Below are 63,349 nucleotides of genomic sequence, written 5' to 3'. Positions count from 1 at the left end.
CATGTCAGAGGTTTTCAAAGTAGGAGACGGGCCTCCTCAGGGGGGCTCCAACAAGTTTCAGGGGAGGCTCAGTGAAACAATATTACATTAGTTATTACATTAGTTATCAAAAGGAGAACACATAGAATAGCCTAAATGTGTGTGATTTGGTTAAAGAGATATAGGACATAATATATAGAGGCGCCTCTTCAGCTTATTTCCCGTACTTTATGACAGCCTACAAGCCAGATGGTGGTGTTGGGTGACACTATTGAGTGTTTTCCTCCTAATATTCTATGTACATATCTTTTTACATTTGTTTGTTTTTCCTTTGGGGATACTTCCCATTTTGGAACTCACTAAAATAGCAGTATTATGCATATGTGAGTGTCTTTGTTATTTATATTGCTACATTTATTTTTGGATTACTGCACAACTGACGAGTCAATCTGGGCAGTTTGAGGGCATCATCATGTCTGTGCACAGACAGGCTTTCAGCAGGCAACAGCTCATTACATCAGCTGTGGTAGGTCAGCTGTGGTAAATCAGCTGTGGTAGATCAGCTGTGGTAGATCAGGAAAGTGAAACTTAAATCCAGTTTCCCCTCTCCTCTCCTCACCCCTCCCCTCCCCTTCTTACATCATCCCTTCTGTTTTGTTTCCTCTTCTGTGTTGTCTTTGGTTGAACTGCCTTTACAGCCCAGTTTCATTTATTTACAATCCCATGATGTCACCCACCCATTACATTACACAGCCTACTGGTCCTCTGGCTGTTGTAAGTCTATCAGACACAGACAGACAGACAGACAGACAGACAGACACACAGACAGACAGACAGACACACAGACAGACAGACAGACAGACAGACAGACAGGCAGACAGGCAGACAGACAGACACACACACACACACACACACACACACACACACACACACACACACACACACACAAACACACACAGACAGACAGACAGACAGACAATGTCATTGTTCAGATCTAAACCAAACCCGATATCATTTGGGTACAAAACGTGTCATTTACTTTAATAAATAGGTTAGGTGATATGATAAGGCTGGAATACAGGCTGCATGCTAATTGACTGCATTGTTGACAATTTCGCTGTGCTGTCTATTAGCTAGAGACCATGTTGGCAGCCAACTTGCTAACAGCCAGAAGCTAGCAGCAGCTATCTGAACACTTGCTAACAGCCAGAAGCTCGCAGCAGCTATCTGAACACTTGCTAACAGCCAGAAGCTAGCAGCAGCTATCTGAACACTTGCTAACAGCCAGAAGCTAGCAGCAGCTATCTGAACCACTTGCTAACAGCAGCTATCTGAACACTTGCTAACAGCCAGAAGCTAGTAGCAGCTATCTGAACCACTTGCTAACAGCAGCTATCTGAACACTTGCTAACAGTCAGAAGCTAGCAGCAGCTATCTGAACACAACAGCCTTTGCTAGCTAGCAGCTAGTTGGATACATGGATGTGGATGGATACTAGGGGTGTCACAATATATCGTCCAACGAAATTTCGCGATAGTAAAACGTCACGATATGTATCGTTGACATGAAATCTCATATCGTGGGGGGGAAAAAAAAAAAAAAAAAATTTTTTTTTTTTTTTCAAAAATAGACAAAGAAACGTCTTTGTTTGTTGAAGTTCAATGTGTGGAAAGTAGTTCAGTTGAACAAGTCTCTGAAGAGACACATGAGAAGTTATACAGGAGAGAAACCATTCAATTGAGTTTCTGGCAAAACTGTTTACTTGACAGGAAAAACTGAAGATGCATAAAAAATAGACTAAGAAAAGTCTTGTTGTTTGAGTTTGAAGAAAAACTGAAGATGCATAATGAGAATTTATACTGCTGAGAAACCTTTTAGTTCAAAGTAAATCTAAGTGACGGTGTAACTCATTCTATTTCAAGATAAGCCTTATCTCCAATCTCATGTTTTTTCTAGTTGTTATTGTAATAACAATTTCCCACAACAGCATGTTTTGTATTTGTGCATTTCAAATAAAATACTACTTTTCCAGTCATATATTGTCATTATTCAAGTTTAAAAAAATATTGTTAAAATCGTATCGTATCGTATCGTTATCGTGAACCCAGTATCGTGATACGTATCGTATCGTGAACTGAGTGTATCGTGACACCCCTAATGGATACCCAGTCTCTGGCACCTTTTTTGTCTAAGCATCATATAGATTCAGAAGACTACTATAACTGTAGGCTGTCTGCCCAAGCAGGTTATCTGCCTTAGTGATGTCAGGCTGGGATATGTCTAGGGATGCAGCGGTTAACCGGTTTCACTATTAACCGCAATTTAAAACGTCACAGTTATAACTGCAGAGGCTCGGCTACACTGAGTGTTTTGCTCTCACAACAGTCCGTCAGTTTAAACTGCCATGCGGCGCCACCTGCAGCCAGAACGAGAGGAATGGAATGAAGCTAATGTCTCTGTGTGTGTGTCTCTCTCGCTTAGTTTCCAAACGGCATGTTAAGTGGACGTACCACACAAACTGCTCCCAGTATCTATATCCCGACAACCCGGAATGCTGATAGCCCGCTAATCCGATGCCTTTAGTGCGCCCTAACCTCTAACCCTACCACCTTAACCCTAACGGGGTATCGGCATTGCGGGTTGTGGGCATAGTGAGCGGACTCTGTATTATTAGTGCTTCAAGCGCTCCCAGTATTGGTAAATGGTGAATGGTAGGGTTAGGGTGGACTGTACAATGGACTGTATTTATAGAGCGCATTTTATATAGTCTATCGACTACCCAAAGCGCTTTTACATGAATACCTCACATTCACCCATTCACACACCGACGGCATCTGCAGCCATGCAGGGCGCTAACTGCTCGTCGGGAGCAGTTAGGGGTTCAGTGTCTCGCTCAAGGACACTTCGGCACACTGCCGGGAGGAGCCAGCCTCGAACCGGGAACCTTCCGATTCCCAGGTGTATCATTGACACACCAAGGCAAGAGATAGAGAGGGTTGGTTTTCCTCCTGTCCTCCCTCATTTTCTGAGTCACCAGCCGCCACTGGGTCACATGCTTTCCTCGGCAACACTCAAGCAAATCAGCTGTGGTAGATCAGGAAAGTGAAACTTACAGACACACACACACACACACACACACACACACACACACACACACTGGACGGTGGCTGGCCTCTTGCTGTTGCTTTGGTTGTCTTGTGAGACAGGGCTATTCCCAGGAATAGGAGAGTTTGCTCGTTTCACACAATCAGGCATGGATTGGAATGAGCATGCCAGCCAGTTACTTTCACTTTCGTTTCTCTCTGAATTGACTGTGGTTGGTTCACAGTGAGAAGGGTGGAGGGAGGAGGGGGAGATCATAAGCTCCAGCAGAGCAAGCTTGTTGGTCATATAGAGTGTAGATCAACCTCTGAGAGAGGTTTTTCCTCATCTGAAGAAATGGGTAAGATACTCTGTGTTTTCTGCTTATTAGTATGGCTGTTGATTGTAGTTGGTACATTTGTCTCCACATATTTAGTAATGAACTGTACATGTAATTCATACTATTCTGTGACATCATCCCACCGGCCGTCTGTGGAGGACAATAACGTGATTGTAGTTGATCTTTGTCATTTGCCAAAGAGCTGTGTGTATTGTAAAGTCATATTGATAGGAAATGCATGCATGTGACATCATGAGAATACTAACTTAATTAGTGTATTGCTACCTCTGTTATTATGTAACTACATACTGTATATGGTTGTTAAGTAAGTGCCAAGGGTCTAACAAAGAAAATATATCCCTATTGTACTTTCTCCAACTGGAGCAGTATGATAGTTTGGATACAAAGTACAGAGACAGTGGTATCTGGTGTACTATCAGCTTTGTGGTATAGAGTAGGGTTTAATGCCGGGAAACGGGATTCCCGGGGAAATCCCGACTGGACCATTTCCCGTTTCCCGGAAAATACAATAGCGGGAAACGGGAAAAAATGAATTGAAGAAAATAGCTGTACAGCCTATTGTAGCCTAAATAAAATTGCGTAATGACCATTACTGCAGTTAATACGGTAATTGGTCCACACAGCCCACACCCACCTGTTGAGTGAGTCACACACTGAGAGCCATCCATGAGAACAGAATGAGCCATCTCATTCCACCACCATGTCTTCTGCTGCCACGCCTGCCAGTAGTTTTGCGTGGAGATACTTTACAAACAACCAAAACAACGAGGATGCCACATGTCACCTCTGTGAGCGAGTGATAAGATGTGGAGGACGATCAACAAGCGGGTTGCTGCGACATGTGGAGTCGCAGCAACATAAAACCCCAGAAACCCTGCAAGTGAAGCATACTTAACACCAAAAGCCTCGGTGGCCGAAATACTGTGAGAAATGGCAGCATATGAAATCATAGAATAGAAAGGCTGCTGAACGCTATCAGAATATGGAATCCATCTCAGCTTAATTGAAACACGTAAAATAACTTGCTTTAACGAATTTCATTTGTTTATTGTCCAATATCACTTCCCAAATTAAGTGCTGTAACGAATTCCGTCTATTTATTGTCAAATAACATTTCCATGAGGCTGTTCTTATCAGCAGACGATCACATGCAATGAACACGGCATTTCATATGACGTTTTTATCTTAAATTATAATGTTTGTTAACATAAACTCATTCTTTTTCTTTAATCCTATAATAAGAATGAGAATAATTATTGATATCAGCAAATAAGACACTACAGCATCAAATTAGCAACCCATAGATTTATTTAAAAAAAAATAAAAAAATAAAAAGTGATTTCCCGGGATTTTTCTTCATTTCCCGTTTCCCGCTATGCCTCATTTTCGGAAAAATATTAAAACCTAGTATAGAGTGACGTTAACAAACCACATAATCAAACTCATAGCCGTTACTGACTCCAAGGTGTGAGGTTGATACACTTTTGCTTTACAGTATTTGTGGTTGTACCATTCAGGTGTGGGTGTGGTTAGGATTGTGTTTGATTGATGCACTATTCACCTCATGTAGAAGAGACAGACTGGCTTGAGACACTAACAGGAAGTGTAAAACACAATCAGAACCAATTGTGTTTTACACTTTGTTGTAAGATCTACCCAAAATGATGCTTAAGGAGTGGTTAGAGTAAACTCCTCCTGTTAATTAGTATTCAAGCTCCATCTCTGTCTGTTCCCATTCAAATACTTGGTACGTCCATGGAACGGGAAGTTGGTCTGTTGAGAGGAATGAATAACAGAACTTCCATGTAGTGTTGGTTTATTTAGTAGGAAAGTTAATTCTTACAATTGACTAAATTTGATCTACCATAGACAATGACTTGGCCCCACCTCTGATCAATAAATTATATATTAATGGTATACAGTAGATGATTTCATCTAATACACAACTGTTAGCTATAGGCTTAAGCAAAGGTACACATACACTTTTGTACTATACTAGGTAGCAGGAGGAGGGTTAGCTATCTTCCATTCTTTGTATATATCACTGTAATTAGTGAATGATCACTCTTCCCTGTATTGATTGTGTTATTAACTGTGTATTATAATTTTGGAAGTGATGTTCTAATGAACAAGAGGGAGGAATTGTTGTAAGATCTACCCAAAAGTATGCTTAAGGAGTGGTTAGAGTAAACTCCTCCTGTTAATTAGTATTCAAGCTCCACCTCTGTCTGTTCCCATTCACATACTTGGTACGTCCATGGAACGGGAAGTTGGTCTGTTGAGAGGAATGAATAACAGAACTTCCATGCGCGCGCATGTTTCATAATAAATCATAGATTCTTTTAAGCAAATAGTGTTGGTTTATTTAGTAGGAAAGTTCATTCTTACAACAACTTCCTGTGGCGGAGCTTGTGTTTACACTTCCTGTTTTTTTTTGATTGATTGATTGATTTATTTGGTGAAATGTCAACAAAGATACAGGGTACAGACAATCACCGAGGATAAAAACACAATAAAGCCTGGCTATTTCAAGCACTGGCTTGTTTCCATTGCGGTCCTCAACAAACAACATACAGACAAAAACACACACGATGTGTTTTTGACGTTGGCAGAGCTAGGCAGCTAGCTGTCCTATATCCCCGCAGCCTGCTTCCAGGGAGTCCCTAGCTTTGAGCAGGTAAAACAGCCTGCTTCCAGGGAGTCCCTAGCTTTGAGCAGGTAAAACAGCCTGCTTCCAGTGAGTCCCTAGCTTTGAGCAGGTAAAACAGCCTGCTTCCAGGGAGTCCCTAGCTTTGAGCAGGTAAAACAGCCTGCTTCCAGGGAGTCCCTAGCTTTGAACAGGTAAAACAGCCTGCTTCCAGGGAGTCCCTAGCTTTGAGCAGGTAAAACAGCCTGCTTCCAGGGAGTCCCTAGCTTTGAGCAGGTAAAACAGCCTGCTTCCAGGGAGTCCCTAGCTTTGAGCAGGTAAAACAGCCTGCTTCCAGGGAGTCCCTAGCTTTGAGCAGGTAAAACAGCCTGCTTCCAGTGAGTCCCTAGCTTTGAACAGGTAAAACAGCCTGCTTCCAGTGAGTCCCTAGCTTTGAACAGGTAAAACAGCCTGCTTCCAGTGAGTCCCTAGCTTTGAACAGGTAAAACAGCCTGCTTCCAGGGAGTCCCTAGCTTTGAGCAGGTAAAACAGCCTGCTTCCAGTGAGTCCCTAGCTTTGAGCAGGTAAAACAGCCTGCTTCCAGGGAGTCCCTAGCTTTGAGCAGGTAAAACAGCCTGCTTCCAGGGAGTCCCTAGCTTTGAGCAGGTAAAACAGCCTGCTTCCAGTGAGTCCCTAGCTTTGAGCAGGAAGTCGTAACACAAATGGGTCAAGTGGGCGGGGCTACATAAGGTGAATAACTGTGCTGTGTGTTCCTTGACTGACTGAACTTGATTTGCTTCACAGTGTTAATGCACAGTGTTCTCTTCTCCCCCTGATAGCATCACTAAAGAAGATGGAGGTTCTGAAAGATATAGTGGACATGATGAAGCTTCACCCAGATGGGGTTCTTCTGAAGAAACTGTCTATAGTCTATTCCCAGACCTACCACCAGAACCTGACCGTCGCCTCGTTGGGCTTCAACAGCATTACCTGCCTGGTAGCCTTCCTGGATGGGGATCTGGTTGTGGAGGGGGATCAGGTGTTCCACAGGACCCACCGTCTTCGAGGTGGGGCCGGAGGGAAGTCCGGAAAAGCCTCAGGGGCCAGCAGGCCTGCCCAACCCAAGACAAGCAAAACTCAGTCAGCGAAAAGTCCACTGCTGGTTCTCCCTGATGCTGCCCCCCCGCCACAGCTACATGCCAGCCCTCACAATGGACCTGCTGCTCCGGCTGGGATTTCCTTTGGAGGTCCTGCTCCTGCTTCCTCCACCTGTTCTGCCTCTGTTATCCCGCTCTCCAGCACGTCCAAGCCAACTGAGAAACTAACCCAAGAGCAGTTGTACCAGAGGGTCATAAAGGTCAGTTAGCCTATAGACCAGTGGTTCTCAAATGGGGGTCCGGGGGCTATAATTCCATTCATAAGTAACACAATGACTATTTTGGCCATGGGTTTTATACACTTCCTGTAATAAAACATCTAAAAGCATCAATGTCATTATGGGGCACCGTGGGACAAAATCCTATCAAATGGGGGTCCGTGGGCTAATCTTTGTCAGTTTAGGGGTCCCTCATGTGAAAACATTTGAGAACCACTGCAGTATAGACCATAGTGCACTTTTCAGTTTGAATTGTTTCCCCTCTTGTTACCCTTTGCTTCAAATGTTAAATATGTTTGAACATAGATCTAACATATTGATTTGACTTGAATTTTAAATACTGACACTTGCTGTTTTTAACCTTCCTTGTATAGCGAAAAGGTAATAACTAAGAGAAAACCCCTCAAAGTTCAAATGTAGTGCTGGTAATGAAGTGGACTATACATCATGTACATTAACACTTTATTCATTTGATTCACTCAGGAACTCAGCATGATGGTGGAGAAAGTCGATATTTTACATCGTTGTACAAGACAAAATAAGCAGGAAGCTAATGAGGCTAGTGATGGCAGCTTAGGACAAAACCTTTATTGAATTGGTTTACATAGTTGGACCCTGTTTGAACGTTTATTTTTGACTATAGTAGTCCTGACAGAAGTGAGTTTATAGTGTAATGCACGGATATTTGGAGTGCACACCACGTGTTATGACAGTTATAGATATTAGTATCACCAGATGGGTTGGCAAGCCAGCAGCCCTAACTAGAGCCCGACCGATACTCGATCTTTGATGCCGATGCCGATACTAGGGAGTAAAAAAATTCCGATATCGATATATCGGCCGATATTCTTATATTAAATATACACATTATATTAGGGCTGTGAATCTTCACTGGCCTCACGATTCGATGCGATTACGATTCAGAGGGCTACGATTCGATTCGAGTATGATTATCGATGCATCTCGATGCATCTTAAATCGATGCATCACTTTTTTCCGCAATACATGATTTATTTTTTCTCACTTTCTCTTTTCTCACTGTGTGGCTACTTTTAAAATAAAAGTGCATTTGGAATTGCATTGTATTATGATCCATAATTAAAATAAACAACTGCATGTACTTCCATTATATTTAATTTGATTATTATTATTATTATTATTATTATTTTTAATAATCGATTTTTGACATTTGTGAATCGATGCAGAATCGTGCACGTCCGCATCGCGATGCATCTTATAATCGATTATTTTTGACACCCCTACATTATATTACACAATGTTTTTGCAATGATCCCTCAAATATCAAACACTTGACAAAGATATGACTTGACATGACTTAAGATATGTAATGTAGGCGGGATATTTTACAGCTTATCAATAAACTTTATTGTCCAAATTGACATCAATGCAATGAAATAGTAAACTTAACTGGGGATTTAATAATTATAAATAACTAGAAATACAAAAACACAAATATAACAAATATAAAATATAACTTAAATTAAGAAAAAAGATCAAATATACACAACGTGTTGTCTATGACTTAAAAAATACAAAATAAAAAAAATATCGGCATATCGGCAAACATATCGGCCGATACCGATACATTGGTTATCGGCCAATATCGGCCGATAATATCGGTGGGCCGATATATCGGTCGGGCTCTAACCCTAACCAAGCCAGTGACCCTAACCCTAACCAAGCCAGTGACCCTAACCCTAACCAAGCCAGTGACCCTAACCAAACCAGCGAGAGGTCGGAGCTGCAGAGCTTTGTTTATTTTGCATCTGCTGAATTGCACATGATCATCATGCTCTGAGAACATGATCATCATGCTCTGAGAACATGATCATCATGCTCTGAGAACATGATCATCATGCTCTGAGAACATGACCATCATGCTCTGAGAACATGACCATCATGCTCTGAGAACATGACCATCATGCTCTGAGGACATGATCATCATGCTCTGAGGACATGATCATCATGCTCTGAGAACATGACCATCATGCTCTGAGAACATGACCATCAGGCTCTGAGAACATGATCATCATGCTCTGAGGACATGATCATCATGCTCTGAGAACATGACCATCAGGCTCTGAGAACATGATCATCATGCTCTGAGGACATGATCATCATGCTCTGAGAACATGACCATCATGCTCTGAGGACATGATCATCATGCTCTGAGAACATGACCATCATGCTCTGAGAACATGACCATCATGCTCTGAGAACATGATCATCATGCTCTGAGAACATGATCATCATGCTCTGAGAACATGGTCATCATGCTCTGAGAACATGGTCATCATGCTCTGAGGACATGACCATCATGCTCTGAGAACATGATCATCATGCTCTGAGAACATGATCATCATACTCTGAGAACATGATCATCATGCTCTGAGGACAATGTGCTGATTGATTGGTGTGTTTAGCGGGGCTTGTCTTGAGGAGGTTGTCACATTGTGCTCTAAAGTCAGTAGTGTCAAATCTGGAGAAGTGTGTGCTACGCTGAGCGCTAAAAGAAAGAGGGTTGAACACAGACACTACCAAACATTAGGCTTATAATAATAATACAACCTAATCATGACCTTTAAAACACACAAGGTAGTTACTGCTACAAATCACCTTCTCAATAAATCTTGATTGATGTGGTATAGGTGATCAAGAGGAACCCGTTTGCAGCTGGATCCATAGAGCAGCTACAGACCTGCTATTTCCAGGACTATGGAGAAGAGCTCCCCCTAGAGCAGTACATGTCTCTGTATGACAAGTTGGAAGCATCTCGCCCTGGCAAGCCCCAAACTGTGTCTGAACCAACACCAAATCCCTGCGCTGCTCTATCGCCGAAAGCTGCAGGTAAGCAGACGCTACCAGGCACACACAGAAACATTCTTAAAAACTACAAAATTACAATCATTTTTCATCCTCGGTTTGCCATATCCTTCCACAGCAACGCTGAATCCCAAGAGAGAGCCTGAGAGCGAGCAGAAACAAGCCACGCCGTCCATCTCCCTGTCCCACTCAGACTTCCCGGTCCTGGAGGCGAAGGTGAAGCCGAGCAAAGACAAGAAGAGCAAGAAGAGCAAGCCCAGACCTGAAGCCCAGAGGGAGGTCCATGGGGCAAATGTGCAGGCAGCAGAGGCCCTGCAGGAGGACGAGGAGAATCTAACAGGCAGGAAATCACCAAAAGCTGCAGGTAGGCAGACGCTACCAGGCACACACAAGAACATTCTTAAAAACTACAAAATTACAATCATTTTTCATCCTCAGTTTGCCATATCCTTCCACAGCAACGCAGAATCCCAAGAGAGAACCTATTTCTATTTTATTCGTTTATTTGGATGGGACAGTGCAAAATTAATGAACACAGAAACCACAGAAACAGATAGTAAAACCTGGAATATAGTAAAAGTGTAAAAATTGCCGGATTTAGCACGAGGCTAATTTCCATCCGTTGTCCCCATAAAACATAAAAACACAAAAAACATAGAGCGTAAAACGTAGAACATAATAAAAACATACATAAAACATAGGTAGCAGCAGTACACTCTAAAACTACATAAAACATGAGTAGCAACAGAACACTCTAAAATACATGGCAGCAATTACACTTAGAAAAATAAAAATACATAATAATAATACACACAAAAAGAGAAGAAAAACATACTACCTGTGGACACATGACTGGTTTGTTTTCAGCCATTTTTTAAGTCCACCTTTAAAAGCGGCAAGGGTGGGGCTGTCCCTTATGGAGACGGGGAGACTATTCCATATTTGGCTGCCTTTTACCGATAGGACATTTTGACCAAACGTGGTCATTCTGCGATGGACCTTACAATCACCTCTGGTGTCTGATCTAGTGCCGAGTCCAGTGAGTCTATTTTTTTGGATGAATTCCTGTAGCGGAGGGGGAGCTAGTCCATGTAGGCATTTGAAGAAGAAACAGGCACTCTTTAAGACCTTGAGATTTTCAAAGCTCAGGAATTGATGTTGTTCCAGAATGTTACAGTGGTGGTATGACAAAGGTTTTCTAGCAAATGCCTTGATGGCTCTGTAATATAGCTGTTCAATAGGTTTTATGACAGTGGCACCTGCAAACGACCAGTTTGTGAAGCAGTATTCAATGTGAGAGAAAATCATGCAGTGAAGATATGTTTTAGCTGCATCAACTCTTAAGAAAGGCCGGATTTGTCTAAAATGAACTAAATTAAAATTAATTGTACTTTTCATTTTTTTGAAAAGCCTGAGAGCGAGCAGAAACAAGCTACTCCGTCCATCTCACTGTCCCACTCAGACTTCCCACTGCTGGAGGCGAAGGTGAAGCCGAGACCTGAAGCGCAGAGAGAAGGCAACGTCCCGGTGTTTCGGGAAGCTTACCGTGCCCAGCAGAGGGAGATCCATGGGGCTAATGTGCGGGCAGCAGAGGCCCTGCTGGAGGACGAGGAGAGTCTTACAAGCAGGAGGTGGAACAGGTCCCTGGATCCAGAGACGGTCAACTGTCTGGTGGAGGATGTCATACGAGAGATCGCTGCAGAGGGAGAGCTGGTCACCAAGGAGAGGGTGAGGAGGACTGCACAAACATATAGCCCCCTGGAGCGCACCGAAAGCCCTCACAGAACCCGAGATAAACATAGTTACTGTTTTAAAGAATGTACTGGAACTGTATTAGCATTAGCATACAGCTACATGGAAGTGCCAGGGCCAATCAAGTTTACATTTAGCCTACTGCACTCTATGCAGATCCGTTTACTATGAGTGAGCGGGTGATGGTTTGTTGTCTTGCTCAAGGGCTTTTAAACAGTGTAACAATCTACAACTATCCAGTAGGGGTGGGGGGGAAAATCGATACACCATAGTATCGCAATATTTTGCCATGCCAGGCCACCGGGCATCTGCCCGAAGCGCCCGATGGTGCAGTCCGCGCCTGCTGCAGTGGCGTATTGAGTCCAAAGAAGCTTAATAATGTATAGCCTACGTGTGGGGCAAAAACAAAACAAAACAAAAAAACACTGCATGTTTTACTTCCGGTGAGGTCAAGGAAAAGGTAGGAAAAGGAGTTAGGAGTGACAATATATCTAAATATCGCAATATTCAATATATCGCAATACTAGCATATCGCAATACTATCGTATCGTGACTCAAGTATCGTTTTAGTATCGTATCGTGGGCATCTGGTGATTCCCACCCCTACTATCCAGTGTTTCTCCTATATGTATTCTGCAGCGGAGGTCAGCGGCTGCTGAAATATGACCTCCGCTGCTGATTCTATTTTTATTACTTTTTATTGATTAATTTTGAGGAGAAGAGAGACTATCAATATCATATAAGGGAGCAATCCATTGTAAAGGAGGCAGAAGCACACTTATCACACAAATGGATGATATGGAACAGTGTAACAGCATCTAAGGGTGACGTTTCAACTCGTTAGGTTTAGGAATGCCTTATGACTGACTGTTGTAAGCATTCCTACATCAGGAATGCTTCATTGTGTCCTTGCCTGACCGTCCGTTCAACGCCTTCCCACCCTCCATCCAGGTGATCTCCAGGGTGTGCATGCTGATGCAGGTTCCCTCCCTGGAGTCAGGAAGGCTCAAAGCCTGGCAGATACCAGCTCTGAAGGATCTTCAATACACTGTCAGAGAGATCACCATGTTCATAGAGGTTGGCACACACACACACACACACATACACATACACACACACACACACACACACACACACACACATACACACACACACACACACACACACACACACAGACACACACACAGACACACACACACACACACACACACACACACACACACACACACACACACACACACACACACTGTCAGAGAGATCACCATGTTCATAGAGGTTGGCACACACACACACACATACACATACACACACACACACACACACACACACACACACACACGCACACACACACACATACACACACACACACACACACACACACACACACACACACACACTGTCAGAGAGATCAGCATGTTCATAGAGGTTGGCACACATGACCCCATGTATTGTTTTTGCTTATGTAATATAATGTATCTTGCTAATGGGCAGGTTTCTTGCTCAGTCTACAGAAGCAGCGACGTCCATCTGCACCTTGTATGAGCTGGGCCAGTCACTGGCTGCCCTGAAGGACAAGAAGCGCTACGAGGAGTTGAACCTGGGGCCCCTCTGCAAGCTCCCCCTCATTCACCGCATGTTTAAGATCGACAGCAACACCAAGGACGATGACATCCACCAGATCCAGACAGTGGACATCCTGAGGGTGGGCTGACCTCAGGGTTTAATGCATTACATTATGAGCCAACATGGCCCAACAGAGGAGCCTGCTAACCAGCCCCAATGAATCCTTCATGAGGGTCTGGAAGCAAGCCTGTCCACCACTGATTCGGTGACCTATTTTTCAGCCTCAACTGATTGGTTGCCGTCTGTGTCAATCATCGAAGTACTTCGACAATTCTTCGCCAAAGAACTTAAATTGATGAGAACTGAACCGATTATTCCACTGCAGCCCAATGACCGCAGCGCTGTTCTCTCTGTCTGTTCTCTCTTTGTTAAACTCAAAACTCATCCAGAGCTAAAATGCCAGAAACAGTTACCAGAAACAGCCGCCATGACAGTCTCCCCGCATCGATAAAAACTTTATTTTAGAGCCACAATATTGTTATAAATATCAACAACTAGCCAACAGATATACAAGTTGGTGGGCTTTATGGAAAGAGAGTTATATCAAACTGCTCATTCAGAGGCGTTTTACTGCCACATAACTAACATGCTAACAGCTAGCTAGCCTAGCTATTAACATACAGGTGTGTTGTTTCAGCGCTCTCTAATGCGTTATCGGTAACATTCGATTCATTATTAAAAAGGTCCCGCCGCCCACCAGCCAATCAGGTGTCCTGGACAGTATCTGTCCTTAAAGTCGAGCTGAACCCAAAAATGACTTTTATTTTCTTTTAGTTCAAATACCTGGGTATGCAGTGCACCTATTTAATGATGTATGCAAAGAAAATCACAACAATCTAATTTCTTTAGTTTTTCACACTTTTTCACATCAAAATTTCATTTTTCAAGATTTAATTGATAACAGTAATGTACAGTTTGCTGACGTCACCTAGTACTATCAAATTTCTACCCCATTTCAACCAATAATATCACGACATGCAGCTGTCAATCAAATCTTCATTTCAGGATAATTTTCTCTTCCAAATGAAGTAGAAAATGGCGCCTAGTGCCTATCATCTGGCAGAATTCCTATCCCATAAACTAACTACTAACTTGGCCAATTGTTAGAAACATGAACAAAAAACAAAAACTATAATCTCTAAGAATGCAAAGAAATGTAACTGGCTCGTTAAAACGCGCATTCCAGGGATATCGTATTTACAGCAGCGATAATGGCGCGCGCATCCGAGAGCTTGGTTGTCAGGGGTCGCACCGCAGAGATTCCAGGCCGACGTGCTGCACTCTCCGCTCGGCAACACGAAGGCAGCTGGCAGCTGGCTCCTCCCGTCAAAAGGCTCTTCCCGAGGGGAGCGCCACAACACACTGAATCCCACTCGATTTGGAGGCGGAACACGCCAGGATTGGCCAAAGCCCAATCCAGTCCCCAGAATTGTCAAATAAAATCATCGACATGATACTATGACCCGCCTCTCAACCTGTCATCTTAGGCAAACTATGTTTTCAGTCTGAAAAGGACTCATTATGCACGTGACGAAACAGGTTCAGTTCCACTTTAATAACCGCAGTGGATGGGCGTGTGTCCGGACCCATATGAAGACTGAGGTGATGATAACTGCGATTCGTATGTGGCTGGATACCAGGCTACCAACAGAGAGCCTGGGTTCATGGATACCAGGCTGCCAACAGAGAGCCTGGGTTCATGGATACCAGGCTGCCAACAGAGAGCCTGGGTTCATGGATACCAGGCTACCAACAGAGAGCCTGGGTTCATGGATACCAGGCTACCAACAGAGAGCCTGGGTTCATGGATACCAGGCTACCAACAGAGAGCCTGGGTTCATGGATACCAGGCTACCAACAGAGAGCCTGGGTTCATGGATACCAGGCTACCAACAGAGAGCCTGGGTTCATGGATACCAGGCTGCCAACAGAGAGCCTGGGTTCATGGATACCAGGCTACCAACAGAGAGCCTGGGTTCATGGATACCAGGCTACCAACAGAGAGCCTGGGTTCATGGATACCAGGCTGCCAACAGAGAGCCTGGGTTCATGGATACCAGGCTGCCAACAGAGAGCCTGGGTTCATGGATACCAGGCTACCAACAGAGAGCCTGGGTTCATGGATACCAGGCTACCAACAGAGAGCCTGGGTTCATGGATACCAGGCTACCAACAGAGAGCCTGGGTTCATGGATACCAGGCTACCAACAGAGAGCCTGGGTTCATGGATACCAGGCTACCAACAGAGAGCCTGGGTTCATGGATACCAGGCTACCAACAGAGAGCCTGGGTTCATGTTCACAATTGCCGGGACAGTCAAGGAACCATTTTTCATCAATTATGTGGGTCCAGTTGACTTTTGGTCTTAATTTATATTTCTTTACTTTCTTTCTTTAGCAACTTAACGTTTTTAGGAGGAAGCAGAACAAGCCAAAAATAGACCTGGCAGAGTTTATGAAGTATCTGGCCGACCAGCACAGCTGTGACTCTCCCTACGAGCTTGGTATCAGGATACACAGTGTTGGGCTGCCCATAGCGGTGAGAGACATTATGATTCTTACTGTTATTTACTATTTTGTTTTGTTGTGCACAACATGACACAGATTGATAGAGCACAGGTAGGCCTATAGAGGAGTGAACTGACTGACACAAGTGTTTACTGGTCCCCTCCAGACCCTAAGCAAGGTGGTTCGTTTTGAGCGCACCTATATGGAGCGTGCCCAGGAGGTCATCCAGAAGGAGCTGGAGGAGGAGGTCCTGGAGCGGATGAGGAAGGTGAAGAAGAGTGTGATGGAGCCAGTGCAAGGCCCAGGTTCCTTCTCCTTCCTAGGCAGCTTGGAGCTCCGGAAGAAGTATGCTTCCTTGACAGCCGCGGAGGTCGTGCTGTCGGTCTTTACAAATGCAACGGAGGTCTTCAGCCCCAGGATGGCCAAGGTAGGCGGCAGACACACTGATGGGCTGATTGATTTTGTAATTGATTCATCAGTTGATGATTTGTTTAAAAATAATTTCCCCTCTTTTCACGTCCATTTCATTGGTCAGAATACAAGACTGGGTAACCGATGAACTGGCAAATCTTTGCTCAAAACCAAATATCTCCTTAGATCACAATCATATTTGTAATTCCCCTGGTACTGTATTTGTTAGTGCAATTCTTATGGAATATGCGTTAGACATGTTTCAAAATCATTAGGCTGTACCCCAACCCTGTTTAGATCACACAACACCTTGAGTTCAGATTTTCCTTAAAGTCCGAGTTAAAGATTGTTTGGACTTGTGACAAATATGGTGACAAGGAGCATTGTCAGCATCGACTCTAGTTAAGTATAACCAAATATACTTCTCATTTCTTTCTCTCTGGCGTCTGCCATCTCTCTCCCTCTCCTTCACTCACTCTGAGACAAGCTCCATGTGTTGCTTGATTGGCAAAAACGCTTGCCTTGGCTCTATTTCTGCAAAGCTTCAAGATTCAAGATTTTTTTTATTGTCACTCCGTAGTACAAGTATCACGTGTGAAATTCTTGTGCTGTGGACTCCGTTTACAACATAGTACAAATATAACAGGGCATATGAGTGCAAAAACAACAAGAGACACAACAAGCAATAAGGCAGTAGAGTGATAAGACAAGTCAGAGACAGTGGCATATTCACTGCACATAGGTGCACATGTCATGTGCATACTTTGGACGTACTTAAACATTTTAAATTCGACGTCACACACCACACGTTCAGAATAGAGCATTTTTGTGAGCCCATGATGACCACGTCTCTGATACTATGCTATGATTTCATCTTCTAATCCAGCGTGTCCAGGACTTCCTGCTGCACGTGTCAGGTGACCGGCTGGCAACCGCTCTGTTTCAACTGGCCGTCTGTGGAGGGTCCCTGGCAACCCCGCCAGACCTGGTGCCCAAAGGCAAGGCATCGAAAAACACAGAAAACCAAAAGGAGGATACACCCGCCACTGCGCTGCCTAGTGAAGGTACTGAAACAGAACACACACAGAGGATTTGAGCACACACATGAGTTAAACTTGTATCTGTTGATGTGTGTTTGGCTGCTGGATGTGGAGGTTCCCACACAGGTTTGGATTGCTTAGTATGTCAGAGAATGACCAACATGTCTGCTCTGTGTCTCTCATCAGCCGCTGTGAAGCAGTTTGTTAAAGACAGCCTGTCCAGTCACAACTCAGGTGTCACTCTGGCCCACGTTGCCTCTCTGGAGAAGAAGTTGACCAAACACTTCCAGATCAAAGAATTTCACTGCTTAGACAAAGGCACCTTCCTGGAGTTCCTGGTGAAGAACATCCATGTAGGAGTCCTTCACTCAGCCCATTTACACTGTTAACTGGCATCTGAGACAGTAGAACAATAAAAAATAACTCAATCTAAATGCATCACAGTGCCTTGTGACACATTTCTTTCTGGTTGTGTGCAGTTGCTGCAGGAGACAGTGGGTGGTGCTGTGAGTCTGAGCAGCAGCAACATGGAGGTCCAGGGCTGTGGCTTCAGAGCCAGCAGACAGGACGTGTTTGAGTTCATCAAACAGTGTGGTGCCATCACCTCCACCCATCCAGACGGAGTGAGACATCAATGTTGTCTAGGCATACACAGTTAAATACTGAAACGCAGATCTTCTTCCCTCAGTGTGAACATTCTTCCACTGTCATAGTACACTTGGACAGTGGACAGTTTTGACCAAATCCATGAGTTCTAGATTCTAGAAGATGCCAAGAATGTTGTCTGTCCATAACATCCAGCCTCGTCTTCCCAGCTTTCCCATGTAGAGTCAGCATTGAGGTGGCATTACGGGGTGCGGGACAGCCGTGACCTGGGCCTTGGCCCTCTGAGGACCCTGGCTGGCCTGGTCCAACGCCAGAGAGAGATGCTGGCTGGAGGAGGACCCAGCCAAGTCTTCTATGAGTCAGCCCTGTTTGCCAGCCACAGCAGGTAGGGGCTCATGTAGACGTGTATTACTGGACACTATCTAGTTGAACAGTGCCTCCTAGCTGCTGGAGGAACATGTTGTATCTACCAAATAGGTAACATGGCATATTACTGCATTTTTAGGTTCACAACCATGTGTTTTTGAAATGATTGAAATAGATTTTGAAGACATATTGTAAAATTGATCCAACACATAGATGACCGTGTGTGGTGTGTGCTACATGACTGTCACACAACAACAAGCTGTTTTTGTCCCCAAGAGTTGGAACTGAACTTTATTGGTCTGTTTTGTCTCTGTCTTCACCTCTGTCTCTCTCTCCCACACCCTTCCTCTGTCTCTGTCTTCACCTCTGTCTCCCTCTCTCCCACACCCTTCCTCTGTCTCTGTCTTCACCTCCGTCTCCCTCTCTCCCACACCCTTCCTCTGTCTCTGTCTTCACCTCTGTCTCCCTCTCTCCCACACCCTTCCTCTGTCTCTGTCTTCACCTCCGACTCCCTCTCTCCCACACCCTTCCTCTGTCTCTGTCTTCACCTCTGTCTCCCTCTCTCCCACACCCTTCCTCTGTCTCTGTCTTCACCTCCGACTCCCTCTCTCCCACACCCTTCCTCTGTCTCTGTCTTCACCTCTGTCTCCCTCTCTCCCACATCCTTCCTCTGTCTCTGTCTTCACCTCCATCTCCCTCTCTCCCACACCCTTCATCTGTCTCTGTCTTCACCTCCGTCTCCCTCTCTCCCACACCCTTCCTCTGTCTCTGTCTCTGTCTTCACCTCCATCTCCCTCTCTCCCACACCCTTCCTCTGTCTCTGTCTCTGTCTTCACCTCTGTCTCCCTCTCTCCCACACCCTTCCTCTGTCTCTGTCTTCACCTCTGTCTCCCTCTCTCCCACACCCGTCCTCTGTCTCTGTCTCTGTCTCTGTCTTCACCTCTGTCTCCCTCTCTCCCACACCCTTCCTCTGTCTCTGTCTTCACCTCTGTCTCCCTCTCTCCCACACCCTTCCTCTGTCTCTGTCTCTGTCTTCACCTCTGTCTCCCTCTCTCCCACACCCTTCCTCTGTCTCTGTCTTCACCTCCGTCTCCCTCTCTCCCACACCCTTTCTCTGTCTCTGTCTTCACCTCCGTCTCCCTCTCTCCCACACCCTTCCTCTGTCTCTGTCTCTGTCTTCACCTCTGTCTCCCTCTCTCCCACACCCTTCCTCTGTCTCTGTCTCTGTCTTCACCTCCATCTCCCTCTCTCCCACACCCTTCCTCTGTCTCTGTCTCTGTCTTCACCTCCGTCTCCCTCTCTCCCACACCCTTCCTCTGTCTCTGTCTCTGTCTTCACCTCCGTCTCCCTCTCTCCCACACCCTTCCTCTGTCTCTGTCTCTGTCTTCACCTCCATCTCCCTCTCTCCCACACCCTTCCTCTGTCTCTGTCTCTGTCTTCACCTCCGTCTCCCTCTCTCCCACACCCTTCCTCTGTCTCTGTCTCTGTCTTCACCTCTGTCTCCCTCTCTCCCACACCCTTCCTCTGTCTCTGTCTCTGTCTTCACCTCTGTCTCCCTCTCTCCCACACCCTTCCTCTGTCTCCGTCTCTGTCTTCACCTCCGTCTCTCTCTCTCCCACACCCTTCCTCTGTCTCTGTCTTCACCTCCGTCTCCCTCTCTCCCACACCCTTCCCACTAGCAGAGCTGTGAGTGTGTGCGAGTCAGTGGGGATCCTTGGGGAGGTGGCCCAGGCTCAAGCCCTGGCCTGCCTGCTCTCCTGCCCCCTACTGGAGGATTTAAGTGAGTGGAGCCAATGGGAGATTGTCTTCAAGCCGGTCTACGGCCCCCTCAAGGATTTCATAGAAAGAAATGCAGGTACGTTGAGTTGGTTTGTTTTTGGCAGGATCATTTATGTACTTCTTGTGAATGGAATAGTACTGTATGATATATTATTTGCTGGGTTTTTGTGTAGCATATCATGGTGTATGTAGACATGTAAACATCCCTCTGTCATGATGTTACCTCAGCTGAAACTTTAACTTTTGTCTGTGGGCAGTAAAAATATATGAATCAAAATTGTGAAAACAAATGAACACACATAGACAAAGACAATATGTAATGAAAAAATGTACAACACAGTAGCACAAACAGATAATGAAGTTAAATGATATTAAACTGTTGAATGAAAACACTTTGAAGTGAATACAGACCTGGCAGAAGTTAAATGATATTAAACTGTTGAATGAAAACACTTTGAAGTGAACACAGACCTGGCAGAAGTTAAATGATATTAAACTGTTGAATGAAAACACTTTGAAGTGAACACAGACCTGGCAGAAGTTAAATGATATTAAACTGTTGAATGAAAACACTTTGAAGTGAATACAGACCTGGCAGAAGTTAAATGATATTAAACTGTTGAATGAAAACACGTTTCAGTGAACACAGACCTGGCAGCACTGGAGGTGTCACCAGGGCTGCTGCTCAGGATCAGCACCTCTACAGGAGACAAGCTCTTCTCTCAGGCGGCCATGACGCTCCAGCCCATCGGCACGGCCGGCCACCTCGTGTCCATGGTGGTGGCCGACGGGATCGTTAACGCCCCCACGGCCCTCCTGGCCAATCACATGGAGAGCTCACTGGCGGCGGCGGTGGCTAAAGGAGGTAGTGACAACAAAAGGGCAATTTGGTTTTGTGTGTTTTCAGTGACTAAAATCCTAAAAGTCTTCATGCTTTTCCAAATCGGATTCATATGTAAAATATATTGACAGCTGTTGTAATGTGTTGTATATGAAAGACGGCGCAACTATGTGGCCGTTAATGACATGAGATGTTTGTTAGATTTGTCGGGGGCTGAAGAGGACGTGTCGTGTTACAGTACCGTGGCCCGATACCTTTTGGACTGTTTGATTCGGATCCCCACCAGAATCTGCCAGGTGCTCCTGCAGCAGGTCAGTAGCACTGCATGATCCACTACACACAATCTGATCCAATTCTCATTTGAATATTTTAGGAATCTGTGTAGTGTGCACCTCCCATCTTAGTGTTTTTGTTGTACTGTTGATTTAGTCCCAAAACAGAGAAGGACACCTTCTCTATCCAGTGTATCTGAGTGAGGAGATGGGCTGATTTCACTCTACAAAATGTGCTAACGGGGTAGTTGAGATTCTTATACATGACGATACCACGGTGCTCAGCAATACGGCCATTACTTCAACAAGTTAACAGAACATTACATTACATTACATTACCTAAGATTAATTTTATTTCCAATATGCTCCCATTACCCACACCACCTCAATATTGGAACAGGATACAGGGCATTGTATCCAAATTTATTTGGAAAGGGGAGCGACCAAGGTTGAAAAGTTCAATTCTGTGTCAGAATAAACAGCAAGGAGGGTTTGGTTTGCCTAACTTTGAACTATACTATATTTCATTTATGCTCCGTCCTTTAAAGAAGTGGTTTTCCCAAGATCCAAATACACCATGGCTCCAAATTGAGCGTGACATAGTCTCTCCTTATAAATTAGAAGAAATTATTTTCTGTGGTTTGTCTCATAAAAATTGCCAGGAAAGATTTGGCCCTATCATATCTCATTCCATTCAAATATGGCAGAGGGCTGAAAAGCTGGGAAACTGGGATGTGAAATGGCATATACACACACCAATCTTCCGAAATAAGTTACTTTGCTCAGGTGGCAAACCATTGATCTTTCCCACATGGTCTAAAGGTGGCATCCATAACCTTTCCCAAGTTATCAATAAAGAAGGTCTAAGATCATTTGAGGATCTTAGAAAAATATATAATTTACCATCCACTTCCTTTTATTTTTACTTACAACTGAGGTCCATTATTCGAACTCTTGGAATTCCCTGTAACAATGCCCTTCCAATGCATCCATTACTCAACTTTATAATTTCTAATTCTATGTGTAAGGGCTTTGTATCTTTCATGTATAAGAAGTTACAAGAACTGACATGTCCTCCAATGAGTGTGACCAAAGTCTGGAATGTAGATCTAAAGAACCGTCAGGAGTCGATTAATTGGAAGAGAGTCTGGGAAAATGTAACCCTTTCATCCCGGAACTTTAATCACCAAATCATTCATTTCAAATTTATACACAGATTTTATTTGACTCCCAGGAAACGCTTCCAATTCCAGCTTTGTCCCACACCAATTTGCACACTATGTAATAAGAACGAATTAGGAACTTATTTACATATGATGTGGGACTGTCCAGATGTGAAACATTTCTGGTCTAGAGTTGCACATGTGTTATCTGATGTAACTGAAATTTGTATTCCTATGCTACCTAATGTTTTACTTTTAAATGACGACTCTTTAATTAATCCTTCTAAGTCTCAGAGAACACTTTTACTTTTAGGGCTGACAGCTGCCAAAAAGATATTAATACTAAGGTGGAAGCCTCCTCACAAACTTCAGATTTCACATTGGATTCTTTCCTTATTAGATATTATTTCTTTGGAACTCTCTATAGCACGAACAAACGGTGCGAAGGGAAGCACTATAGACATTTTGTCAAAAGCACTAGAAAAAGTAAAATCTTCATATATAACTCAAAGATTATAAAATTTCATCTTTTGTGATTGTATTACTGATGTACACCCAAGTTTTATGATTAGGTCCATTTCATTTTCTTGTAGTAAGGAAAAAAAAAAAAGGAGAAGGAAAGGAAAAGAGAAAGAAAAAGTGTATTTCTTTATTTTTTGTATGGTTATGTGTATGTGCTTGTGTGTATGTACACAGCATGTGTGTGTGTGTGCATGCGCTCATTCACATAAATGTACCCGTTTTGTTTTTATAGTTTTTTCTTTTTGTGTGTGTGTATGTATGTCATGTACTGTACCATCCGGGGTAGGGAGGAGGGGAACCTTTGGGACTGGTGGACTGGACAGGACCGCCTTGGTTGGGCAGGAGAAGGAGTGTTGCATTCTTTGTATGCTTGTGTTGAAATGACTCATGCTCCTGTGGTGGATGATGCATAATGGATGTAACAACTGGTGATCTTGTCTTGTCTAACTGAATGTGTCCTAGTATGGAAATAAAATAAAAATTTGATCAAAAAAAAAAAAAAAAAGTTAACAGAACAGAATATCAACAAAGTTCAGCTTATTTAGCAAATAAAATGTCTTCCTGGTGTAACTCTGTAAAATTGTACGAATGTGTTTGTGTGAATGTGCTTTCCAGGTGTTTCTGGAGCCTTTCTCCCATGTCTTGGGCCAGGCCAAGTCGAAACAGGTCCTACTGACTACGGCCAGGTCAGACCCGCGCCACCTCAACTGTCTGCACCGGCTGGGCCTCCTCTTGGGCATCACAGACTGGGCCACGGACTACCACAGCAAGCTGACCCCGCCACAGAGCCAGAACCAGAACCACATGCATGCAGCACCTGTGGACCAGATCAAGGTCAGAATTTAAGTAAACATAAACAAAAAAATAGAAAACAGACCTCATTACAGTCTTGTTGGCGGTCACTGTAAAAAACCTAATAAATAAATGTATACGTTTTACTGCATAAATGTGGAAAAATAATATGTAGGCATCATTGATTAAAGTAATAATAATAATTATATAGTAGATAAATGTCTGTTTTGCTACTCTATCACGATTGATATACCGGGAACTTCAGGATTACAACTTTATAAATAAAATATTTCGTGAACATTTGTGTTCTTTTTTTACTACTATGGTGTATTGCCGTCATTTCGGAAAAGCCTTATTACTCAAGTTATCTCAGAGTTCCAGAGGTACTGGAACTTTTGTAAAAGTATGGAAAATGAATTTGATAATTTTGTGGTCTTGAAAAGTGTGAAAATGCATCAAAAGAAAAGTATTGAAAAATATTGTGAAGTCTCACGCACCATACACATATGGCTGCCCATTTCATATAATCATGCATTTCTTGTCAAGTCATAATGTTGGGGAATTTGCCAGTTTTGAAATCAGATGTTGCTCTCGTGTTGTTTATTTTGGTTGTTATATTTGTTTTTTTGTTTTGCTAATTGTCTTTCTTTTCATTACTGTAGTCCAATTTGGTGGAGTCTGTGAGCAGCAGTCTATCAGCCCTGAATATGAGTGAAGATGATGATCTTGAGGAAGCCACCATGGACTCCAGCTCCAGCTCCTCCCACCTGAACCCACAGCAAAGTGAGTGAGAGCAAGAGTGTATTTGACTCTTCCTCGTGCTCTGGTGAAGAAAGGCCACTATCAACTCCCCTCCATTTTTAATTGTCACATATCTTCTTCTAGCTGAGGGTGAGCAAGACGAGGATGTTGAGGAGGAGGGCGATGAAGAGCAGCTGTATGAGTTAAGCTCTATGCCTAATGGAGACACACACGTCAGCAGTGAAACAGGAGGAAGCCAGGAGGAGGAACCGTTGGAATTGGCTAATTCCGATGAAGAGGACGCTGCAAGCAGCCAATCAGAGGGCACGTTGAACGTCCAAAGAGCCATCATTGAGGACATCAGGTTGGTCGTCACACACTGGAATTTGCGATACTATTTTCATTTGGATCTGATTTCCGCTCTGCAATGTGACTCTTTCTCTTGCGGTTTCTGAATGTAACAGGAAAAATGAGTTTGGTATCGGTGTGGAGTTGACTGCTGAAGGCCAGAAGCTGATGAAGGTCCACCAGGACAGGCTGGGCCGAAGCCTGGACCGCCTCTCCACTGAGCTCTACAGCAAAGACACACACTTTGTCCTGGAACTCATTCAGGTATCTGTTTCTAACATGAACATCTATTTCAGTCTCAACTGCCCACTATTTGCCTAAAATGATGAATTTAGGTTGTTGTCCTAGTTTTGCTCTCATGCTGCCTGCTCACCTGATGTTAGCAGTCTCTCATGCTGCCTGCTCACCTGATGTTAGGAGTCTCTCATGCTGCCTGCTCACCTGATGTTAGGAGTCTCTCATGCTGCCTGCTCACCTGATGTTAGGAGTCTCTCATGCTGACTGCTCACCTGATGTTAGGAGTCTCTCATGCTGCCTGCTCACCTGATGTTAGGAGTCTCTCATGCTGCCTGCTCACCTGATGTTAGCAGTCTCTCATGCTGCCTGCTCACCTGATGTTAGGAGTCTCTCATGCTGCCTGCTCACCTGATGTTAGGAGCCTCTCATGCTGCCTGCTCACCTGATGTTAGGAGTCTCTCATGCTGCCTGCTCACCTGATGTTAGGAGCCTCTCATGCTGCCTGCTCACCTGATGTTAGGAGTCTCTCATGCTGCCTGCTCACCTGATGTTAGCAGCCTCTCATGCTGCCTGCTCACCTGATGTTAGGAGCCTCTCATGCTGCCTGCTCACCTGATGTTAGGAGTCTCTCATGCTGCCTGCTCACCTGATGTTAGGAGCCTCTCATGCTGCCTGCTCACCTGATGTTAGGAGTCTCTCATGCTGACTGCTCACCTGATGTTAGGAGCCTCTCATGCTGCCTGCTCACCTGATGTTAGGAGCCTCTCATGCTGCCTGCTCACCTGATGTTAGCAGCCTCTCATGCTGACTGCTCACCTGATGTTAGGAGTCTCTCATGCTGACTGCTCACCTGATGTTAGGAGCCTCTCATGCTGCCTGCTCACCTGATGTTAGCAGCCTCTCATGCTGCCTGCTCACCTGATGTTAGCAGCCTCTCATGCTGCCTGCTCACCTGATGTTAGGAGTCTCTCATGCTGCCTGCTCACCTGATGTTAGGAGTCTCTCATGCTGCCTGCTCACCTGATGTTAGGAGCCTCTCATGCTGCCTGCTCACCTGATGTTAGGAGTCTCTCATGCTGCCTGCTCACCTGATGTTAGGAGCATCTCATGCTGCCTGCTCACCTGATGTTAGGAGCCTCTCATGCTGCCTGCTCACCTGATGTTAGGAGTCTCTCATGCTGCCTGCTCACCTGATGTTAGGAGCCTCTCATGCTGCCTGCTCACCTGATGTTAGCAGCCTCTCATGCTGCCTGCTCACCTGATGTTAGCAGCCTCTCATGCTGCCTGCTCACCTGATGTTAGGAGTCTCTCATGCTGCCTGCTCACCTGATGTTAGGAGTCTCTCATGCTGCCTGCTCACCTGATGTTAGGAGCCTCTCATGCTGCCTGCTCACCTGATGTTAGGAGTCTCTCATGCTGCCTGCTCACCTGATGTTAGGAGCCTCTCATGCTGCCTGCTCACCTGATGTTAGCAGCCTCTCATGCTGACTGCTCACCTGATGTTAGGAGTCTCTCATGCTGCCTGCTCACCTGATGTTAGGAGTCTCTCATGCTGCCTGCTCACCTGATGTTAGCAGCCTCTCATGCTGCCTGCTCACCTGATGTTAGGAGCCTCTCATGCTGACTGCTCACCTGATGTTAGCAGCCTCTCATGCTGACTGCTCACCTGATGTTAGCAGCCTCTCATGCTGCCTGCTCACCTGATGTTAGCAGCCTCTCATGCTGCCTGCTCACCTGATGTTAGGAGCCTCTCATGCTGCCTGCTCACCTGATGTTAGGAGCCCAGAGATGTGTAAAATTGCTTTGCTGTTTAACGACAGTAACACATTCCACGCTCGACTTTCTCCCTTTTCCAGAATGCTGATGACAACAGTTATCCATCGGAGTCCGGTGCCGTCCCGGCCCTGGCCTTTGTGGTGGAGAGAGACCGCATCACCATCCTTAACAACGAGACCGGCTTCCAGGAGACCAATATCAGGGCCATATGTGATGTGGGTCGCAGCACCAAGGGCAAGCACACGTATGGATACATAGGTAACTACGTACAGGATTAGTATTAATGTTACTGTTAGTGAGAGTATCTATATTTACGTATACATGACCAAAAAGGCAATTTATTATTTTGGCCAGTAAAAAATATGCTTGGCCGGTGGATCTTTTGTCTACCAGCCATTTGGCTGGTGAGTCAAAAAGTTAATTTCGGACCCTGTCTGTGCCAATACACTGCCTGAAATGAAATTAATAACACATTGAAAATGACAAATAGATGTAAATCATTAGCCTTCGCTGTGGCTTTACAGGTGGGCTTGTCATCATCTGTGTTTCTGTTGTTCTGCTGCCATCTTCACCTCTGGTTGCTCGACTCCTCACAGGTCAAAAGGGCATCGGGTTCAAGTCTGTGTTTAAGGTCACAGACTGTCCTACAATTCACTCCAACGGCTTCCACTTGGGCTTCGACAAGACCTGTGGGCCCATGGGATACATCCTCCCCCACTGGATAGAGGAGGAGCCTGTGCACACAGAGCTGTACGGCATCAATCAGCACAGGTTAGATGAGTTGAGGAACAGTCTGAAGACCTGAATAACGGAGAAGATTCATTTTGTTTATACGTTCATCTTTAACATGAATATTTAGAAACATTAAGGATAACAACTAAAATATTAGGACCACCAGTTTCTTAACCATCGGGTCACAGTCACTTCTCCCTTTCCCTTCAGCTGGACCACAAAGATCTGCCTTCCTCTGCGCTCTGAGAGCCACCAGACCAGAAACCTGTTTCATGATGTTCACCCGTCCCTCCTGCTCTTTCTCCACCGCCTACGCTCCATTACCATCTACAATCAGGTAGCTCTTAAGGCCACTTTACACCAACGAGTGGTTGCAGGGAAAAGTTGCAGCAGTGTGAACTGCTCCGTCTCAGCTCCACTCCAGCCAGCAATTCAGCTTGTCAAGTCACAGCGGCTGGTTGCTAGCAGTTGCAAGTTGCATCCAGTCTTGTCGTGAATCTTTGGTCTAAACTGGGCTTTACGCTCAGACATTCAGACGGTCGCACACAATTACACTCACTCCTATTATGCAAACACACAAAAACAAGCACTTATGTACACATGCCAGTCAATTACATTTGATTGATTTAATACCAAATCAGAACAAAAGTTATCTGATGACACTTTTCAAATAGAGCAGGTCAAGACCAGACTATTTTACTCACTATTATACACACTCATGCAAACATGCATTTGTGCTTTGTTGCGTACACCCGCGCACACGTCCAAACATTCCCCACTCCTCCCTCACCTGCTGTCTCCATCTCCCTGTAGAGCGAGAAGCGACTTGTGACGATGACTCGTCGAGACCTGAGTCACAACATCCTGGAGGTGGAGCACACAGAGGGCTCAGAGCGCTGGCTAGTGGTCAAAGGCACACTGCAGCCCAAGAAGGTAATGCACAACACACACCAACACTTTATTCTGTCCCTTTGTTTTGAGGTAGACATAATGATCCTGTCTAGCTGTAGCTGGCACCTGTCTGTCATTTTCCACTTGACCACCCTGTAGGGGTGTCACGGTTCGGTAGGTACCTCGGTTTCGGGGTCACGGATTGGTACGAGTTCGATACAACGGGGGGAAAGCAACAAAAAATGCATTCGGTTAGGTTTGTCTTCATTTACTTCATCCTCCACTACGGGGGCTCAAAAGTCGCTCATCCCGTTCGCGACTCTTCTCGTCCCTGGCACCTCAATGGTGGAACGAGCTTCCACCTTCGGTCAGGACGGCCGAATCACTGCCGATCTTTCGGAAAAGACTAAAGACACACCTTTTCAGGCTCCATCTGGGCCCTTCTTGAACTAACTTCTTTCTCTCTTAAAAAAAAAAAAAAAAACTACTAACCTAAACTAAACTTGTACCACTGTTCCTTCAGAAGTTGTAGTTGTCATAGACTGTGTTGCATAGTTGATTGCTCTATTGCTGACAAACATGTGATATTGTAAGTCGCTTTGGATAAAAGCGTCTGCCAAATGACGTAATGTAATGTAATTTATTTTTAACCTGTGGCATTTATTTTGAAAAGACAGTACTAGTGCTCCACCTAGTGTCATAAATTGGTACAACATGGCCCTGTTGTGTATTAAACCAGTAAACACTAGCAGTGAACATAGACTCTCTTGCATTAGGTTATACTTGTATGTAGGGCTGGCTCTATATATACATATGGGGATGGAGGCAACTAGTCGGTTAAACGTTTAAACATCCGCTACCGTCGCTAGTCGGCACCAAAATACTAGTCGCTTAAACTAATAATTAAATGATCATAATAACATTGCGGGCGGGGACTGTTGTGTCTTTAACAGCCACTACAGCCCCCCTCCTCTAATGCTAATGTAAAGTAAACAAACCAGGCAGTAGTCAAAGGCGTGGAAGGGAGATGGCATCTCATAAAACCAGCGCAGTTTGGCAGTATTTTCATCCAGTCAATGAAAATATGGTTGTATGTCTGTGTCAGATAAAACTGGCATATATAACGTTAACCACTCGACCGACATTCAGCACAGGCATGTGGACACAAGGAAGGACAGCAGGACCTGATGTTATAGCATTGAACACGTTAGCCACACAAGCTAACGCGGCAATGAATGACTACATTGGGCAGGCTTTGTGATCTTACGTCTGGAGGAAATATCTGACAGGAAAGATCCACCAACGCGCACAAGCAGGCAAAAACCACCACGCGGTTTGATGATCTGTCAGGACTGAAATGGGCATTCTCCCCCTTGCTGCTGTCTTTCCTCTCCAGATATCTTCCTTCCTTCCTTCCACTCCCCAGGAGATGCTCAGTACCTGCAGTCAGGTTCTGTAAGAAAAGAACTGAACCTAAGGGAGCGTAAACACAGAGCTTCTGTGCTCCAGCAGAGTTTTCCATCTGTTACACTGTCACCAACATCTGTTACACTGTCACCAAGACAAACGTTAGTTTCCCTGGTCCCTGTGGTGAGCTTGATCATTTTTTCCTAAAGATCAAAGTGGACGTTGCGTCGACTGAGCTCGCCCTGGCCTTCCAGCTGGGCAGTGACATCACAGCAAGTGACGGGAGATGCCAGCCTCCGAAGCAGCCGGTCTTCGCCTTCCTGCCGCTCCGCAGCTTCGGCTTCCGCTTCATCATCCAAGGTGAAAATGCATAAAGATACACATCGATATGGAGATGACAGGTGTTGTGAAGAGGTTATAAACAGAGATACACATCGATATGGAGATGACAGGTGTTAAGAGGTTATAAACAGAGATACACATCGATATGGAGATGACAGGTGTTAAGAGGTTATAAACAGAGATACACATCGATATGGAGATGACAGGTGTTGTGAAGAGGTTATAAACAGAGATACACATCGATATGGAGATGACAGGTGTTAAGAGGTTATAAACAGAGATACACATCGATATGGAGATGACAGGTGTTAAGAGGTTATAAACAGAGATACACATTGATATGGAGATGACAGGTGTTAAGAGGTTATAAACAGAGATACACATTGATATGGAGATGACAGGTGTTGTGAAGAGGTTATAAACAGAGATACACATCGATATGGAGATGACAGGTGTTAAGAGGTTATAAACAGAGATACACATTGATATGGAGATGACAGGTGTTAAGAGGTTATAAACAGAGATACACATTGATATGGAGATGACAGGTGTTGTGAAGAGGTTATAAACAGAGATACACATTGATATGGAGATGACAGGTGTTAAGAGGTTATAAACAGAGATACACATTGATATGGAGATGACAGGTGTTGTGAAGAGGTTATAAACAGAGATACACATCGATATGGAGATGACAGGTGTTAAGAGGTTATAAACAGAGATACACATCGATATGGAGATGACAGGTGTTGTGAAGAGGTTATAAACAAAGATACACATCGATATGGAGATGACAGGTGTTGTAAAGAGGTTATAAACAGAGATACACATCGATATGGAGATGACAGGTGTTAAGAGGTTATAAACAGAGATACACATCGATATGGAGATGACAGGTGTTAAGAGGTTATAAACAGAGATACACATCGATATGGAGATGACAGGTGTTAAGAGGTTATAAACAGAGATACACATCGATATGGAGATGACAGGTGTTGTTAAGAGGTTATAAACAGAGATACACATCGATATGGAGATGACAGGTGTTAAGAGGTTATAAACAAAGATACACATCGATATGGAGATGACAGGTGTTAAGAGGTTATAAACAGAGATACACATCGATATGGAGATGACAGGTGTTAAGAGGGAATAAACAAAGATACACATCGATATGGAGATGACAGGTGTTAAGAGGGAATAAACAAAGATACACATCGATATGGAGATGACAGGTGTTGTGAAGAGGTTATAAACAGAGATACACATTGATATGGAGATGACAGGTGTTAAGAGGTTATAAACAAAGATACACATCGATATGGAGATGACAGGTGTTGTTAAGAGGTTATAAACAAAGATACACATCGATATGGAGATGACAGGTGTTGTGAAGAGGTTATAAACAGAGATACACATCGATATGGAGATGACAGGTGTTAAGAGGTTATAAACAGAGATACACATCGATATGGAGATGACAGGTGTTAAGAGGTTATAAACAGAGATACACATCGATATGGAGATGACAGGTGTTGTGAAGAGGTTATAAACAAAGATACACATCGATATGGAGATGACAGGTGTTGTGAAGAGGTTATAAACAGAGATACACATCGATATGGAGATGACAGGTGTTAAGAGGTTATAAACAGAGATACACATTGATATGGAGATGACAGGTGTTAAGAGGTTATAAACAAAGATACACATTGATATGGAGATGACAGGTGTTAAGAGGTTATAAACAAAGATACACATCGATATGGAGATGACAGGTGTTGTGAAGAGGTTATAAACAAAGATACACATCGATATGGAGATGACAGGTGTTAAGAGGTTATAAACAAAGATACACATCGATATGGAGATGACAGGTGTTGTGAAGAGGGAATAAACAAAGATACACATCGATATGGAGATGACAGGTGTTGTGAAGAGGTTATAAACAAAGATACACATCGATATGGAGATGACAGGTGTTAAGAGGTTATAAACAAAGATACACATCGATATGGAGATGACAGGTGTTGTGAAGAGGGAATAAACAAAGATACACATCGATATGGAGATGACAGGTGTTGTGAAGAGGTTATAAACAAAGATACACATCGATATGGAGATGACAGGTGTTAAGAGGTTATAAACAAAGATACACATCGATATGGAGATGACAGGTGTTGTAAAGAGGTTATAAACAAAGATACACATCGATATGGAGATGACAGGTGTTGTGAAGAGGTTATAAACAAAGATACACATCGATATGGAGATGACAGGTGTTGTGAAGAGGTTATAAACAAAGATACACATCGATATGGAGATGACAGGTGTTGTGAAGAGGTTATAAACAAAGATACACATCGATATGGAGATGACAGGTGTTAAGAGGTTATAAACAAAGATACACATCGATATGGAGATGACAGGTGTTGTGAAGAGGTTATAAACAAAGATACACATCGATATGGAGATGACAGGTGTTAAGAGGTTATAAACAAAGATACACATCGATATGGAGATGACAGGTGTTGTGAAGAGGTTATAAACAAAGATACACATTGATATGGAGATGACAGGTGTTGTGAAGAGGTTATAAACAAAGATACACATCGATATGGAGATGACAGGTGTTAAGAGGTTATAAACAAAGATACACATCGATATGGAGATGACAGGTGTTGTGAAGAGGTTATAAACAAAGATACACATCGATATGGAGATGACAGGTGTTAAGAGGTTATAAACAGAGATACACATTGATATGGAGATGACAGGTGTTAAGAGGTTATAAACAAAGATACACATTGATATGGAGATGACAGGTGTTGTAAAGAGGTTATAAACAAAGATACACATCGATATGGAGATGACAGGTGTTAAGAGGTTATAAACAAAGATACACATCGATATGGAGATGACAGGTGTTGTGAAGAGGTTATAAACAGAGATACACATCGATATGGAGATGACAGGTGTTGTAAAGAGGTTATAAACAGAGATACACATCGATATGGAGATGACAGGTGTTGTAAAGAGGTTATAAACAGAGATACACATTGATATGGAGATGACAGGTGTTGTAAAGAGGTTATAAACAGAGATACACATTGATATGGAGATGACAGGTGTTGTAAAGAGGTTATAAACAGAGATACACATCGATATGGAGATGACAGGTGTTGTGAAGAGGTTATAAACAGAGATACACATCGATATGGAGATGACAGGTGTTGTGAAGAGGTTATAAACAAAGATACACATCGATATGGAGATGACAGGTGTTAAGAGGTTATAAACAAAGATACACATCGATATGGAGATGACAGGTGTTGTGAAGAGGTTATAAACAAAGATACACATCGATATGGAGATGACAGGTGTTGTGAAGAGGTTATAAACAAAGATACACATCGATATGGAGATGACAGGTGTTGTGAAGAGGTTATAAACAAAGATACACATCGATATGGAGATGACAGGTGTTGTGAAGAGGTTATAAACAAAGATACACATCGATATGGAGATGACAGGTGTTGTTAAGAGGTTATAAACAAAGATACACATTGATATGGAGATGACAGGTGTTGTGAAGAGGTTATAAACACAGATACACATCGATATGAAGATGACAGGTGTTGTGAAGAGGTTATAAACAAAGATACACATTGATATGGAGATGACAGGTGTTGTGAAGAGGTTATAAACAAAGATACACATCGATATGGAGATGACAGGTGTTGTGAAGAGGTTATAAACAAAGATACACATCGATATGGAGATGACAGGTGTTGTGAAGAGGTTATAAACAAAGATACACATCGATATGGAGATGACAGGTGTTAAGAGGTTATAAACACAGATACACATCGATATGAAGATGACAGGTGTTGTGAAGAGGTTATAAACAGAGATACACATCGATATGGAGATGACAGGTGTTGTTAAGAGGTTATAAACAGAGATACACATCGATATGGAGATGACAGGTGTTAAGAGGTTATAAACAGAGATACACATCGATATGGAGATGACAGGTGTTAAGAGGTTATAAACAGAGATACACATCGATATGGAGATGACAGGTGTTGTGAAGAGGTTATAAACAAAGATACACATCGATATGGAGATGACAGGTGTTGTGAAGAGGTTATAAACAAAGATACACATCGATATGGAGATGACAGGTGTTAAGAGGTTATAAACACAGATACACATCGATATGAAGATGACAGGTGTTGTGAAGAGGTTATAAACAGAGATACACATCGATATGGAGATGACAGGTGTTGTTAAGAGGTTATAAACAGAGATACACATCGATATGGAGATGACAGGTGTTAAGAGGTTATAAACAGAGATACACATCGATATGGAGATGACAGGTGTTAAGAGGTTATAAACAGAGATACACATCGATATGGAGATGACAGGTGTTAAGAGGTTATAAACAAAGATACACATCGATATGGAGATGACAGGTGTTGTGAAGAGGTTATAAACAAAGATACACATCGATATGAAGATGACAGGTGTTAAGAGGTTATAAACAGAGATACACATCGATATGGAGATGACAGGTGTTGTAAAGAGGTTATAAACAAAGATACACATCGATATGGAGATGACAGGTGTTGTAAAGAGGTTATAAACAAAGATACACATTGATATGGAGATGACAGGTGTTGTGAAGAGGTTATAAACAGAGATACACATCGATATGGAGATGACAGGTGTTGTGAAGAGGTTATAAACAAAGATACACATCGATATGGAGATGACAGGTGTTGTGAAGAGGTTATAAACAGAGATACACATTGATATGGAGATGACAGGTGTTGTGAAGAGGTTATAAACAAAGATACACATCGATATGGAGATGACAGGTGTTAAGAGGTTATAAACAAAGATACACATCGATATGGAGATGACAGGTGTTGTGAAGAGGTTATAAACAAAGATACACATCGATATGGAGATGACAGGTGTTAAGAGGTTATAAACAAAGATACACATCGATATGGAGATGACAGGTGTTGTAAAGAGGTTATAAACAAAGATACACATCGATATGGAGATGACAGGTGTTAAGAGGTTATAAACAAAGATACACATCGATATGGAGATGACAGGTGTTAAGAGGTTATAAACAAAGATACACATTGATATGGAGATGACAGGTGTTGTGAAGAGGTTATAAACAAAGATACACATCGATATGGAGATGACAGGTGTTAAGAGGTTATAAACAAAGATACACATCGATATGGAGATGACAGGTGTTGTTAAGAGGTTATAAACAAAGATACACATCGATATGGAGATGACAGGTGTTAAGAGGTTATAAACAAAGATACACATCGATATGGAGATGACAGGTGTTAAGAGGTTATAAACAAAGATACACATCGATATGGAGATGACAGGTGTTGTAAAGAGGTTATAAACAAAGATACACATCGATATGGAGATGACAGGTGTTAAGAGGTTATAAACAAAGATACACATCGATATGGAGATGACAGGTGTTGTGAAGAGGTTATAAACAGAGATACACATTGATATGGAGATGACAGGTGTTGTGAAGAGGTTATAAACAAAGATACACATTGATATGGAGATGACAGGTGTTGTGAAGAGGTTATAAACAGAGATACACATTGATATGGAGATGACAGGTGTTGTGAAGAGGTTATAAACAGAGATACACATCGATATGGAGATGACAGGTGTTAAGAGGTTATAAACAGAGATACACATCGATATGGAGATGACAGGTGTTGTGAAGAGGTTATAAACAGAGATACACATTGATATGGAGATGACAGGTGTTGTGAAGAGGTTATAAACAAAGATACACATTGATATGGAGATGACAGGTGTTGTGAAGAGGTTATAAACAGAGATACACATCGATATGGAGATGACAGGTGTTAAGAGGTTATAAACAGAGATACACATCGATATGGAGATGACAGGTGTTAAGAGGTTATAAACAAAGATACACATTGATATGGAGATGACAGGTGTTAAGAGGTTATAAACAAAGATACACATCGATATGGAGATGACAGGTGTTGTGAAGAGGTTATAAACAAAGATACACATCGATATGGAGATGACAGGTGTTAAGAGGTTATAAACAAAGATACACATCGATATGGAGATGACAGGTGTTGTAAAGAGGTTATAAACAAAGATACACATTGATATGGAGATGACAGGTGTTAAGAGGTTATAAACAAAGATACACATCGATATGGAGATGACAGGTGTTGTAAAGAGGTTATAAACAAAGATACACATCGATATGGAGATGACAGGTGTTGTAAAGAGGTTATAAACAAAGATACACATCGATATGGAGATGACAGGTGTTGTGAAGAGGTTATAAACAAAGATACACATCGATATGGAGATGACAGGTGTTGTGAAGAGGTTATAAACAAAGATACACATCGATATGGAGATGACAGGTGTTAAGAGGTTATAAACAAAGATACACATCGATATGGAGATGACAGGTGTTGTAAAGAGGTTATAAACAAAGATACACATCGATATGGAGATGACAGGTGTTAAGAGGTTATAAACAAAGATACACATCGATATGGAGATGACAGGTGTTAAGAGGTTATAAACAAAGATACACATCGATATGGAGATGACAGGTGTTAAGAGGTTATAAACAAAGATACACATCGATATGGAGATGACAGGTGTTGTAAAGAGGTTATAAACAAAGATACACATCGATATGGAGATGACAGGTGTTGTGAAGAGGTTATAAACAAAGATACACATCGATATGGAGATGACAGGTGTTGTGAAGAGGTTATAAACAAAGATACACATCGATATGGAGATGACAGGTGTTGTGAAGAGGGAATAAATGAGTACTGTCACTTGATAATCTTCTTTTCTCCCCTCCAGGTGACTTTGACATCCCTTCTTCTCGTGAAGACGTGGACAGAGACAGTCCATGGAACCAGTGGCTTCGATCTGAGATACCCCAACTCTTCCTCCAGGCCATGGATGTCTTCACTGTAAGACAATGGCTACAGGGCTGTATGAGCTATTGTCATTGACAGAACAGATTAGATTAGATGTTAATTTAACGATTTAAGGTGATTGTCATAGTAAAACGATACCACAAAGAAAAAGAAAATCTAAAGAATAGGGCAAATGGGTGGTATAATGCAACTGCCAGTACAGAGCTAGAATATACTAAGTAGAAATACAGTATATTATTGAAAAGTATGAAAATACATGAGTTGTAGTATCTACACAGGTTGTTCCAAATAACAGGAGTAGAACATACTGAGATGAAGGAAAAGTGAAAATAAGCATATAAACCTGATGAATAATATACAGTATGAAAATAAATTATATTCTAAAAAAGTGAGCCTGAATCAGAATTGACAGAATACCGGTATACCGGTTTGTGCAAAATGTTCAACTTGGAGCACTCGTTAGTCTTTGGTTATTGGTTTTCCCTTTGAACTAATAGGATGTTCTCCTTGTTCCAGGATCACCCAGAGTTCAGCGGGCTGAAGGGTCTCTGTCACTTCCTGCAGTTCGTCCCCCTGCCTGACGAGGTGCTGGACTTCTTCAAGCCCGTCGCCGGGCAGATCATCCAGCTGCTCAAGGGCAACGCCTTCCTGCCCACACTCAACTCAGGTACTGCTCACACCTGCAGTGTGTTTGTGGACGGAACATGGTGGTGTGAACATGGCCGCGGTGTGAACATGGCGGTGTGAACATGGCCGCGGTGTGAGCGCACTGTCCCCGAGGAGATGGATCCTTTTCATTAGTAACGTAAGGCGGTAGGATATGAGCGCTAGACTCATGTTAGAGCTCCATTACTAGCGTTGAGTTGCGTTGCCATCAACGTTCTCCCTGCTCCACAGAGTGCGTTGACTTCTGAATGGATTCACCAGAAATGAATCTGTTAAATGTATCTAATGCAGGAGAACGCGTGCATCAACCAATGCGTGCGGAATGGAATCATAGTGTCAGAATGCATGAAGACAGCATCAAAATACGGTGTGTTCATCGGAAAAGGTTCCTTAGTTCTTTTTCCTATTGCCCTCAGAAATGTTTATATTTTTTAATTTGGGTTCTTCTCTTTTTCTACCCAATTATCATCCTCTCACTGCCATGTTCTTTTTTTCCAGCTCAGTTTGTAAATACAGTCCAAACTGCCCTCCAGCAGTTTATACAGATAGCAGCGCTGTGTCCCTCTGAGCTCTTCTGATCAAATCATCCTCACCCCTCCATTCCTCTGTCGTTTCTCTCCCAGATGGCGACGTCGTGTACAAGCTGCCGTCCCAGGTGGCCGTCTGTCAGGACGCTGTGATCCGCGAGGTGATTGGCGGAGACGAGCTTGACAGGCACTTGTCTCTGGCCTATCTCCACCCAGGTCTGCAGCCTGCCCCTCCCACCTCCCTGCTCACTCACCTGGGAGTGCGACACCTAAGGGGATCTGATGTTACCACGGTAACCACGGCCATGGCCAAGGAGCTGGTGCAAGGAGGAGGCATCCATACAGGTGTGTATTGGAGATGGAGAGAGAAAGTCGATGGTTCTGTCGCTCTTTTCCCCAGTTTATATATCGGCCTCCAGTCCAAGACCCTCGACATCAGGGACGTGCACAGATAGACACTAGGTGGTGCTAGAGCACCTGACCTTTGCCCTCGGACCAGATCAGTGCCCCTTTTGAAAGTTATTTTTTTGTCTCTCTGGCTTCTAGACGGTGGCCTACGTGGGCTGGCCAGGCTGCTGGTTTGTAACTTCCGTGCTCTGGAGCATGGCTACGGAGAGGCAGACGCCATCTTGCAAACCCTGAGGGATCTACCCATAATCCCCCTGGCGGACGGACGCGTAGTGGCACTCAGCGGGCAGGGGGTCTTCTTCCCCATGGAGGAAGCCAAGAGCAAGAAAAAGAAAGCTCAGGCTGGTAAATACTTAACTTTATTCAATGTCAAACTTTCTCATGTATTATTATTATTATTATTATTATTATTATTATTATTAATTATGAGATAGAACCCCTGAAAAAGAGCATGCTATTTGTCAGACTACTTAACCCGTACATCAAACCCTTAACCCCTACGCGCTGCGTATGCCAATAGAGCAGGTGATGCCACGCAGCAGTCGAGCTGTGGGTGAGCCCGCGCAGCTCCTGAGCTGCAGGGTGGGCGAGGCCACGCAGCGGGCGAGCCTAGGAATCGAGCCCAGTTCCAACAAATTCCCCCCTCCTGATCCACTGTTCCTCTCATTCTGTCTGTCTTTTTCCAGGACCTTTTTCCGCCTTGTATCAGGACGTGAGCGTGGTTCATCCCTCTCTGCTGAGCTGCGTGGAGCCTCTGGAAGGCCAGCAGGTACGAGAGCTGCTCAGGAGACTGGGTGTCCATGACCTGGAGCCCCAGGAGCTGCTGGAGCGACACATCTACCCCGCAATCCGCAGCAGTAGCTGGAAGGTAACTTATAGGGAGCCAAAGTGAACGTCGCTTCCTGCCTCTCTCAGCGTACCAGCGTCTGAGAAAATATGAATGGTGGTCAACGATCGGAGAGAGACGCGACTCTTTTTGATCCCGTTTGAATTGTGCCACGGGGGGGTACACGACACGTATCATGTTTGTCAATGTAAACGATAACTTTGTGGTAAAACTGTGGCACTATAATACGTCTATAATACGTATATATACGTCAATGTGAGCCTCGAGTTGGCAGCTAGAAAGTCATATTCGAATGTCAGCTCAGACACAAGCGGGCAGACACACACACACACACACACACACACACACACACACACACACATACTGCCCTGCCACTGCCACCCTGTATTTCTGGGAATTTTCTGAATACAGGATGGCAGGGGAAAGCTCTGCCTGGCTGCCCCCCCGACACACGATGCTACCGTGAGGATAGTCTGTCACCTACATTCGAACGAAACGAGGTACCTCATTAAGCAGGTACCTACTTACGTAGCTAGGTGATAGACAGGTTCCTTGCATTTCATACAGAACCTAAGTCTACCTTATGTAATTGTCTGTTCTGTGAGCTGTTAGGTAACTTTCTTCTGTACCCCATCCCCTCCTTTTAATTTTGCTTCTCTCTCTCTCTCTCTCTCTCTCTCTCTCTCTCCCTCCTCTTCCTCTTTCCTCTGGCACCACCTCTAGTCCAAGCCTGAGCCAGTGGTTGTGAGTTACCTGGTTTTCATCAAGCAGCACTCTACCTCCAGCCAGGACTACTCAGATGTTGCAGTGCCTGTCCTCACCAGCAGGGGTCTGCTGTGCCCGGCACTGGACAAGGTGCACTTCTCTGAAGAGTACGACAACATCAACCTTCCTAAGACACTCCCTGGTAAATGAGCATCCACAGCTATAGGACCACAGCCACACACACACACACACACACACACACACACAGTTGTAGTTACTGAGGGAACGATGTGGCCAGGATGGTAGGGAGGGAGCCTGCGGTGTAGATCAGTGATACTCAACTTGCGGCCCGCAGGCCACATGTGGCCCGTGATGGAATTGCATTTTTTTACAGTGCACCTGAACGCAACCCGCTGAATAAGCGTCCAACTGTTCATGTCATTCTGGCCAATACTCCACTTTTGTTATAGCATTTCAGTCTGGAATATGGAATATCTTTCAATAATCTCTGATTTAGCTGCTAAATTGTCAAATACCGCCATCTGCTCGCTACCCAGGCACTTATGTATGTACTTAACCTAACTAACTATCCGGTGTGCACAACATTGTCAGACTAAAATCTGGCTGACACCCCAAAAACCTACAATCCGCTACAGAAAAATGTATAATGATTGTTTATTAACTGGCCCCTGGCCTTCTATCATTTCACGAAAGTGGCCCCCGGGCAAAGCAAGTTGAGTATCTCTGGTGTAGATCCTCAACACGAACGCCCGGGAAACAGAGAGTGCTTGACGGGCCTGCAGATCGGGGCAGGGAGACGTCCCGCACCACAGAGCTGCCAGTGACCAGCATGGTAGTTAGGGGGTCAACAGGGGGTGGGGTGATGAGGGGGACAGGGGCAACGGGGGACCCCAGTGGACATGACAACTGTCTCAAATGAATGTGGTAATGATTATTAATAGGAAAAAGCTACAAATAGCACGTTTAGCACGTTTACTTTCTGTCTGTCTTATGCATGTCTTTACCCTCCTACCTGTGTGCCTCCCCACTCCCTCACGAGGCTGTGACTGGGTGCTGCTGAGTCCCTGCTACATGCAGACAGACGGTGACGTAGCTGGATGGAGAGAGCTGTTCACCAGGCTGGGAGTCAGAGACCTGCTCATCATCCGCAAAGAAAGACGCAGCCTCAGTGCTAAAGAGCTGGTGAGGAGGACATCTGTGTGTGTGTGTGTGTGTGTGTGTGTGTGTGTGTGTGTGTGTGTGTGTGTGTGTGTGTGTGTGTGTGTGTGTGTGTGTGTGTGTGTGTGCGTGCGTGCGTGCGTGCGTGCGTGCGTGCGCGCGCGCGTGTGTGTGTGTATGCACCTGCTTTTGCAAGGGTGTGTGTGTGTGTGCGTGCGTGCGTGCGTGCGTGCGCGTGTGTATGCACCTGCTTTTGCAAGGGTGTGTGTGTGTGTGTGTGTGTGCGTGCGTGCGCGACAAATAATTTAATCTCGTATTGACTTTATTTTTTCTTTTTGCCTGAACACACCTGCCAATGGGATAATTGGACATGTGGAATGTGTGTTAAGTGTTGCTATGTAGGGATGCTTCTTACGCCCCAGAGGTCAAGTCGTTCTTCTGCTCATCAGGGAGAGCCTGATTCCCCATTGTTTTTCCACCCACTCCAGGCCTCCAGCCCCTGGTCAGCGGAGAGTGGACTGTGGCCGCAAGCCCCAGGGGAGGGGGGCTGCGTGCTGGATGACTACCCCAGCGAGGAGTTCCATGCTCTGGCCACGGCTCAGCTGCCTGGCACCCGCCTTCGGGAGCAGAGGCTGGCCCTGCTGGGGCTGCTGGAGTCCAACTGGGACACTGGGTAATTAACACACACTTACGTACATAGTCCTCTCTCTCCTCCATTTGCACTCATATCATGTGCTCTTCTCTTATTTATCTTGCAGTCAGTTCTTTTGAATGTTAGCTGTAGTAGGACTCCGCTGATAATCGCCTTTCTCATTTTCCAGTGCTCAGTACTCTCAGTACCTCACGGCCCAGGTGATCGACGGCGATGGGCGTACAATGAAAAGCACAAAATCCTCCTTCTACCACTTCCTGTCTCATCTGGACTGGCTCCCCGCCTATCGTCTGCTGGAAGGCGGCCCGCGAGAGACCGAGTACCTCTGTCCCAACGCCGTCTACCTGAGGTCACCTGAGGTCACCAGCCTGTTGGGGACACATGTCTGCTATGTCGACTCACACCCCAGCGAGTTCAGCAAAGCTCTCGGTAAGAATGTGAGACTTATATTATCCATAGCATGATCAGGTAGTTTATTCTTAATCATCCGTGGAATCGAATGCCGTCTGCAACATGGGAAATTGTAAATGGTCTCATAATGTCTAATGCTGTGTCTCTCCTTTAGGAATGAGATACAGCATCTCAGTGGAGTCGCTGATCATCTACCTGAAGAAATGGTGTGTCAAACCACAAGCAGAGACCCCAGAAGACAAGCTACCCGAGGACGAGTTGGAGGGGACAGGCTTCACCTCCACGGTGGAGCACATTCACAACGTCTACCTGTACCTGCAGAAAAACTGTTCCCAGAGCAGCCTGAAGGAGCTGTTCCAGCACACCCCTGCTGTCTTCATAGAGTACAACAGGTCTGTCAACAGTTGCATTTGTTTTTGAAAGATGAATCAGCACACGTTTCTCAGGGTTAAAGAGGACATGAGACATTTGATCATAATGACTCTAGTTCATTTGCATGTCACCTCAGACAAGACAGGACTCTGCTTTCAAGTTAGAAATTAAATTTATTGTCCTGTACAGGACAGTACAGTACAGTACAGGACAGGACAGTATAGGACAGGACAGGACAGGACAGTACAGTACAGTACAGGACAGGACAGTATAGGACAGGACAGGACAGGACAGTATAGGGTTGAGCGATATGTTAAAATGTTCCAACCGGCCACCATTAACCATTAACCCATCAACCGGTGATTGCCGATATATTCGTGCATGCGCATGGGGTTAAAAAAGAAAATAAATATATCTGCTTGCAGCAAACAGGTGAGTTTTGCGAGTTGCTTATACCTCCATGGTTTGGAGGTGTCTGTGTGTGTGTTTATTTATTTGTGCTTTTATAACATAACCGCTGTGAAACTATCATGAAAAAAACCTTTAATCCCTGCATTTGAGCGGTTCTGCGCCGCTTGCTCTCCCCATTCAGTGTCAACCTCGCTCTCCCCATTCAGTGTCAACCTCGCTCTCCCCATTCAGTGTCAACCTCGCTCGACCACACAAACATTGATTAGTGACATAATCAAGCAGCACCCTAGATGGTGAAAATGTGAAATTCATCTTTCTACCAAATCTAGGTACATTTCAGACTTGAAAACAGTGTCCTGTCTTGTCTGAGAGGAAATTCAAATGAACTCGCAAATGACTATGATCAAATGTTTCATGTCTTTAATTCCTGAAGAATGATTTACACACAAGAGGCCACAAGTCTGTCTCTACCTCGCTTCTCTAGGCGGAATGATGGCTGGTGTTCGGGACACTTCTACCACCTGAAGGAGGTGTGCTGGAACGAGCCCACGGGTATCTTTAAGCGCTACAGCAGGCTGACGAGCGGACCAGGCAGCACCGTCCAGGAGCCCAGAATCTTGGCTCCCTTCTATAGCCAACTGGAAGGCATGAGGGAGCTTTTCAGCAGGGTATGCTGTTCTATTGTTGTGCTCCTGCCAAGATCATGTGTCTCTGTGTTTGTCCCAGACAAAGCAAAATCTTTCAAAAGTATTGCATTTATTAGCATTTAGGGGCGCGCGGGTGGTGTAGCGCTCTATTCCCTCGCCTACCAACATGAGGGCCGCAGGTTCTATTCCCTCGCCTACCAACATGAGGGCTGCAGGTTCTATTCCCTCGCCTACCAACATGAGGGCCACAGGTTCTATTCCCTCGCCTACCAACATGAGGGCCACAGGTTCTATTCCCTCGCCTACCAACATGAGGGCCACAGGTTCTATTCCCTCGCCTACCAACATGAGGGCCGCAGGTTCTATTCCCTCGCCTACCAACATGAGGGCCACAGGTTCTATTCCCTCGCCTACCAACATGAGGGCCACAGGTTCTATTCCCTGGCCTACCAACATGAGGGCCACAGGTTCTATTCCCTGGCCTACCAACATGAGGGCCGCAGGTTCTATTCCCTGGCCTACCAACATGAGGGCCGCAGGTTCTATTCCCTCGCCTACCAACATGAGGGCCGCAGGTTCTATTCCCTCGCCTACCAACATGAGGGCCGTAGGTTCTATTCCCTCGCCTACCAACATGAGGGCCGTAGGTTCTATTCCCTCGCCTACCAACATGAGGGCTGCAGGTTCTATTCCCTCGCCTACCAACATGAGGGCTGCAGGTTCTATTCCCTCGCCTACCAACATGAGGGCCGCAGGTTGTATTCCCTCGCCTACCAACATGAGGGCTGCAGGTTCTATTCCCTCGCCTACCAACATGAGGGCCGCAGGTTCTATTCCCTCGCCTACCAACATGAGGGCTGCAGGTTCTATTCCCTCGCCTACCAACATGAGGGCCGCAGGTTCTATTCCCTCGCCTACCAACATGAGGGCCGCAGGTTCTATTCCCTCGCCTACCAACATGAGGGCTGCAGGTTCTATTCCCTCGCCTACCAACATGAGGGCTGCAGGTTCTATTCCCTCGCCTACTAACATGAGGGCTGCAGGTTCTATTCCCTCGCCTACCAACATGAGGGCTGCAGGTTCTATTCCCTCGCCTACCAACATGAGGGCTGCAGGTTCTATTCCCTCGCCTACCAACATGAGGGCTGCAGGTTCTATTCCCTCGCCTACCAACATGAGGGCTGCAGGTTCTATTCCCTCGCCTACCAACATGAGGGCTGCAGGTTCTATTCCCTCGCCTACCAACATGAGGGCTGCAGGTTCTATTCCCTCGCCTACCAACATGAGGGCCGCAGGTTCTATTCCCTCGCCTACCAACATGAGGGCTGCAGGTTCTATTCCCTCGCCTACCAACATGAGGGCTGCAGGTTCTATTCCCTCGCCTACCAACATGAGGGCCGCAGGTTCTATTCCCTCGCCTACCAACATGAGGGCTGCAGGTTCTATTCCCTCGCCTACCAACATGAGGGCTGCAGGTTCTATTCCCTCGCCTACCAACATGAGGGCTGCAGGTTCTATTCCCTCGCCTACCAACATGAGGGCTGCAGGTTCTATTCCCTCGCCTACCAACATGAGGGCCGCAGGTTGTATTCCCTCGCCTACCAACATGAGGGCCGCAGGTTCTATTCCCTCGCCTACCAACATGAGGGCCGTAGGTTCTATTCCCTCGCCTACCAACATGAGGGCCGTAGGTTCTATTCCCTCGCCTACCAACATGAGGGCTGCAGGTTCTATTCCCTCGCCTACCAACATGAGGGCTGCAGGTTCTATTCCCTCGCCTACCAACATGAGGGCTGCAGGTTCTATTCCCTCGCCTACCAATATGAGGGCTGCAGGTTCTATTCCCTCGCCTACCAATATGAGGGCTGCAGGTTCTATTCCCTCGCCTACCAACATGAGGGCTGCAGGTTCTATTCCCTCGCCTACCAACATGAGGGCTGCAGGTTCTATTCCCTCGCCTACCAACATGAGGGCCGCAGGTTGTATTCCCTCGCCTACCAACATGAGGGCTGCAGGTTCTATTCCCTCGCCTACCAACATGAGGGCTGCAGGTTCTATTCCCTCGCCTACCAACATGAGGGCTGCAGGTTCTATTCCCTCGCCTACCAACATGAGGGCTGCAGGTTCTATTCCCTCGCCTACCAACATGAGGGCTGCAGGTTCTATTCCCTCGCCTACCAACATGAGGGCTGCAGGTTCTATTCCCTCGCCTACCAACATGAGGGCTGCAGGTTCTATTCCCTCGCCTACCAACATGAGGGCTGCAGGTTCTATTCCCTCGCCTACCAACATGAGGGCTGCAGGTTCTATTCCCTCGCCTACCAACATGAGGGCTGCAGGTTCTATTCCCTCGCCTACCAACATGAGGGCTGCAGGTTCTATTCCCTCGCCTACCAACATGAGGGCCGTAGGTTCTATTCCCTCGCCTACCAACATGAGGGCCATAGGTTCTATTCCCTCGCCTACCAACATGAGGGCTGCAGGTTCTATTCCCTCGCCTACCAACATGAGGGCTGCAGGTTCTATTCCCTCGCCTACCAACATGAGGGCTGCAGGTTCTATTCCCTCGCCTACCAACATGAGGGCCGCAGGTTCTATTCCCTCGTCTACCAACATGAGGGCTGCAGGTTCGCACCCCGGAAGCCGGATAAGGGTATCATCTTGGTCACTGCACTAGCACCTCCTCTGGGGGGACTGGGGGGAATAAGGTGTTCCTCTGCACGCGCTACATCCTCCCAGTGAAACTCCTCGCTGTCAGGTGAAAAGAAGCGGCTGGTGACTCCACATGCATCGGAGGAGGCATGTGAGAGTCCACACCCTCCCCAGATCAGCAGAGGGGGTGGAGCAACGACCGGGACTGCTTAGACAGGGGATGATTGGCCAAGAACAATAGACCAGAACAGCACATCCGGGTAATTTGCAAAACTTGAAGGCCGCGCCCCTTTTTATGGGATAACACAAGCCACTCGCGTTGACTTCAATGTAAAATAGCAGTACCCAAAACATCTATAGAAAAATAACAGAATTCATTTCCTTTATAAATGACCCAAAGACACCATGACATGACAATATATTTCAACTCGGCCGGCCATAGAATGCGCAAGATACATCGACACGAGGTACTTGCCTTATATGAACGCTGTATCCAGTTTCCACCAGGTTACATGCATCGTCCACATTGACGGTGTCACGCCTACCCTATCGCAGACCAGTTTTTTGTTTTTTTTATTGTTAGTGAAACTATAACAACACAGCAACTCTTCGGCATATCTCTATCAAATTAAACCGTTTTAAATAGTTTGTTTGAAGTGGTTTTGGCTTCTTGTACCGTCGTTTACTATGGTGGGTTTCCCCTAAAAAGGGGCGCAGCCTTGGAGCTGGGCGCTTGAAGACGCGACGCAGTTCTGGTCTATTGGGAGAAAGGGGGGCGGGGGTTATTACAGTCACTCCCCCATTACTAATGCTGCACTGTGTGTGTGTGTGTGTGTGTGTGTGTGTGTGTGTGTGCGTGTGCGTGCGTGTGTGTGTGTGTGCGTGTGAGTGTGTGCCTGTGTGTGTGTGTGCGTGCGTGCGTGTGTGTGTGTGCGTGATGTCTATGTGTAGCTGCTGAGTGTGGACACCTGCCCCAACATGAATCAGTATGTAGGTCTGTTGGAGCTGATCTGTTTGTCGTCTCCCATACCAACTGCTGAAGTGCTGCAGGATGTGTCCGTGCTCTATGCCAGACTTGGTGAGGACCTTTACATTGTCAGTCCCTTTTGCCAGTCCCTTTCTTCTCACATTCAATGACTCACATTATGTCCCATCTGTCTGCTGCTAATCATCTTTCTGGTGGACAACTGTTATGGCCCCTATAATTGGTAATTGTAATAGTGCTCTCATATCATATAACATGTTTCTCTTTTACAGCTCACAAGTGTAAGATTCCAGTATTTGGGGAGCAGGAATACACTCAGACAAAAACCATTCCCAGCTACTGCTCCACAATGAAGGGTGAGGAACACAGACACATGTTGCAAACACCACCCAACCCCCACAGCTAGGGCTGCACTGATCCAATATGCAGGATTGGAATCGGATTGGATCCGGGTGAATTCCGATGCATCCATATCTGATCAACCTCTGATCCATTTATTTATTCCAGGTATGCTGAAGGACATGAGGGTGTTCCCCACCAAGGATAACACCTGGGTGACTCTGGCCCACAGACCCATGATCTCTGACAGCAAAGAACTGGAGAAGATCTTTAAACCCCACAGTTGTTTGCTCAACCTGCCACCCCCAGACAAGAAGACCAGGACCAGGACTGGGAACCAACATGGTATGCTGCTGCTGGAACATTTTCTTTCTATATGGTTATCAATGTTAAAGTTATTGTGTTACAGATCCCATCATAATTTGGGAAAGCACTTGGGATAGTAGCAGATGTTTATCTGACTATAGACTAGCTTTTGCCTTTTACTTAATTACCCATTATTATTTTTTACCTCCGTTTTATGTTTTACTTTCATGTTTCTGGCCTTGATTTGATGTCTTATCCTGCTTTCATTGCTTTTGGTGTGGCTTTATAATGTAATGGTTTTCTGAAAAGTGGCTAAATAAATACAGATCTTTATGGTCATATGATTTGCCTGACAGGTCAGACAACACAAGGAGATCGAGTTAGCAGTGTGCCTGCCTTCAGCGACGAGGACCGGTTCCTGTTCTTGGAGATCTGCGGTATTCGCCAGCTGTCGCAGTGCGTGAAGACCGAGGCCCTTACAGAGAACCTGAGGCCCTGCCCCTCCATGCAGGCCCTAGTGCACTCACTGATGCCCTACATCCAGAGGTTCCTCTACCACCACGAGGAGCTGGGAGACATCTACTCAGAGCTGCTCCACAACCACATCGGAGAGAAGATCAAACGGCTTCACTATGCACAGGTCAGAACATTTGACCATCACTCTCAGGACATTTTCGCACAGTTACAGTATTTTGAACCTTGGAGCATTCTTCCTTAGTTAGGTTAGTTCTACAGTAGAAGAAGTTCAGTAGGGCTATAGCCTACTGAACTTGTTTTGGCAGTATGCCTGTAACTAATATAATAAAGTAGACTACAATAAAACATACATAATAATAATAATAATAATACATAATGAACTCAACCCTGCGGTGGAGTCACATGGCCGCAGTGATGCTGTTATCATCCCAGCCCTAAGCACACTAAGTTATAGACAGATAAGGACATGTTTTTCCTGGAGGAAACATCTCACACCAGATGTCATACTAATAAAGGAATGGATGCTCCCACATGGCTTTTGTTTATCTTTATATATCGGTTATGGTTTCCTTGACATTCGGCTGTGTGAAACGTAATGTAACCGATACATGGTTCAACAAAGCAACTATACAAAAGGTTTTGAGAACACCCTCAGAGTAAAGTTTTGAGAACACCCTCAGAGTAAAGTAAAGTTTTGAGAACACCCTCAGAGTAAAGTAAAGTTCTGAGAACACCCTCAGAGTAAAGTTCTGAGAACACCCTCAGAGTAAAGTAAAGTTTTGAGAACACCCTCAGAGTAAAGTTTTGAGAACACCCTCAGAGTAAAGTTTTGAGAACACCCTCAGAGTAAAGTTTTGAGAACACCCTCAGAGTAAAGTTCTGAGAACACCCTCAGAGTAAAGTTCTGAGAACACCCTCAGAGTAAAGTTCTGAGAACACCCTCAGAGTAAAGCTCCTCTGAGCAGCTCTTCTGTTGGCCTGATGATAAAGTTCTGAGAACACCCTCAGAGTAAAGTAAAGTTCTGAGAACACCCTCAGAGTAAAGTAAAGTTCTGAGAACACCCTCAGAGTAAAGTAAAGTTTTGAGAACACCCTCAGAGTAAAGTAAAGTTTTGAGAACACCCTCAGAGTAAAGTAAAGTTCTGAGAACACCCTCAGAGTAAAGTAAAGTTTTGAGAACACCCTCAGAGTAAAGTAAAGTTTTGAGAACACCCTCAGAGTAAAGCTCCTCTGAGCAGCTCTTCTGTTGGCCTGATGGTAAAGTTCTGAGAACACGCTCAGAGTAAAGTTCTGAGAACACCCTCAGAGTAAAGTAAAGTTTTGAGAACACCCTCAGAGTAAAGTAAAGTTCTGAGAACACCCTCAGAGTAAAGTAAAGTTTTGAGAACACCCTCAGAGTAAAGTAAAGTTCTGAGAACACCCTCAGAGTAAAGTAAAGTTTTGAGAACACCCTCAGAGTAAAGTAAAGTTCTGAGAACACCCTCAGAGTAAAGTAAAGTTTTGAGAACACCCTCAGAGTAAAGTAAAGTTCTGAGAACACCCTCAGAGTAAAGTAAAGTTCTGAGAACACCCTCAGAGTAAAGTTTTGAGAACACCCTCAGAGTAAAGTAAAGTTCTGAGAACACCCTCAGAGTAAAGTTTTGAGAACACCCTCAGAGTAAAGTAAAGTTTTGAGAACACCCTCAGAGTAAAGTTCTGAGAACACCCTCAGAGTAAAGTAAAGTTCTGAGAACACCTTCAGAGTAAAGTTTAGAGAACACCCTCAGAGTAAAGTAAAGTTCTGAGAACACCCTCAGAGTAAAGTTTTGAGAACACCCTCAGAGTAAAGTAAAGTTCTGAGAACACCCTCAGAGTAAAGTTTTGAGAACACCCTCAGAGTAAAGTAAAGTTTTGAGAACACCCTCAGAGTAAAGTTCTGAGAACACCCTCAGAGTAAAGTAAAGTTTAGAGAACACCCTCAGAGTAAAGTAAAGTTCTGAGAACACCCTCAGAGTAAAGTTTTGAGAACACCCTCAGAGTAAAGTAAAGTTCTGAGAACACCCTCAGAGTAAAGTTTTGAGAACACCCTCAGAGTAAAGTAAAGTTTTGAGAACACCCTCAGAGTAAAGTTCTGAGAACACCCTCAGAGTAAAGTAAAGTTCTGAGAACACCTTCAGAGTAAAGTTTAGAGAACACCCTCAGAGTAAAGTAAAGTTCTGAGAACACCTTCAGAGTAAAGTTTAGAGAACACCCTCAGAGTAAAGTTTTGAGAACACCCTCAGAGTAAAGCTCCTCTGAGCAGCTCTTCTGTTGGCCTGATGATAAAGGCAGACTCATGGCACCTGCAAATAGAGCTAGAAGTTCCAAATGCAATGCAGCGTGAAGCGTCTTCATGTTTGTGGATCTGCGTTTTGTCTCCTCGTGTATCAGGTGGGTAAGCTGTACATCCGCTACCAGCTGTCTGTGTCCGCCGACGATGACGACGAGGCTGCTGTGGTGCAGATTCAGGATGTCATCTGTCTGCTGAAGGACAACAAGGAGCTCTACGTCCAGAAAGATCACCTCTCAGCCAAGCTGGACATCTGCAGGTGTGTGTGTGTGAAGAGACAGGCCCAACACTGTTGTGCTGTGAGACCTTGTCCCCACAACTACTTAAAGTTTAAGTTTAAACATTCACAAATTATCAATAGGATCTTGAGAAACAACATTGCAAGTTCGGCCATTAATCTGCCCTAATTACCTAATACAAATCGAGCTCCGTTAGGTCACCCACAGGGGCCACCCTTTACACTTCCTGAAAGATTCAGCGTGATCACATGTAAAATTGCATAGATGTGGCCGAATCACACACACACACACACACACACACACACACTCACACACACACACACACACACACACACACACACACACACACACAGACACACACACGCAGACTTTTCATTCTCATGATAGGATAGGATTCTAGGATGGAGGGTGGTAGGAGGTGAAAAGTGTGTAGTATATGTGGGGTGATGCCTGCATGCACACGTCCTGTAATACCTTGTAATATTATAATATTATGTGTGTGTGTGTGTTGCAGAGAGCTGGTGAAGCTATTCTGCACAGAGAACAGCCACAGGAAAGAGCTGATCCAGTTTGTGACTGGCCTAATGACCTCACTGGGTGTAAGTGATATGACCTCTAATGACCTCACTGGGTGTAAGTGATATGACCTCTAATGACCTCACTGGGTGTAAGTGATATGACCTCTAATGACCTCACTGGGTGTAAGTGATATGACCTCTAATGACCTCACTGGGTGTAAGTGATATGACCTCTAATGACCTCACTGGGTGTAAGTGATATGACCTCTAATGACCTCACTGGGTGTAAGTGATATATGATCTCTCCTGGCATTGAATCACTAAACTATATGCATTGAAAAGGCTCCTTGCTTGTTCGTGGTCTTTCATTCTGTCGTTCTCTGCCTTTCTTCTGCACACACACACACACACACACACATTGAACATTGATACATCTATGGTGAATATCCTATCTGTGATTTTCTTTGTGTAACAGTTGCTTTGGGACATGGGGGGAGGGGCGTTTCAGAAGACTTTCCGAGATTAGTCAGAATTCGGAGTTTAAAGTTGGAATTTTGAGGAAAAAATTCTCTGATTAATGTCAGAATTCTGAGGAACAAAATCTGTGATAACCGCACAGTTTTTCCAGCGTAAATGGAAAGAATGCAATGATTTGGCTACCCATGGGGACCAGTGGACTCAGCTTTAATTTTATTATTTTACCCAATAAAGTAAAAGTAAAAGAAAAGTCATTCACTGTGTGTGTGTGTGTGTGTGTGTGTGTGTGTGTGTGTGTGTGTGTGTGTGTGTGTGTGTGTGTGTGTGTGCGTGGGTGTGTGTGTGTGCGTGTGCGTGTGCGTGTGCGTGTGTGTGTGTGTAGGACCCAGGAGCTCTGAAGAGATACTTGCACAAGGAGGACATCAAAGAGCTGCCCGCCGATGAGGAGCGGTGGGAGGTCCCAGAGCCTCCCAAACCAGAGACTAGGCTGGAGAAACGTATGGAAGACACATCATCAATGGGCTAATAAATACCCTGTTCAGGACAACTCAGAACACTGGAAAAAATGAATTGAACAGTTGTCGAGGTCGGAATTACAGGTCGGAATTGCGCGTATCATTGCAGAGCTCCGGTTTGTCCGAGTTGACATCATCAAAGTGTTTGTTGACCTAATTTGCAGTGGTTCCCAACCTTAAAGGAGAATTATGTTTTTTAACACCCCGGACCTTATTTCCACCTTAAAATATGATGTTTTACTCAGCCAGATAACTTTCGTTTCATTCGGATCCCCACAGAAGATATTCAGCAACAAGTAGAGTCCTGGAACAGGCGATACCAGCTCAGTGGCCTTGTGCTCTGAGTGTCCGCCCTGAGACTGGGAGGTCGTGAGTTCGATCCCCGGCCGAGTCATACCAAAGACTATAAAAATGGGACCCATTTGCCTCCCTGCTTGGCACTCAGCATCAAAGGGTTGGAATTGGGGGGTTAGATCATATGATTCCCGAGCGCGGCGCTGCTGCTGCTCACCGCTCCCCCAGGGGATGGGTCAAATGCGGAGAACAAATTTCACACATTGTGTGTGACAATCAGTGGGACTTTACCTTTACCTTTAGAACGGGCGAAAACGGGGCATGCATAATGCACTCTGTAAACAACATATTTTCTGTCATGCTGCGGTTCATTATGGTTGTTATATAATATAGAGAACATGAATTAGTGATGTAACGAACCTCCGTGCTGCCGACAGCCTGCTCTGTTTGCTGTCCGAGTGTCCGTCACATTGATAACAGCTCCTCACCCTCCCTCCTTGTGTAATCCAGACATTATTCCAGACCGGCTCAAATAAATACACCATTGAATTCATCGTCCATAATCTCGAGATCAGATATCACAGCCAGCGGTGTCTATCTAACATGCTACAGATCTACTGCTCTGAGCTCTGAAATCTGCCTTGCAGGGCAGAGTTCGAACTCAGAGCAGTTGATCTACAGATCGAGCTCAGAGCAGTGTTAAGTGTAATAATAAGTGTAATAAAACAGGCGAACCCATGAAAATCTTAACTGACACTTGTTTAATTAAGTCACAGCGTTAACGAAAACAGTGTTAGAGGCAATCTGTGTTTGGGAGCATGTTGTGTAACCGTTCCTTTCTTCTTCTCCTTGGTTTTCCCACTCCTTCTTATCTGCTGTAAAGCAGCACCATCAAAGAGCTTCTCTGCTGTCACCGCCCAAGAAGAGACGTCTCGCTCCGCGCAAAAGAACGGAGAGCAGACGCTCGTTTGCTGGCCTCCACGGGCGTCTATGGTGAACACCGACACCAGTCGCACAGGTACTGTACAGCACTGTATTCACCTTATGTAGCCCCGCCCACTTGACCCAGTTGTGTTCTGACTTCCTGTTCAAAACACCGTCTGTTTTACCTGCTCACTAGTACTGTACTGTCACAGGAAGTGTTCTGTGTTACCTGCTCACTAGTACTGTACTGTCACAGGAAGTGTTCTGTTTTACCTGCTCACTAGTACTGTACTGTCACAGGAAGTGTTCTGTTTGACCTGCTCACTAGTACTGTACTGTCACAGGAAGTGTTCTGTTTTACCTGCTCACTAGTACTGTACTGTCACAGGAAGTGTTCTGTTTTACCTGCTCACTAGTACTGTACTGTCACAGGAAGTGTTCTGTTTTACCTGGTCACTAGTACTGTACTGTCACAGGAAGTGTTCTGTTTTACCTGCTCACTAGTACTGTACTGTCACAGGAAGTGTTCTGTTTTACCTGCTCACTAGTACTGTACTGTCACAGGAAGTGTTCTGTTTTACCTGCTCACTAGTACTGTACTGTCACAGGAAGTGTTCTGTTTTACCTGCTCACTAGTACTGTACTGTCACAGGAAGTGTTCTGTTTTACCTGGTCACTAGTACTGTACTGTCACAGGAAGTGTCAACACAATAGGAAGTAACTGGCTGACTCCTGTGTTGGAACATAAGGTGAATAGGATGAAGGGAGCTGGAGGAGCACAGGTACTGTACAGCAGGGGTTCCCAAACTTAAGGATGCCAGGCCCACTTTGAAATCTGAAAATCGTCCACTGCACCTTTTAAACACAACTCTAATCAACATACTTAAATGATGGTATTTCCATATAACCTTAATATAATGTTTTGTTTTATTTCATTAACAGAGCATGTGAACTTGGGCATACAGCAAATTAATAAACCATCCACATGTAATTTTCTTTATTTGATTTGATTTTACCTTATTGTCGGAAGGTTCTGGAATTTGTCTTGCGTCCCAAGACACTGTTTCTTCTAAATACAAACACAATTTAACAATCAACAGACATATTACAACATACTGTATCGTCCGAATAACACGACCCGGGGGGGGGGGGCTTATCGGCAGTGTTGACAGACTCGCGGCCCACCTGCAGTACCTCCATGGCCCACCAGTGTTTGGGAATCACTGGTGTAAGGTAACCTGTCTGTTGCTGGCAAAGCTTTAACGTGGAGGAGGCGTCCGGATCTTCCATATTTCTATGACAGCTGAACCGCTAGTTGTAACTTTGTGCAGCCAGAGAGCTGGAGGAATATTTTTAAAATGTAAAACAGCATCCTGTCCATTTATTTTTGTCCCACCAGGTCAGGCAGATGGAATAGTAGATGCAGTTATGAAGATGTGGCCACCGCCTGCTGGGCCTAAAGACCGAGACCCAGAGAGAGGCGTGGCCCCTAGAGGCAGCAGCCCTGTTCCCCAGACTGTCAGCAGCAGCTACGAGGAAAACCAGCCTCCGAAGACCGGGAGCCGAACCGCTGACAAACCTGGCCCCCAGAGAGACCATCCAGTCCAGGACCAACCCAGCCCACAGAGAGACCATCCAGTCCAGCCTAACGCTGCTGCAGTGACCACCAGCATCCCACACCTTTCAGGTCAGACATTGGTGGTCATCTTCTCACAACTTCAATTCATGTCTTGTATGGTAGCATTTCGTAGCTTAGCATGTAAGCACCACTGAAGATCATGAAATTTTACACGGGTCTAGTAATTTGAGATCCATTTCCTCCTGTATAAATAATCCCTTCCAGAAATACAAACACTCTGTTGGTTAAAACATTAGAATACAAGACTTAAACAGAGACATTTCATCTCTCAATATTCAAAATGACATTACAAAAATGACAAAGCAATGCATTCTTTAGATGTATTCCTTGCTTAAGAATTCACAAATTCTGCATGTACCGTATAATACACCCTGCATGTAGCATATAATACACCCTGTTGTGTTGTTAAAGGTTCTGCAGTGGCTCCCGGTGTACTGACAGAGCACAGCCAACAGAGCGGCGCTGGACTGGGTGAGAGCGCCGAAAAGGATGGAGAGGGCAGCCAGCAGTCCACACTGCCCGGACAGTAGGTTTCCTCTCCGGCCTCCATAAACTGGGAAAAACACCACTCTCACATTGATGCAGAAAAATAAATGTTGGGTTTCCAGTGTTACTCAATGCGTAATCCTAATTCCCCCCATTTTTTTCCTCTCTCTCTTTCATCTCATCCTTGTTTGGCAGCAGTGTCGCCATTGACACAGTGATGGTTCCCAGCGTGTTCCAGGGGAGCGGAGACAGCCAGCGTCCTCCTCTGGTCCTGGACTTTCCCCTCTGGAACAAAGGACAGCCGCCACACGCCACTCTGGAGGATATGGAGCTGACCTGCGAGAGACCCAGCACCGTCAGTACATTCAGTGTAGCACTGTCCTGACAGACCAGGGTTTAGCTCTATCTGTCCTGACAGACCAGGGTTTAGCTCTATCTGTCCTGACAGACCAGGGTTTAGCTCTATCTGTCCTGACAGACCAGGGTTTAGCTCTATCTGTCCTGACAGACCAGGGTTTAGCTCTATCTGTCCTGACAGACCAGGGTTTAGCTCTATCTGTCCTGACAGACCAGGGTTTAGCTCTATCTGTCCTGACAGACCAGGGTTTAGCTCTATCTGTCCTGACAGACCAGGGTTTAGCTCTATCTGTCCTGACAGACCAGGGTTTAGCTCTATCTGTCCTGAGTGACAGACCAGGGTTTAACTCTATCTGTCCTGACAGACCAGGGTTTAGCTCTATCTGTCCTGACAGACCAGGGTTTAGCTCTATCTGTCCTGACAGGATAGTAGAGCAGAATGAAATTGAGCTAATAACGAGATTTTTTTTTTTTTCGCCCCATGATACATATTGTCACATTCGATATATCGAACCATCCCTACTGTATAGAATCAGCTAGTGTGTGTTCATGTAAATTTGCTCACTCAGTTACAACAACATACAGCTTATTCAGCTAAAGGCTAAATCCTAATTATAATGATCTCCATCGTCTTAACATGAACAAAGTCAAATGATGTACTTGTGAGGTCTTTTTCAGCAGCGGTTGTGCGTTGTCATGGGAAAGGTTTTCAGAGTCGTTGCTTTGCTCTGGGCAGGTGGTGCTGTACGACGAGCCTCGGGACGTGGAGGCGATCGGGGAGTGGGGCGAGCAGCTGGTCAACTCCTTCCTGTGCCACTGGCGGGACGGCGGCGAGGCCGGGCGGCCCACGCACGTCCTGTGGTGCAACCAGCGGGGCGAGACCGGCCACCCGTACGACTTCAAGCTCACCTTCGAGGCCACGGGGGAGGTGTACGTGGAGGTGAAGTCGACGGTGAAGAGGGAAAGGGCCTTCATCCACCTCTCCGCCAACGAGCTGGACTTTGCGCTGAAAGAGAGGGGGCGCTACCACATTTTCCGTGTGTACAGCGTGGGCGACGCCCAGAACGTCCGCCTGTGCCGCATTCAGAACCTGGCGCAGCACCTGCACGCCAAAGACCTGGCACTCTTTCTGTTTGTGTAGGTCCTTTTCATCTGTTTGTGTCGGTCCTTTTCAAGATCCTTTCACTTTGATTTTCTCACACGTCTGTGGAAGTTTGATTGTTTTGCGGCGAGTAGGAAGTGTTTTTCTGTACGGTTTGTGCAATATTTACACTATAAACCCATCACACACCGCCATGCTACTGAAAAACATTTATTATGCCTTTTTAAGTATATTCTAGCTGCACTGATTTTTTAAAAACATTTTTGTAAATGATGGGCATTGCTTATTTTGTTCTTCTTTTTTCATGACTTTACTCGTCTCATTTGCATTAAAGTAATGACACAATTTGCACATTCCTTTAAAGATTGTTCCAAATGCCTTTTAGTATGTGTCCTATCTTAAAGTCATCACTAGACAAACTTTATTTTTTTATCCTTAAAATGCGGTCTAACCCTCTGTGATTTTCTATGTTTTATTTTTGTGGTCACCATACCTCATCTTTACTGTAGCATTGAAAAATAAAATCTGTTTTTCCTACTGACACCAAGTATTCAAGTGGCTTTTGTGTTTTTATCATTCTCTGTGGCAGTCTTTAAACGTATTCCAACTCAGAGAATACTAAAGAGGGTGATGATGATGTAAGTATGTGAACACAGGTCAGTGTAGAGGCAAGTTAAACAGCCATGTGTGAAACAGGGTTAGGAGGCCCTAACTTCTGCTTATTATCCTGCGTGGTGCTGATGTAGCCCTGGACAACTGCATCCAGGTGAAGTGTCTTAAAGAGTATTTCATGTCAGCTGCCTCTGATCAGGGTGAATCCCATATACATTGGAAATATAGTAAGGAGAGAGAGTCTTTCCACTCAAGGAACCTTGGTTACAACATAACCAACTGTTCCATGTGCTTTTTTTGTTTGTTTTTGCTTGAAGAGTGCCTTGAAACTGTTCAATAAGTTATCCACATCAGCTGTTAACACTGATATACTGTAACTCGTGTCCACAGAGATTCACAAGTTTGACACCACATGTGTTGGAAACCTGATGGTTTATGATGGATCACATGTCTTGGAAACTAAGAACTTTGATACATTAGGCCAAAGGAAATTAGATTATCTAAAGACTGTTTCTTACTCCTATAGATTATATTTAAAAAAATAGCTCTACATCTCTCTTCATCTCTGCTAATTTATCTTGAGCTCACAACTCCTGTTGGTCACTTCTCACACAACACACAAACACTACAGAGTCAAACAGCATCCAGATCAGATCTCACACAACACACAAACATGACAGAGTCAAACAGCATCCAGATCAGATCTCACACAACACACAAACACTACAGAGTCAAACAGCATCCAGATCAGATCTCACACAACACACAAACACTACAGAGTCAAACAGCATCCAGATCAGATCTCACACAACACACAAACACTACAGAGTCAAACAGCATCCAGATCAGATCTCACACAACACACAAACACTACAGAGTCAAACAGCATCCAGATCAGATCTCACACAACACACAAACACTACAGAGTCAAACAGCATCCAGATCAGATCTCTCTAATCTTTTTCATTTACATTCTTGTCATTACAATGGAGCTGGATTGGACTGGGCATGTCCAGCTTTACAAGACAAATGAATGGGAAGGGCAAAACCAGACAAACTCATTTACATGAGTTTGACTGAGATGATTTACATTGTGTTTAGTTGCTGCACTTATTCAGAGTGAGGGCAACAGCAAACTAACAACTCCCAACAAAACCAACAACCAACAGCATGACTAAAAGCAATATCACCTGCCTAGTTTCATTCTATGTATATAAAAGAGGCAGGTATTTGGTGCCTGTAATTCAGATAAGTATGCACTAGTGAGCAAAAGGCTGAGCTGATTTCTTAAATTCCTCTTGAAGGGTTAGGTTTATGATATGTGGATAATCCATCATTAAAAAAAAGGGTTAGGGTCTCTAAATAAATACATCTTCTTGTCACTTGTAAAGATTGAGAGTGCATGCCATCATTTGTGTGTGCTTTATGTATTTGTTTCATAGCTAAAGAGATATTAGCTAGCTGGGATCTTTCTTACCAATAGGCCTATTGTTTCTGTCACTACACTATTAGTGATATTGCTTATCTCCATTCAGAAGCTTATGTAGTTAGACATCGTCATTAAACTATTCTATTGCAGCACTATTTCTGTATTATTATATTATTCAAATATAATTCATTTGTCCATCCTGTTGTTGTGTTGTTTGTTGTTGACAATAAAGCCATCATTCATTTAGTACCGCAGGAATGAGTCCAGAAGTAGCACTTTGGTTCATAAGGGGAAAAGTGAATGGGATTTCAGAATGGGGATTTCGGCTAAATGTGGCAGGCTGTACCTTGGGCTGATCATCTTCTCTGGAGCTGTACATGTGTTTCACTATTCTCCTAACGTCCAAGCCCCCCTAAAAAGGGTCTAAAACCACCTATGATCCCAACTATCCAAAGAGTGCAATTATCAAATGCTTGCGTGTTGTAGGCCTATAGGTCAAATCTGAATTGAGTGATTTTGAGTGTGATTTTACAATTGTGTTGGCCATTTTCAGGCCATTGGCATGCATGAGTTCAAATAATTTAATGACTGATTGCAATAGTGTCCTGTATAATGAAGTGAAGGTACTTAAGACATAATGAGGTATCATTCATAACAAAGACATAATTACCAAGCTTTGTTGCAGTAGGCTATGAGTGAAATATCTAAATGTACCACCAGACTGACAGATGGCAGCAGTCCAAACAACTAGCTCTCTCATGTCTTGCCATGTGTTCTAGATGTCTTTCTCATCATGAGTCAGTGGATTTGCATTGCTTTTTGCATTTGTGACAAACCTTAAAGCAAATTCCAGGGGCTGTGCAAATTAATAAGATGTTTATCTTACACAGTGAGGGTTGATTTCCAGAGCCGGAGAGGGAGATGTGATGTCATGATGAACTACTCTGCCCCGTTACTTCTCCTGGGTGAGTGAATTCATATTTCACATGATGTGTGTGAGAATCAGCAAAGTTACAGATCAAGACTCACATTAGATCCCATCATGGATTTAATTCAAAATCCATTTCAAAATGTATTGTGGCTAAATTACAAATATGTTAATTCAACGCTGAGCAGCATGATGCTATCCTATTCTGTATTCATTCATGACCAAAGGTAATATCATATAAGGTGAACTGGGAGGAAAGTGAAATTATTCCACTAACACGTTTTGATTACACTGAATATCAGCAAACAAGTCCATTTTAGTGACTTCCTCGAATGGTATAAAATATCTTGGAATAACTGTAGATTAATCATTTGTATAAACTGAATCATCTCTCATTGCTCAGTAGAATTGAAGATGATCTACGTAGATGGATGAATCTGCCCTCTAATTGGCAGAGTTAAGTTAACCGTGTGAAAACGAACATATTAGCGAGGCCCGAGGGTCCAATATCTTCTCCAGTCCGTGCCCATTCCACTATACCTATACCACTAACCTTTTCAAAACCCTCAACAAACATGTTAGACAATTTATATGGAATTGTAAAGTGCCCAGGGTATCTATTAAAAACTTTACGTGAGATTATAGATTAGGGAGCCTTCGTTTACCCACTTTAAAAAAATATAATTTGGCAGCCCAAATGTGATTCATTTAGAATCAGAATCAGAATTTAATGAGAATACATTTATTGATCTCCGAGGGGAAATTGAGTCATGCTACAGTTGCTCACACTCAGGCATGAAAAAAATATAAACATCACACATTGTAAGAGGCATAAGAATGTATCATAAACAATCAAAAAGAATAAAATAGAAGTTACTTAGCCTATAATTAGGGTGCAGTGCCCCCTCTTTGATATACATTGGATTGTACTCCATGAAAGAAAAGGTATTCAGTGGTTTTATCTCTAAATGGAGCTCCAGAACTAAATGATATCTAAAAAGACAGACAATCCTATTTTAAAGCACTTGATTAAAATATGGTGTGAGACTCATGGAAGCCTTGGGCTGACTGTCAGCAAAAACACCTCTGAGACTAAATGAGCTCATACCCATCGCAGGGGCGGACTGGGATCATAATTCAGGCCGGGCATTTATACCAAGCAGGCCAGGCCAATACGGGCCGGTGCGAAAAATCTGGGCCATTTGAAGCCCAATTTGGGTCGTTTGAAGCAAGTGAATATAATGCTAACGCGATGATACATGTTACCTATTTGTTCACTAATAGAAACATCAACATTGCCTAGATAACTGCAAGTATAATATGAAGAAGTAAAACCAAAAACATGCCTCTGTAGAAACGCTTCACAGCAAACTTTATTTAAGGAAGAGTGATCAGATCATGCATACTGCGTTATTCTCCACAGGCTTAAGAACTACACGTCATAATAACAATAATAATAAACATCAACATATTCTCAGTTTCATTAAACATCTTCCTGTTTAAGCAAGCCCCTAACATTAAAGACATGGTAGTGTGTTCTGCTCAAGCCCCAACCTTTGTTTCTGAAAAATTAGGCCAACAATGGTTTTAGTCTCTATAGCCTATAGCCAAGTGTTGAGCAATGCAAAACTAAGGCTCCAACACAAGAGTCCAGAAATGAGCAGTGGCCTGCCTGGCCTGCTGTTCAGTGAGTGGCCTGACTGCGGGCACACACAAAAAAAAAAAAAAAAAAAAAAAAAAAACTTGCAGGCCAGGCCAGGCCACCGGGCACTTGCCCGACGTGCCCGATTATGCAGTCTGCGCCTGTAACCCATGACTGTAAATAACAAGATTCTGGAGACGTGGCATCAAAAAGAGATCCAACATTTAAATGACTTCTCATGTCCTTTGAACAATTGAAGAGGAAATATGACCTTTACAGCAAGACCTTCTTCTGCTATCTGCAGTTAAGATGTTTCCTCAGAACCAACCTGGGCCCTGGAATGGCTTTACATGTACTTAATGATGTGGAAAAACTGCTTCATGGGGGACATTTCTAAAATGTATTCCTCTACTGCTGAATGAGGGACCAAAGCCAGGTTTGCACAAATCTAGGGCGAGATGGGAATCAGATCTGAACATAACAATTGATGAACACCTCTGGTCAGATGTATGCAGAGACAGTACGTCAGCTACTATTACTGCCAGGTACAGACTGGTTCACTAGAATTACCCCCACCAACTGTACATGACCCAACAGAAACTTCATAAAGACAAACCTGAGCTGTCAGAAATGTGCTTCAGATGTGATCTAGACGTGGGTTCGTTCCTGCACTGTACCTGGCTTTGTACAAAGGTGAGGCCTTTTTGGTTTGACTTCTGCGACACCTTGACCAAGATCACAGGAGTTACGTTTCCACTGGATTCTGATTCTGAGCTTTGCTTACTGGGGAACTTCACAAGTGTTAGAAATTCTCTAACTAATTCCCAAATTAAATTCACAGAAATTGCTTTAAACAAACATTCTATCG

At 44.4% G+C, this 63,349-nt stretch overlaps 1 protein-coding gene across 1 annotated transcript; it reads left to right on the top strand.

Moving 5' to 3' along the window:
- Positions 1–6,900: 6,900 nt before the first annotated feature.
- LOC310787896 (uncharacterized protein) lies at positions 6,901–58,357 on the top strand (the record flags this gene model as incomplete). Its single annotated transcript, XM_083649350.1, has 47 exons — positions 6,901–7,404; positions 10,092–10,290; positions 10,385–10,630; positions 11,729–11,994; positions 12,970–13,095; positions 13,523–13,720; positions 16,039–16,179; positions 16,315–16,575; positions 17,446–17,623; positions 17,786–17,952; positions 18,079–18,222; positions 18,415–18,590; positions 20,254–20,426; positions 20,991–21,215; positions 21,393–21,502; positions 23,764–23,982; positions 24,603–24,723; positions 24,826–25,045; positions 25,146–25,293; positions 27,123–27,300; positions 27,639–27,813; positions 27,985–28,111; positions 28,588–28,707; positions 30,282–30,432; positions 37,348–37,460; positions 37,944–38,094; positions 38,717–38,965; positions 39,167–39,373; positions 39,715–39,896; positions 40,599–40,782; positions 41,641–41,783; positions 42,248–42,432; positions 42,581–42,840; positions 42,977–43,214; positions 44,090–44,273; positions 47,856–47,982; positions 48,162–48,245; positions 48,397–48,573; positions 48,891–49,174; positions 51,421–51,578; positions 52,073–52,157; positions 52,936–53,050; positions 54,246–54,380; positions 55,686–55,973; positions 56,337–56,451; positions 56,607–56,766; positions 57,505–58,357. 47 exons carry the CDS (start codon positions 6,901–6,903, stop codon positions 57,907–57,909), a joined length of 8,802 nt encoding a protein of 2,933 aa, XP_083505476.1. The 3' UTR covers positions 57,910–58,357.
- Between the last annotated feature and the right edge of the window lie 4,992 nt (positions 58,358–63,349).

Source organism: Poromitra crassiceps, assembly GCF_964638095.1.
Source record: "Poromitra crassiceps genome assembly, chromosome: 13".
In the NCBI taxonomy this organism is placed as follows: domain Eukaryota; kingdom Metazoa; phylum Chordata; class Actinopteri; order Beryciformes; family Melamphaidae; genus Poromitra; species Poromitra crassiceps.
The sequence above is the reverse complement of the archived record's forward strand: the minus strand, read 5'-3'. Positions and strand labels throughout refer to the sequence as shown.